Source organism: Pseudopipra pipra, chromosome 2, assembly GCF_036250125.1.
Source record: "Pseudopipra pipra isolate bDixPip1 chromosome 2, bDixPip1.hap1, whole genome shotgun sequence".
Taxonomy (NCBI): domain Eukaryota; kingdom Metazoa; phylum Chordata; class Aves; order Passeriformes; family Pipridae; genus Pseudopipra; species Pseudopipra pipra.
The window spans coordinates 29,924,517-29,995,419 of record NC_087550.1 but is presented as its reverse complement, the minus strand read 5'-3'; the positions used below and the strand labels follow the sequence as shown (position 1 = coordinate 29,995,419).

Below are 70,903 nucleotides of genomic sequence, written 5' to 3'. Positions count from 1 at the left end.
TTTGGTACCATGTGAGTGAGGGAAGAAAAATTTGACCCAAAGGATTGACATGTCATCAGGGACAACCTGGCGCTATCCTATTAAACTGTCTTTATTTTTTTACTTGTAATTTTGAATTGTCAACAATGTCACCCAGCAGATCAAGGCAGATAAAGTGTTCAGGTACTTTGGAATACCACCCAAAATCTGTGATGTAAATGCAAAAGTTATTTGAGATGCTTCCTTCATTGTTGGCAAGCCTATCGTCCCCATTCATTACTTGTAATTGACCTAAGTGGACACAGAATGCTGACCCAATATACTTCACAAAACAGGAAGAGAAGTAGATGCGTAAAAAGGATCTCTATCTTTCAACTTTCGATATTAGCCTGTACAACATTGTTGTCCTTCTCAGTGAAATTCTTGGAGAGCTACCAGCAAAAGTAGCATTTTCTAAAAGAGCAGTTTAGAAAATCCAGCAGCTGGCTTTTGCTTAAAGGCTGACTAACACTGAGTTGAAGATACTTGTTGAAACATGACAATTGGTGACACTGTGCAGTAGGAGAATAAATGCAATGAGCACATGCAGAGAAACACGAACTGCATTCAGAATACATCCTAGGTTTAGATTCTTCTGAATCTAAAGCAGACTAAATTCAGAGTGGACTGTTCAGCTAATCCATGTGATTCAGCTATAGGAATTTAGTTCTTCTGCTAGAGATTTTTTAACCACACTTTTTCTGTTCTCAAATACCACTTCATATTATTTGTTACAAGATATTCTTTAATTTGGCATTATAAAGTAATTAAACCTCAAATGCTTTAGGTGTCTATGCCAAGAATAACTCCCTGGGGGATGATTTTTATGTAGTATCATTATTTTTTCAACCTAAGGTATTTTACTTTCTTTGCAGACTGGGTATATAGTGAACATTTCACTAATGCTTATACACTTATCTTTACAGCCTATCCCTTATGGAGGTAGTGGCTGTGCTATTCTTGGTGTCTCCTTCCTTTATATGTACCTGGGCAGAAAGTAACATCTCAAGAGGACTGTGGCAAATATACCTCAAGGCCTCAGTCACCCGAGGTGTGGGAAATGGGGGCTTGTGATTTCTGGGAGGAAGTTTCCTCCCCTGACTGTGGGGATCAGCCAGAGCAGAGGCATATGGTACTAGCCCCAGCCTTACTTGGTTCATCTGCCCACAGTTTGCAGTGATAAACAAGGCACAGGCACATCTGAATAGCTGTAAAGGATTGGTTTTTGATAACAGACGAAACAGGACAAGTGGGATGGGATGGCTATTGGTACAGCATGGGAAACTGGGCATGGCTGCCATCTCCTTGTACACAAGGGCGTCTGGCACCCCTTATGAGGGTGTTGGCTGGAGGAATGTTGTTCCTAGCTGGAAACAGCTCCTGAAGTCCAGCTCTCAACAACACCCAGAACATGCCCATTGAAGAGTAGGACACTGCATCATTCCCACAGCTGCACACAGCATTACTCCAGCTCAGTGCACAGTGCCCTTGGACTTTGCAACATAACAAACAGATAACCATGAAACAATGCAAAAACACACTCCAGACCCTTGCAAACACAGGCATGTCTTCCCCCCACTTGCTTTCTCTTTCTCTCCCATATGCTGATACTTGGAAGTCAGGATAGAAAGGGTCTTCAGGGTCATGGAGTCCAGTCCCCCGCTACTTGTCCCTTCAGGGAGGTTTCAGCCTGGATGTATTCATGTCCAGCATTGTCCTCTGGTTCGAGTAGTTTTTTCTCCTCTCCCTGGTGCTGACTCTTTAGTGTTCCTATGAGCAGAAATTTCATTATTTAATCACATATGTACTAAATATTCGCAGAAATGGAAGTCAGATTTGGTTCATAGAAGAAACATTGGAGGAATTTGGCAGAGAAGAGACCACTTGTTCAGACATAGCCAGTAATGATGAGCGGAGCCTCTGAAGGGGAAGGAGAAAGTGGGTTGCTGCAAGACCAGAGGTCAGAACAGAAAGGGAGGCCCCAAAGGTTGGCAAGTATTTTGAAGGCTACCTTTGTTTTATAAATCTCTCACACATTTTTGTGATACGCAGGTTTCCCCCCACGCTTTCAAACACGCATCAGATATAGCTAAAACTCCATTGTTGTTGCTGCTGTTGGCATTGTTACCATTAACCATCCCAGCTGAAGGACTGCTGGGGCTTTTAAAGGCATGGGGCTGATATTGAGAGAGGTAATCTTCCTGCCTACAAGGGGCTTGTCTCTTCACATGGGTGAATGCACCCAAGTTCCAGGGCAGGGAGGATGTTGATGTCTCCACACTATAATCTTATTAGTTCACAGTTAAGAATTATTCTACCCTACAAGTTGGCACAATGTTTATACCAGTCCAGAGGGACAGAAGAGAATGAGAGCAGACCAGCTGCCTTCTGTGGTTACCTTTATGGGCTAATAGTGTGGTAGACCCACCCCTAGGCCCTTACATGCCAGTAGGGGCACAGCAGAGATACAGCAGATTGCAAATTCACTCTGGCAGACAAAACTGGTGTGAAAAATTTCGCTGGGCTGACTTGGAACAGGCAAGCTTCCAAACAGACCACAGGAAGTTTGTCCTCCTGCCTTTAGTGGGCAAGGCCTGAGCCCTGAGCATGAATGGTTATGGACCCTGCTGTACTCAACTACACATCGATCAAGTGATTTGATTTCTCCCTAAGGAAACAAAGAGTAAACACTATAATGGCCAGAAAGACAGCATGTGACATCGAGCATGAGGTCCTGTACAGGAGGAAAAATACTTTAGCTGTGCTATACACACTGCTTGGAGTTATTTTATGTGCTTAATGCAGGAGACACTCCCCACCAGTTGTGCTCAGCCTTAGGTATACTCTCACACTGCAGGGACTGAAGCTGCTTCCTCAGCCGGCAGCTTTCCGGGCTGTCTTGATTGTCCACTAAACATCTGGAGATTTTGGCATGACCAAAGGATGCTATAAGCACTGATAAACTGGAAGAGATAGGCATGGTTCCCTCCAGGCCCTGCCTTACTCTTCAAATCATTGTTTGTGCCTGCATGTTGCAAATCCCAGCACCAGCACATTCCCCAGTGGAGGATTCCCTGCTTGGAGGGATTGGGAATTATGAAACATGGAGCTCCCAACATGATTCATTCAGATGTTCTACATTATTTGCAGTGCAAATTGAAAAGTGCTGCAAGACCCAGCACACCTGTATCTTCTTTTTGCCTTCTGCTTGTACAGATAGCTCAGAGCTTTCAATATCTCCTACTTCACGATTCCACTCAGTGTTTCCAGCTGGAAAAGCAGAGATTTTTTACCTTGTTATCCCAGTTTGCAATGAACAGCTAGGTCTCCAGAGTGTGGAATTACAAGGGAGGGATGTGTATCCTGGAACTGAACAAGAAAAGCAAAGTTTCCATAGGGTTGATATTTTTTCCTTTTATTCTATTGGTTTTACAGTCATAAATGTAGGAAGAATAAAAACTTAAAGTGAGATATTATTACAGAATTGCATAAATACTGTAATAGCCTGAAGTATTTGCAGAACCATACAAACACGTATTCATGAAAAATGTTGCTTGCTGGCGTCTCAAGAGGGTTCTCGCAGAATCTGACTGCAGAATCAGCATATGTGAAATATCTGATTATGGGGCATGGTCTCCATCCCCACTGGACTTTCAGGAAGTCTTATAAAGACCCAGAGAACTGTGCCCTGGATGCCTGGCTGCGTCATCTGAACTTCCTGATGGCTTCTCATGTGCTCCTTCTGCTCTGTCCAATACTTAACAATCTCCAGACAGTGATAAGAGCCTTCTCTGGTGGCAGGATGAAACTCATCAAGGCTGCAGCAGAAATGATTGCTGGGCAGTGGCTTTTCTGGTCTGTTACTGATGCACAAAACAAGCCTGAAAGCATGGTGGTGATGCTTATTAGTATTCAGTATGGCAGCAATGGAGGAAGACCCTAGTAGGAAGAAAGAAACTTGAACATTAAAAATCAGATGCCAAAAGCTTAAGTTGTCTCTTCAACATAATATAGAATTTGAAAATACAGTATCTAGTCCAAGAAATCAATCACCCTGATCTTCCTTCAGTATTTTAGATAGTCTCCTTTGGGATATAGTTTTCCAGGCAACAGGGTAGCACCTCATAATTTACTGTGCCATGTACACACCTCCTAGAAAGACAGACCATTTAGAAACAGAAGCATTTAAAAGGTGGCAGATTGCATAGTTGAATCCAGGGGAAATGGGGCTAGCTCCTGTGAAAAGACAGATTTTTCAGGGGTTAGAAAGGCCCTCCTGAGGTCTCTAGTCCAACAACATATTTCCATCATGGCTAACTCCAAAGCTGGATCTGGCAGCTCAAAGGAAAGCTCTCAGTGTCTCCAGGGAAGGAGGTCTGCCAGCCTCTCTGGGTTCCAGTACAGCACCTTCCTTCTATCCAGTTGGAATTTCCCTTTTTGCAGCTTGTGCATGTTACCTCATATTTCCTCTGTGCATCTTTGAGGAGAGTTTAGCTACGTTTTTACTGCCTTTATGTAGTGGAAAACTGCAGTTAGATCCCACTTAGCCTTCTTTTCTTTACCTCTGGCAAAGCCAGTTCCCTCAGTCACTCTTCGTAGGGCAAGTGCTCCAGCCCCCTGCCCTTTGAAGGGGTATTCCATCAAACCCTCTCTGGTTCCTCAGTGTCCTTCTTCTGCCAGGGAGGCCAGGACTTCACACAACAGTCTGTGCTTCTCTGGAGCACGTGCCTGGAACTCGCTCACCTCATTACACCTTGGCGTAATTAGTAAAACAGGGCTGGATTTTCAAAAGAGCTGAACACATAGACCTTCCCATTCCTTCTGTGGAGGTCTGGTAGTTAGCAGAACTACTGATAATGGGCCGTATTCACCTTCATTTTAGGGGTGGCTTGTATTTTCCTGAGACAGCAAAGCAGTTGAGAGAGTGCCCGACTTTCAGCATTGTATCCCAGTGCAAACTCTCTAGTCACCAGGACTGGCCAGTAATCAACAAGGCTTGCATGGGAGGGACAGGTAATTTGTTAGCTGGCTCTTTAAAACCTGGACTTGAAGGGCATGTTCACCTTGTACTGCTGCACAGAGAACTGTGCTGAGTCAGCTGTAGTTTGTCAGTACTCACAAGCATTTAGCAGAGAGCTTTGTTCAGCTCCCTGGTAAGCATCACACTATGCATTTGATTGCGCGTAAGATGCTAAATTATTTAATCATTTCAGGCATTAGGAGACTCAGAAAGACTGAAAGCCAAGGGAAAAAGGTCTCCTAAACCATTACATTGCATTAACTACTTTGTTAGATCAGATGATTGACTGGATATTGCCACTGAGTGTGTATCCTGTCACCTGAATGTCTTATTCAGACAAGAATTATAAAGGTCAGGTCTTGAGGTATTAAAAGTCCTATGTAAAGTTTGGGGTGGATGGAATTGAAATAAAGTCTAAAGTGTACTTTTTCTTCATTCAGGAAGTTTATAGCGTCCTCAGGTGCTTATAGCATCCTACATACAGGTTAGTTTTGTGTGTGTGACTGTAAGTTCCTGCCTGTATAATGCAGTTGTGTGCATCCATCTCCTGCCATCCATTCTGCATAGAGGGACCAGTTCAAGCGAGAACTGGCTTGCTCCACAAAGAGTGGGTGAGCCAGGAAGTGGGTGAGTCCTAGAAGACTAGGACTGGAGTTCAACAGACCTGTTCAATAAACCACCTTCTCTTTCTTATATAGTAGGATATCAGGCTGTACAAATAACTTCTGCAGTTGTATGGATTACAAAAAACAGGGAATGTGGATCTCAGTCACATGATACTCTTATATATAAACTCTGATCCTGAAAGCAAATCCACTAATCCAGGCTTTTAAACTTGCTCAGAACTTAGCTAAAATCAGTGGCCCTATTCCTAGAAGCAAAAAGAGAGTGCTTGAATCATGATTACACAGCTGAAGAAGCTTTTGGGGTAAAATAGCTCCACCAAGCTGCAAGCTAATTAATTGGCAGCTGGTCCATGTAAAGGGTTGAAATAATGTACCCTTTCCTTAGTAAAAAATCTGAGAGTACTGCTAAATCTCTTCTCTACTCCCAGTCACATAGGCACAGTGTAGTGGCATAGTCCTCGGCAGCCTCTTGTTGCTGGGCCCTCTACTTATGCAGCATCAAGCCCATGTTTATTTTTAATACTATTGTTTCTGCTAACACCATTGCCAAACCTCCTTTTCTTGGGACTTTGCATTAATTTTTGCTCTCAGTGTGTTATTCAGGTGTCTACTAACCAAAAAGATATGACCAAGCTCTCTCCAGTTCAGAAAGATGTATGCAGCGAAGTTCTGGGGCCAATAATCATCTTCTCCATGTTGGTATGCAACAAATCTTTTCCAGCAGTAACTGTAATCTAGGAAGAGAAATATTCAGTCACTCTTGATGAAAAGATGCCCAGCTCTTTCTTCATTAACATGTCAGTTTGTCACTTGTTTTTCAGTAAGATTACAGTAAAGGGCAGGAGAAAGATATTCATGCAAGGGATTACACAATTAAATACACAAGTAAGTTAGTGGAAAGGGGAACCAAAACTCCAAAACCAGAAATATGTCTAAAAAAGAATAGCCAGAGAGCGAAATCACTGTGGTGGCTAGGACAGCCCCTATCAAGAATAGCACATCAAGGCATAAAGCCAGAGCACATTTGCCAAGAGAGAAGGAATCAGCAAGGGGAAGGACTGAAAAGGGAAGTGGCACATGCAAGTCAGAGCTTGTCAGGCATATCTTTTGGCAGCCTTGTTCTTGATCACACAGCTTTGGTAAGACACTGTTGCTTCAATCATGAATTTGTCTGACTTACTGTCCTAGTTAGGACAGCTGAGACCAGTTCATCACTGGATGGGTGTAACCCAAAACTGTGTATTCTATAGCCTTCCATGCCATTTCCCAGAAACTGTTATCAATGAACCATTTACACTATCTGCACATAGAGCCTGACTCCTCAGGCTATGAACTAGGTGCTAACTCCTCCTAAGGTAGGAGTTGCTCTTGTCCTCACACCCATTAAGGAACCCCCCCCCGCCCTGAGGGAGATACTGAGCATTCCTGCCTGAACTGGAGGATATATAATCTTGGAGTCTTGGGACCTTTTTAACCACTCGTGGGATCCAGAGGAAGACTGCAGCTCATCGCTCTCAACCAGACTGCAGACCACCGCTCTTGACTGAACTGCAGCCACCACTTTTCAACCAGACTGCAACCATCACTCCCGACCGGACTGCAATCACCACTCTTGACCAGACTGCAACAGCACTCTCACCAACAGGGTTTTTCCCCTCTCCTTTTCCTTTGGACTCAGGGGGCCCAAAGAACACCACTCTGTTCATGCCCCAGGGTGCTGGGTTATATATTTGGGTTTTGTGGGTTAAAACCAATTGTTTGTCTGTATAATTGTACTTATTGTATTATTTTATTAAATTGTTATTCTGATTTATAATCTCTCTTTTGAGTTGAGTTCATTTCCCCTGCTGGTTTACCTTTAAACCAGCACACTTATCTCAATGATCAGGGAAAACCTGGAGTGAACACTCCAACATTTATCAGCTTCAGAATGATCTTAGTGTTAACAGGGTGGCCAGAGCTTCTGTCAGTGCTCTGGTGATACAATCCCAGAGATAGGTTCCACAAGATAAGCAGTGTCCTTTAAGAATGCATTAGACCTGGTGGATTTAATAGCTGCACACTCCAGTAGTAAGTGTCCAGACAGGCGTGTGAGGTTCATCTCTTCAAATGCACATTCTTTTCTGTGAGCTGCTTGTCCGGACTATTTGTACAGCCAAACATCAACAGGCAAGCAAGATATACACACAAAAAGGCACACGTGCAAGACATATTCTCTGTGCTGCATCATCTGAAAGTCTCTATCAAGGGAAAGCAATTACTGGCTGCAGTTGGCAAGCTGATCTGCATATATATGCTAGGAGGGACAGGTTCTGTCTCAAGGCCAGGATTTTTCACTGCATATAAGGGAGGTGTGGATGGCTAGAGAAAGCCCTAACTCTCCATGTTCAGATTTGGCAAGAGGAAATGACCAGGTCAGTCCTGCTGCTGTATAGGACTGGGGAAAAAATAAGGCAGAACAGAGTGACATTTTTGCACTCACTAGTCCTCCACAATGCCAGTCATCACCTCTATTACAAACTGAGAGTGCACATAGTCCCAAAACTTTCAATCCACAGCTAGACAAAGCCGCCAAAGAGTAGTTGGGTTACCTGCAAGATTCATGATACGTATAGAGACTCCATTCATCACCAGGTTGCAGAGACCTTGCCGGTTGCGCATATCCTGGTGCCTGAACAGCTTGGCTGCGTATATTTCCAAGGTCACATTACGATGTGTCCTCAGGAACTCCAGAATTCTCCTGGAGCATTTTCCACAGGGACTAGTTGAAAGGAACCAGGTGATGGAACAAGGAGCTGGTGGCACATCACTGAAGCAATTTTCCAAGAAGTTGACTTCAGCATGTTGGTTACGATTGTTTGAGAACCAGTTCCTCCAGATGGAACCATTTCTCCACCTGATTTCATAGAGCAGGTACACCACCTGTGGATGTTGGCCAGGCAAATAATTTCTTTTGAAGTCTTTTGGCTGTATCTTCCACCTGCAACAGAAGTACCAGCAGTACTGTGATCACGGCTCTTCAACGATGTTTGGTCCTGTTGTGCATTGCCTGCTCTCAGCATCAGTCAAGCCTCCCACTTTCAGCCTTTCCCATCACAAATGAGCAGCTTGAAGAATGTCGCAATCTAATGATCTAAATCTGGAATTTGATGAAGACTCCAGAACACCCACAGCACTTTGTTGAGAACTGTTGGGTGCATAAGCAGCCCCATCACCACTCAGGGATCAGCACCAGTCAAAGCAGTAAGAAAACGGAAAAGGAATATTGGGGAAAGGGATGTTAAGAGGAAAACAAGGCACAAGGCTGTCTCTGGAAATCACCATGGAGCTCAAACAGCACACAGTGATAGATGACATCTCTTACCCTTGGTTTTTCTTTCTGGGTGCAGGATCTATATGGAAAAGATTTGTAAGTCATTGAGGATAGCAGATCAGAAAACAAAATTTCCTCTACACTTTCTCCCCAGACCCCTTTCAGTCTATACACTCCCTGCCAAATCTCTTTTCTCTAAAAGGACTTAATAAGTAATGTCTGCACAGCAGAATAAGCACTCTGGAATGCAGGAGGGGTGCATTCCTACCTGGGAGTTGAACTTGATGGCTGTTTAAACTATACTCTACCTGAACCCTTGCTCAGTTTAACACATTAGGGTTGATTGTGTAAACACTCGAGTTTAACTTCACTGATTTCAGCAGTACTGCATCTGTTTTTCTCTGACTAATCAAAGAGCGGAATCAAATCTCTTATCCCTTTAAATCTTCCAAACCACTTCTACTAGGCAGGCAAAACTTGAGCTATTTTCCTATTGTAACTCATAATGTCAGTCTAGACAAAAACATTTTCGCAACCAACAATCCCTTCCTTACTTATTATGAAACCGTTTCAAAAGCTAGAAAAATATCAGTGTCAAGGAAAAAATATAGTGAGGAAAGGAGGATGATTTCTGACTAACAAATACTCAAGGGGGAGCACCACAGAGCTGCCTGATTATACACGTTTTGCCTCTCGTGGTAGCAGGCAAGTTTGACCCCATGGCTCATTGATCCCTTCCCAGCTGAGAGTGTAGAGAAAAACACTTGATCACTTGCAGGTGATCAAGGCTACCTATTTATTTTGTAAAAATCCATCTATAGTGAAATTAAGGATCGAGGAACCGTAACGTTATTTAATAGATTAATTAATTGAAATTTATTTCCCTTTACAAATTTATACATAAATTTTATATAGAATTAAAATTTAAAATAATTAATTTTTATTCTACATATAATATATAATAAAAATAATTTACTTAGAATTAAGATACTAAAGGCACTTTTTCCACAGCTTAGGTCTTTAAGATGAGAAATTATGAAATATACGGAGTCAAATTGCATTTCAGCAGAAATAAAATAGTCTTCCACATCAACAGAGACATGATCAACTCTTTGCACAGCCATGTTGCCCTGATTCTTTAAGAAGAATATTCTAGTTTTTTATCACAATGAAAATAAAATAAGTGAATAGATAAGCTAACTAATTTGCTCCATTCTTAGTTGCTTTTCAGATCTCTTTCACATTAAAAGTTCTTTTGGATTTTGAATTCTTTCTTCCACATAAGGTCAACAAAATTATATTAATATTTTGAAGCTGGACCTAAGACTCAATATACGATAATGCATTCAAAGAGATAATACACATATCCACAAGTGTCTCCTGTGTATCCTCATGTGCCAACACAACACATTTTTCCCTACTCTCCAGTATCTTAGATACAACTACAGTAAATGTCTACACTTGAATATGGAGAAATAGGCCTACATTTCACATAAATTTACTTACCTCTGCCACCGACAGCAGCCATGGATGTTTCTGGTTTTGTGTGTCACCTCTTGGCCATTGGATGTGCCTTTATTAGCCTTACGTTTGTTTTGGTTTCTATTCCCGAATGCTGAACTTTGGGCGTCTCTAATGTTACTCAGCTGAATGTTTCCTTGTGGTGACTTTTTCTTATGCTTATTTGCACTACCCCACTGGCTGAAGCTGAAAGCAAATTCCTGGCAGCAAAAGACTGTAAATGGGGTGCTGCCATTCAGAAATGGATCTGGCTCTGAATACAAGTTTACCTTCCAGAAACTGGAATTAACAGGTGAGACTTTTTTTTTATTTTGCAGTGCAGACAGAAATTACATCTCTTTATTACCTTTAGCTCCAGAATAGAAAAGCGAATATTCTCTAGTCACCCCAATGCACTGAGAGAAAAGCATTTACACAAATGGCACCAAGGCACATAGCTGTGGAATGGCAGATAACTTTTCTGACACCCAGATATATCAGAAAGTTGAGCAGAACCCAATGGAGAGAGGGAGACAGATGACATCACAGGCAAAACCCTGTGAGTCTGTGGAACTCCCGCAGGTGATGGTGGTTGCTGCCATTTCACTTTACGGGACTACTCCTGTGGAGTTCCAAGGACCACTCACACACCCTCGAACCTAGGTCCTCACGTAAACAAAGAAGACCCTCAATGTGTGTGACCACTGAGCTGTGGTCAGTGACTGTGCAGACACTCCCAGGTGAACTTGAAGCAAGCTGCCTATCATCCAAGAGAGCTTCAGCAGTTGACAGCTTTTTGTGAGGGAACACCAAGACATTTTTGAAATGTCACAGCTGAGAAGAGCTCTGTACTCATATGTAGTCATCTGAAAAATGAGTGAAACAATGCTAGTTTCTAGTGAAATTTCCTCTGACTGGCCCAAAACTGGCTTGCAGAGGAAAGGGATTACAAAAGAATTCTTTATATGGCTTAGGTAGAATCAGTCTCTGTCACTTACAGTTTTCTCTGGTTTTGTGACACAATTATTTTGTGGCCCTGATGCAAGCTGTAGAAATGGATCCCTGGTGAGTCATCATCCAGTAATGTGCACTCCCTGAGGATAAAGCCATTGCCTTCTTCAATGCCAAGTCTGACTTGGGATTGTAAAGCCAGAGGAGTGATTTATTTGTATTCTCTGCAGCCAGCTCTCAGTATTCTATTGTCAAAAATTGTTCAGTTTCCTGCCAGGGCAGAAGAAACATAAGCATAGATGAATGGTGGAGTTCAGAGGGAGTAGGGATTCGGGCATTGTCAGGACTCTCCTGAAGAAGAAGACTAGTCATGGCAAGTTATCAGGCACTGCAGTGGCAACACAGAGTCTACCTTCAGGGCCTCTTCTGCTGCAAGGTCACCCCTCACTTCACAGCATAGAATTGTTCCCTAGTGGTTGTATTATTTCATACCTTAGGGAGAGTGAATGGGATCGACTCAGACACTCAGAGGTTCTTGAAACAAAAAAGTGACTGACTAATGTAGTTCTGAGTTCATGGACATGTTTCTCAGTAAGACAAGGAATGCATTGCTACTGTAGTACTCTCTTCATTGCCTTCTCCCTGCAGTAGGTACTTACAAATATGCAGATGTAAATAAGGCTTCAAGATGATTGCTCTGATCTGCAAGAAATGGCTTGATTAGCAGGAGTAGTTCCTGATATAAAACCAGAACATGCCACAGAAAGCAGGGAGAGAAAAATGAGTCCAAACAGAAGCAGGAAATTAGCAACACAACATTTTCAGGTATCTCCAGGAAGCTGAGTGTGCTCTATGAAATGGTAGAAAACCAAAAGGAAAAAAAAAAATTTAAAAAGGAAATGTTGTTCTGTCATTCCTGCCAGTCTAATATGAGGAGAGAAATCCCTTTGTAATTCCGTTGCTGGTTTAACCTTAATAAAATCAGAAAGACAAGGTTACCACACAAGAGAATTTTTGTACATCTAGAAGAACTTGCACATTCTGTTTACAGGGAAAAGACTTCAGTGAGTCAGAGGAGGATGATGGCCTCAGATCATATATCTGGGTGGGAAAAACCTGTTTCTTGGTCTTTATGAGCAAACAGCAGTAATCCAGTATACCTTTAAATTGCTATGTGCCTGTAGCAATGGTCATATGTACAGGTGGAACCTCATATTACTCAAACAGCTGTGAAAAATTTTTTATTCTACTTCTCACATAGTCAATTACGTCCCCTTACAGAAGTTGCTTACAGAAGGTAATGTTAGAGATAAATGTGAAGATGATTTGTGATGCAGAGCTACTGGTAACATCTGAATATATCTCATCCACTCCAGTAAATGTTTGGGGTTTTTTTAAGGAACCAGCACCCTCATATGCATGCCTCATGAACCTAAATGCATTTTGGAGGAACATACATAGCAAAGGGCACACAGAATGGTGGACATACACTCATTCATGACTCCTTTAGCCATCAGGTTCCTTAGACCTTCATGAGAATATTCTCTTTGGTAGTAGAGTCATGTCATATACATTTGACCGGATTCACCGTGGATAATAATCTAGAAGCTTCACAGTTTCTTCAGAACACTTTGCAGAGGGCCTCCAAGATATGCACTGAATGATAGAGAGGGGACAGAGAAACAGGGAACTAACTCCCTACAGATGTCTCCCAGGAAACAGCAGCATAACAGTTCTGCAGCTATGATGTATTACAGAGGTGCTGTCTACTGATGTACTACTCCCCTAATTTATCTCGCTGAGTCACCTGTGTCTCACATAGTTTGTATTTTTTCTCAAATGTCTTTTGGTTTATGTGACACCTGAAATCCAAGAAGCATGTCTGGTAACAAATTCGGGCTGAGGTAAAGTCCTAGAAGTGGAAACATATGGAAGAAATTAGGGAAGACAGACAGGTTAGAAGAAAGAGGAGAACAGAGGAAGGAAAGTGAGGTCAGACATCAAGGACAACAAAAAGGGACAAGGTTTGAATCAGCCCAGATCCCAATTTGCAAATCTCTGAGAATTTTACAGATACTTAGCTTCCTATTCTCTAGCTGAATGATCTGTTGCAAAGAGGTGAGAATCACTCAGTGGAAGTTTGGAAGCAAAGAGGAAGACAGAATTTAAATGTGACTAAAAGCCTGGGGCTTATGCTACAGAGGCTTAGGTCTCAATCTCAGCTTACAGGCTGCCTCCTGGTCTTAATTTGAAATGGTAAATCCTGTGTTAGTTCAAGTGTTCTGCTGCTGGCACATTTGACAGTAAAAAGAAAATCCACTGCATGCTTGTTTGATTTTAATGGAGTTTTCTCAGTAGATATCTATATTTTTTATCGAAAGAAAGACCACACACAAAGTGTTTTAAGATTTACTCTGTGAACTTCACATATAAAAAAGTCTAAAATGTGTCTCTATGCATGAATCTATATGTATGAATACACACTCACAAAGATATTTACAGATATTTATGTATGCACAAAAATGCAATAAAGCATATAAAAAAAGGCTTGTAGATACACAAATACACCTCCTTAGCAGCATAGGACTTTGGAACTCTGATAAGCACACCTACCCTTGGCTCTTTTATCTCTCACAGCACCTTTGCTTTCCATTCCTCTGCAGGTTTCACAGCGTCATCAGACTTCATTGAGACTCTTATTCAGCTTCTGTATGCGGAAACCGAAACTTAAGAGATTAAGATAACTGGTGACACTGTGCTGCTGCTGGGTGAGCTTTACGAGTCTGACTCTGTTCAACGAAGTGGAATGACAGCCAGACACAAGGGTGTGCAGGCAGAGCCCTGACCCAGGCAAAGTGGAAAACAGGCAGCTAGTAGGAAGCGCTTACCTGCGTGTTTACTTCAGTATTAATTTTTCTTAGTTAAACAAAACATCCCAATATCCTTGTAATATAATTCTTTCACATTAACTGGTGAGGCTGCAGAAATCAGAGAAGTGGACCAAAGATACCTCATGAGGAATCAGTGTGAAAAAAGAAAGGCTGCAAGTGAAGGTATTTTGGAATATGTTTTCCTACTCTAAGCAGTCCTTCTGCAGTCTTCTCACACTACTTTGCATCACAGAAGTTCTGTATATTTATCTTTCTGATTTTGCCTCATTTCTATGTCTTTGTTTCAGTGCACATGCTTTGTCAAAGCACTAAGCAGAATAATAACTACTCCAAACCTGGTGGGCGTGAGCGTCTCTAGTACCCTTGAGAGCCTGCATCTGTCATACTGTCATCACACAACTGGCAGAGTTTAAAATAGTGAGGGGGACAGCATAACCAGATGGACTTCACTTGACAGAAAGCAATGATTCATCCATTCCTTCTCTATCGTACCAGGGAGTGTTCAGAGCAGCTCCAGAAACATTCAGTGCTGAGCTTTTCTTTTCCAAGAATTCAGGGATTGCTTAAAGACAACCTTATATGGTTAAACTCTCCCCAAAATTCACCTGGAAGCTGTAGCTCCCATGGGAGGTAAAACCTCCATCAAAAGTAGAAAACATCCACCAGAATCAGGTATTAGAATCAAGGGGCACCATCAAGGATGGAGTCAATTTTCTTCATAACAGCCCATATAGTGTTGGGGTTTAGCCCAGTGACCAAAACAGTGTTGATAACACATCAACGTTTTAGCTCCAACATTTAGCATTTGTTTCTGACTGCGTCCCCAGGTGAGTAGGCTGGGGGTGGACGAGATGATGGGAGGTAACACAGCTGGGACAACTGACTGCAGGGATCTCCCATGTTGTCTAATGGTATGTTCATGGGGCTAGCAGTCAGGATCAACCAAGAGCCCAGATTTTCATGCTGACGAGGCAGGTCCTATGTCAAGCTGTGGAGTCAATCCTTAGGTCAGGATCAGGTCCTGTGATGGCAACCAAGGTCACACAGAGACACTGATCACCAGGCTGGTCCATAGAGATGAGACAGGTCTGAGATTAACCCAGAAAATCAGTTCATGGGTCAGGAAACAGATCAACAGGATCCATGGCTTGCCATGGGCATGGACATATGCATGAATGTGAGAGATGGAGACAAACACAACTACATCGCAGCTCAAGCAGGAACTAATAGTGCAGACCTGAGCTTAAATGTCATTCCTGGGCCATCTGTGGGCAGTGTGTCAGCAGAATTCCCAAGTTAGAGTGGTCAATATAAGCAATTTCTTTTTTTTTTTTTTTTTAAATCCTCAGGGCCCTGAGAGGTACAGACCATAATAACTGTCTTTGTTTTTTACTGTGAAAACAATTCACAGTTCTTCCTTGCTTATGACATAGGAATGTCACAACCTTGCTTTGGCCAAGAGCTGTGAAAACAGGGGCTGAGTGTGGTAGGTCAGGGCCAACAGGACAGTATAAACAAGAACTAAACATAATGAGCTGTGGCACAGGCAATGGACCAACAAGCTACAGAACCATCCCCAAAGCTGCTGGGAAGGTGTACACTGTGATATTGTTTGATTGGCAGCCTGTGATAACTAGTTACAAACACCTTCAGCATTAGAGATTACAGGAGACATTTGGTCCACTTCATAAATTGAGCTTAGCAGTTTCACATTGTCTACGTGTCTCTTCCCCCCATAACAACCTGTGTGAGTGGTTTGGTTTACTCTGACTCTTTAAAACCACCTTGAAAGCATCAGCTCCTGAACATATAAGACATTAAGACCCATATCAAAACAAGAGAACACATCTACCAAAGTGGACATTATTAATTGAGGAGTGTTGCCATTTTGTGAGTTACAGGTTATCATCTCTAAGTTTTCATAAGGCAGATTCTCTTTAGGCTAGACTGATCCAAAACTCTGGTTAATTCTACTGATTATGTTAACAGATTAGCAGTAAAAATGAAAGAAGAATCAGGCCCAAATATATCTTTAGAGTTCAATGACTAAAATGGGTATAAATCAACGAATATTTATCCTAGTCTTGCAAAAATAATCTAGGATCAAAAACAGGGCATGGAGACAGGTTCTATTCCCAAGCATACTATTGACAGCAGGGCTTGTACTTCTGCATACATCAGAGGAACTAACAACTGGACAGAGCAGTTGTTAGTTGACTACTGACAGCTTGACTACTGAAAGGAATACAGCTGCATTCCTACAGTTCTTCGTGCAGCTCAATGTGACTTGTTTTTCAAGGGATTTCCAGTGAATACATCTAGCAGTCCAGTTCCAGGATGGACTAGCAGATAAAAATACCTTCTTACTCCTTTTCGCTAGCTGAGTGGAGATGCTGAAATGCAATGACCATAGATACTGTAATTATAATCTCACAGTCACATCTTTCGGTGGATAGATTTCCTTCTTTCAAATGGAGCATCTGTGGATTTTTTAAGTTGCTCTTTTAAGATCAAGTGCTGCTGTCAGTTATGTGTTATAGCTCCCACTGAGTCAGTGGAAAATTCTCTAGGTTAGCACAGTCTTTCAAATGCAGACTAGTGAACTTACTAGAACTTACTAGAACTAGAACTAGAACTAGTGACACTTATTGTGGTAAGTCGGTCAGTTTAAAACAGAGGCAAGTACTTATTTACATGGCAAACTATGAACTTCTGGAATCTTCTGCCCAGTAAACTGTGGATGCAGATGGCAGGACAGGGTCAAAGTAGATCTGAGAAACTCATGGTAAAAAGTCCACATATGGACACTAAAGGTAAAATGCAGAGTTCCCAAACACAGTCATTGTGAGTATTGAGGTAGTGTGACAGGATCATAATGAATCACAGATAGTGGCCAGGATTGTCTGCTCTCTCTGAAAAATGTCTCCTTCTGACACTGCTAGATACAGTGTGTGGACTACGCTTTCTGCCCCGATGGGGCATTTTCTGTGGTTTCAGGTTTGTTCTGTTCCTCTTGCACCATGAGGTAGGAGACAAGGCTAGCCGAGAGGACAGCAAGTCTCCAGAGATGTTCCTTTTGGCATCCTGACCTTCTCTTGCCAGAGAATCATTTTTCAAGAGTGAAGGAAATAACCTGTTTTCATCAAAATGCCTCAGCTGAAATAAGTTAAAGTGGATTAATCAACTGCTAATTTAGCAATCCTCTTTAAGTACCCTTCTCCCATCATCCTGTGCACAACTAGACCACATCAGAGGAATAACAAAGTTAGCAGTGTATGGGGCATGGGACACTGTTCCCCATTCTGGCTGCTACCTGCCTCCATTTCTATATCCAGAAGTTTCTCACTAGGGATGTTTAGCACTGTCAAATATATTCAAGTCTTTCAGTGACAAGCTGTCTGTCCAGGTTCTTGGTGGCCTTTAGAAACTGGGGAATGTTAGGAACATTTTACATTACAACAACATTCTCCACAGAAGCAGTAAGGCAGCTGGCCATGTGCTGTGTGTGAAATGTCTTAGTAGAGGATCAGAGATAATGTTGGAACAAAGCAGAGATGTTTAATACCTTCTTTGCCTCTGTCTTTAATAACAATGATGGGCCCTGGGACCTCAGGAGCCATCTGTTGAAAGACCATGACTGAGGGGATGATAAACTCAGAGACAACCTTGAACTTGTTCAAGAGTGGCTGCTCCAGATGAGTAAGCATAAATCTATGGGGCTGGATGGGATTTGTCCCAGGATACTGAAGGAGCTGGCCAAGTCTGGAGAGGTCCCAGTCAACTGGAACATGGCAATGTTGCCCCAGTTTTCAAGAAAGGTAAGAAGGAAGACCCTGGTAATTACAGGTCTGCCAGTCTCACTGCATTGCCTGGTAAAATTATGGAGAAGGTTATTCTGAGAAACAACTGCCGGGTCCCAAAAGGGAGGTTCTGGGCTCCCTACTCTGAGGTAGCCAAAGTTCCAGATTCCCTTGGGCTAAATCAATTAGATTCAATTGGATCAATTGGAAAGTTTTATTTATATAGGCAGCAGTGGTTTAAACTTTATGATAGGTTAGGTAAGCTGTAGCAACAACAATTTAAACATTTCTAAACAGCTTGTGGATGAAACCTTTCTGAATAAAACATGGCAGTGATCTCTGAACAGCCTGCGACCACAGGGAGTTCAACTTTTAAGGAGAGGAAGAAAGGAAAAAGGAAAGATAGGAAAATAGAGGTAGAGAAAAAAAGATCTGGATCACCACACAGGGTTCCAGTGCCGTCTCTGGTCCGGTTCCTCCAGATGGTGGGTGCACACCCTGCCCCTCCGTTGCACTATTTATAGCCTAGTCCTCACACATGTACATTTTGTTATCCTCGAACTTTTCAGAAGGGGGTTGGGGGGTATCGTGGTTTCAATTACCCTCCCCCATCTGAAACACAAGTGCAATGCTGTCTCAAATTTAGTTTTTAGACATAGTTACCTAGGGAAGTTGGACCCAGAAAAGCACTATCCTGCCTCCTCAAGACCCCCTTTTCTAACTGCACCTTGTCTTGTTTGCATGATAACATTCCTTTTCTCTTCTGCCAGATGTTTGAGACATTAACTCTTTCAGGTTTTCAGTCTCTCACAAGACTGCAGTCATCAGTCATAGTCAGCACAGGTTCACAAGGGGAAAGTCCTGCTTAACCAACCTCATTTCATTTCATTATAAGGTCACTCATCTAGTTGACCAAGGGAAGCAAGCAGATGTTTGGATTTTAGCAAAGATTTTATACTACTCTCACAGTATCCTTCAGGATAAAATGTCCAGCACACAGAGAGACAAGTCCATAGGGCGTTGGGTGAGCAACTGGCTGATAGCCCAAAAAGCTACAGTAAATGGGGTTACATCAGGCTGTTGACCAGTCACCTCTGGGGTTCCTCAGGGCTCAGTTTTACTGCCAGTGATCTTCAATGTTTTTATAAATTATCTGTATGCAGGAATCAAATGTAGGAATCAAAATTAAGTACTTATGTCAATTATATTAAACTAGATGGAACTGTGGACTCCCTTGCGGTTAGAGAGATCTGACCCTGCAGAGAGAACTGGATAGACTGGAGAGCTGTGCAGTCACCAACTGAACAAAATTTAACAAGAGTGAGTCTTGGATTCTCCAGCTGGGACAGGACAATTCTGAAGTAATCCTGAAACTGACTTTCTTGTGATCAGTGACAGGACTGGACTAAATGGAATGAAGCTGCATTAGTGGATGTTCAGCTTGGACATTAGAAAAAGGTTCTTCATTGAGAAGGTGGTCAGTCACAGAAACAGGATCCCCAGAGAAATGGTCACCACATCAGGCCTGTCAGAGTTCAAGAAGCACCTAAATGATGCTTATTAGTCATATTGTTTGGTTTTAGGTCATCCTGCAAGGAGCAGGGCGTTGGACTTGATGATCCTTTTGGGTCACTTTAACTTGAGATATTCTGTGATTCTTCGATTCTATAAATGAAGATCCTAAAATGAAAATAGAAGTATAACATTTAGATCCTCTAATTGCACTTTGGACCTGCTGTGATTTGTAACAGACATAATCAATGACCCCCTTAGCCATAGATTTCTTTCACTCTGTTTCACTAAAAATAGCATTTGTCAGAAAACTCTAATACAGTGAAATCAAAGTGCTACAGCACTTATATTAGTTTTGCTAGATTTTTTTTGTACACTATATTTTTTTCCACATTCCTTTCAGGCCAAGAATGTGGACCTATTCATTCAAGCACAGTCTCTTGTCTCCAGGGGCACAAACTTTCAGCACTGTTATTGAAGACACTCTTCTGTCTCCTGCCTTTCAGGAGGTCTGGCACAAAACAAAAACAAAGGTTGAATTTTCACAGGGGACAGACACTGTCTTTTGAACAGCTTTTCTCATCTCACAGACACTGTACCCTTCCAGCCAGTCATGGAATTTGCTGAATCAAATCTGGAAAGGACTTCAATGAAGTATTATAGAGGGGCCCAGTGACTGGGAGGCTGTCAGACCACTGCAGATATTGACAGAAAGGGGTTGGGTAGCATCATTTGGTGAACTGAAACCCATGCTCAGATCTGGGTTATAAAGGAATCTGGTGGAGGGTTTCTGGGATAAGACTGGAGTTCCAGGTAAAAATCAAGGGATTTCCCACTCTGGAGCCTGAAGGAGAAAAACTGCCCTCTTAGCCTGTGCTTCATAATATGATAGAAAAAAACCCACAGTGCTTTTCTCTCAATGGGACAGGATAGTTCCCATGATTTTACTATATTACTGTTTCCAAAAAGTCTGCTGCAGCACTCTTTAAACTCCTACTAGACGTGAATGGCTTCTTTCCTTCTCTTTACAGCTCAGTTACCCCAGACTGCAAATCAGCATTCATGTGGTTCCCTCTATTGCTCAGAAATCTACTAACCTCTAAGATGCGACAGAGTTTCGAACAATTATTTGTTATCTCTGACTCAAAAGTTCACAGTCCAGAAATCATCAGCAGCACCTCCTTGGATAAAGGTTTTCGAACAGTCCTTATAGTCTGGAGAAATAGAAGCAAGATGATTAACCTGAGTTTATTCAGATGCCAGAGAAGCTCATGGAACAAGACTTTTTAACCTCTTTCTTGTGTCCGTGTCATAGAGACAGCTTGGCCATGGACAGGTCAGCTGATGGATGCTGTCCACTCCATATTTGGAACCAATGCCATTCTCCCTAGGCAATTTTTTCCCCTCTTTTAAATGCAGAGGAGCCCTTCAGCCAGCCTCATCCTAGCAAATGCATTTAGTCCCCTAGGAGAAGAGAGAAGGACCTTATCTCTCATCCCTCAGGAGTGACATAAATATAGTATCTCTAAACAAGGGAGAATTTTCATACAGGTCTGGTTCCTAAGAATCCTGTCCCTCTTCTCCTGCAATATTTTAACATCTGTTTTTGGATGCAACATTCAGTCACCAAATGATTGATGTGCCCTCAGAGAAGCCGGGGAGGACACTGGGCACAGAAGCAAGCCCATAACAGACACAAAGTTCACTGGTTCACCCTTTCCCGATCCCACAAAGCACAGGAAAACTTGCCTTCCATGTTCATGACATTAATCTTTACTTGCGTCGACCTCGCAAGTTTCTTCAGACCTCTGTGGGTTCCTTCTGAGTCTTTGAAATAAAGCCGTGCTACATGAATGTCTATCTTCACATTCTTGTGCCTCTCTAAGAAATCCAGTATTTCATAACAGCAGTTCACACAGGGGCTCCAGGACAGGTACCAGGTGATGGAACAGTTGACATTAGTGTATGGTTTCATTCTAAAGATTTTCTCCAGAAAGTAGACTTCAGCATGATAATTGTCACTATAATTTTTGACCCAGTGTATCCAAGAGCGGTCGCTCTCACCCCATCGCAGTTTGCATAGCAGATATGTCTCCCGTGGAAACTTAGAAGGATCAAACTGGTTTTTTAATGCCTTCTTAGATATATACATGCTGAAACAGAAGAGAGATTTCAAGAAATCACTGGTTACAACTTTGTTTTCGTTAGTACTCCAGTACACAAAAAAGGGGGAGGGTGCAGGAAATGAGAGGAGAACTGAGAAGGGCAAAACATGAGAGAGCAGTGCAGAAAAATGGGGCGGTAGGCACGACAGCAGTGTGAGGGAGCTAAGCCCTGAACCACTAATCCTCCCTATGGCCGTCCTCTTCCTTATCAGTGTGAGCATTTCTGAAAGCTTTCTACATTTTTTTTAATGTGTCAGATATTTTTACAGGGCTTCTATCGAGCCCTTTTCAATCTAGGGATTGAATTTTGTCAAATTTTGTCAAAACTAAAAAAAAAAATAAAAAACAATCCAACCACCCATAAACTATGGAGCTGAATATTTCTTTTTATTGGATTCTCTTGCTGATTGCATTTTCATAAAGATTAGGACAGTCAGCACAATTCTACATGAGAGAAAAAAAAATAAGCACTCTATACAAAAAGATGCAGCTCCCAAGAATGATATTTTTTGACAGATTGTCCATCTCTTAGATCCAGACCTTTTCAGTTCAGAAAAGACCTTTACATATTGCCAATTAAGTACCTATACAAAGACTTCCAGTGTTGGTCATGAATGTATCCTTTATATTTAGTAATTATCTGTAACACATAAATAAGAGCCAAAGTCTCCAGAGGCACTTTGTAGCTTCATGCAATTGCCTTGTATAGAGATTTATATGAGAATGCACTTCAGATATATGTTTTTCCACATTAGAGTAATCTGGGGCAAATATAGTAGACAACTGAACAAATTCTTAACAAAAAAGCAATAAGCCTACAGATTGTTCTGTAGATTAGCACCCACTAATAAAATTAAAAAAAAAAACCTAAACCAAATAAACAAAGAAAAAAATCCCACCACCAAAAAAAATCCCAATCTGAACAAAGAACAAATGAAATCTTGCAGATCAAGTAACTGTCACATATTCTCTAGCTTCAAGACTCATCGCCTACTTAAAAATCACATCATTTATCTGAGTCAGTTAATAGTCTCTGTGTTCTTATCCCGTCTCCTCTCTCATCCCAGCCTCCTACATGCTAAAATACATATGTACACAAACCATTTTATAAACTACAGAATGTATCTCTCTCTTTATTTCTCCATGTAAACTCCATTTATATAAATGGACACAGACATCACACGTGCACATTTCTTTATCAGACTTTCTATCAAATTTATGTAAATGTAACAAACATAAATGCCACAAAATGTTTAATTCTGGTACAGGAATAACTTTTTTATTACATATAATTCCTTTAGTATGTCATTAAAAAAAAAATAAAGAGAGACAAAAGTGAAGCACAGGTTCAATTTTTATGCTTTCTCATTTGAGGTGTTAAAAGAGATGCATTTTTTCTATTTATTTTATGTTATTTGGAAGTTAATGTTTATTAGTTTAAATTTCCTTAAATCTTGATTTTTAGGGAACACATATACATAAAATAATTATATGTTCACAATAAATATATAATATGTGTAACTGGTTGAAGTTCACCAAAGAAAATACACTGAATTCCAAATACTCAAGCCCAATCAGTTAATCTAATTATTACAGAAGGTATCTTTAATGTTTTGGAAAGTGATATTACAATAGATTACAGAGATCTGATTTGTTCAAAGGTATCTGTAGATGTTGCCATCCAATTATAACATACAAACAAGTTAAATCTTCCAAGTCTTACTTAAACTGGTCTAAAAGCACCTTCTTGCCTGTGTTTTGACCATAAAATATTGCACTTTGGATAAGTGGATGTCTCGTGCATATTTTCAGGGACATAAAGGCATTTCTTTAGAACAATCTTGCAATACACTAATCTTCAAGATACACCCACCCTAGAGATGTGTTCGGCCAAGAGAAATTTATGGTGTAATCAACTTAATGCAATATAAGCAAAAGTCTTCATACTTATAAATATTTGCTATATAGCAAGACGTAACTTGCTATTTTTAAAATAATATATTAATGTAAATTCAAACAGCTTTAACAGACAACAAATTTAAAAACAATCATAAAACATTCACACACTAGAGAATATATATAGAACCACATAATCCTTTCATCTATTCTTTTTTCTCCCCAAACAAGAAGAGAGAATACTTAAAATAAATTGTGAGTTTACAGGTAAATTGCCAAAAGCTGTGCAATTGCTTCAATTTTTTTTTCTTTTTATAGTTTTCACAAGCTGTCCTTGCTGTTCAGCATTTTTATGTATGGTACATACATACACTCAGCCTAACTTAAGTTAGAGCCTAACTTAAAAAAAACCCAAGCACTTAACAGCTGGTTCCTTGATACAGATATGACACAAAATTAAGAGTTAGCACATAATAAAATAAATAAAAAAGAAAACATTTTTAGTTTTCTTCCTAAATTTGATTCATCAGTCTCATGAACCTCTTCAGAATTTAAGAGCTGGAGAGAAGTACATCAACTGTAAAGAGTGACTGAGAATTTAAAAGATGGATTGTACCCTAAAACATTTAGAGAAGTTAGGGGAGAAAATGGCAGAGGGATGACACCCAACACAGAACTGTCTCCTAGGCTTTACTTTCTTTTTCATTAATATGCAGCTGCTATATAAATGTGCATTTAAACTTGAAAATTAAATTGACTGATTACAAATATATTTTAAAATCTGTTATTTATAAATTTGCTATTGCATTGTTCCATAACTTGAACAGGAATGCTATGAGACTATTTTAAAATTTTACCAAAAAACCTAATATCTCTCATTAAAACTTTGTGTAATAAACTGCATCATTATAGACATTTAATAATTTTCCTTCCTTCCTCTACCACTTTTTATTAGAAACTATTTAAAATTCTGCTCATTGCAAGATAATAATAGTAATAATGATAATGTCTAAAAATACACAACCATAGATGTGTCAAAACTTCTTTAATCTGCATTTTTCCTCCCTTGCTAATGCTTGGCACAACCGATGCATTTCTTTACTAAACTTTGCATTAAAAGCTTTTTCCCCGCCTCTATTGAACAGAAAATGCCTGGTCTGACACTTCATTTTGTGTCACAAGGGCTGTTTCAAGACCTTGAAACTGTCGAGCAGGGAAAAGAGGCATTTTTGGATTCCCTTGCTGCCTGGCACTGGGGTGAGCCAGCCTTAGCCCTTCCCCAGCACACCCCCATCTTTCCTTTGCTTTTGTCAGTGCCTTTTGTTTCGCGATGGTTTATGGCTCCCGTGACAGCTTTTATGCCGGTGGGAACTTCCTCAACAGGCTCAGACTTCGGTGCAGCTCCTCGGCCACTGCAGTTACACTTGGGACGGGGCTCCTCCTCCAGTGCACTGGCACCAGGATCGCCCTCGCCCTTCCCCTAGCAAGGCAGAGACTTTGCACTGACAGAGAAAGCACCCCCCTGGGGCAGCAAAGCGAGGGGTGCCCTTGGGTTGAAGCAACAACAGCATAGAGCTGAAGCTGGGGTGGGTTTTTTTCGTCATCAGTTTCTTTTACCCTCTCATCTTTTTCCTGTACATGGCTTCTCCTCTCCCGGTGGACCCTTCTGGTGCTGTCCTCCTTTCTGCTCCTGCAAACGGGGCTCCGCGCACGGCCGACGCTGGAGCAAATCCCCAGGCTCTGCGGGCTCAGGGTGACGTAAGAGGAAACCGGAAAACTTTGCTGGACCGCAGTTCCACCTCGTAATGACATGTCCGTACATGCCTGCCCTTAGCAGTGCTCTTTCCACTCTCCTAACTCCTAAGCTGGGAAGCAAGGGCTGATACATGTTTTGGGTTAAAAAACATAATCATTGAACAATCTCTTTGAAGCCTGCTTCTAAGTTTCAAAGGGATGATAATGCTTCCTCAGCAGAAAAATGAGATTTATTCTTCTGTGTGTTGCAAATAGTCTGATAAATAATTAGGGTTTAATTACATAGAAGAAGTAGTCATGATAAAATAATTGAGATTTGATCATATAAAAGAAGTAGTTCATTCAATTAAAGGCAGAAAATTGTGAAGCACAATGTGCAGAATTGTTAAGGAGTGTTATGTTTGAAGCATGCACCCATGGATATCTTGCCAAGAAGTTACTGGACCTTGTATGTTAAGTTACTGGACCATATATGCTGCTTGGAAACCCCCTCACCCCTTCCCATCTTGATCTGTGTATCAGGGATTCCAATCAGTTAAACTACGAGGAATTGACCAGTTATTGTTTTTGGAATAAAGATATATAGCCTATAGAACCAATTATTGTAAAGGTTAGATTTAAGACTGGACTTACGTAAGAGAGAAGTAGTAGTATAAAAATGAATAGAAGAATGGACTTAGTAACGTGTAGGACACTCCTCCCACGGACACAGCTTTTTTGCATGGCACACAGACCTTTCCTGAAGGTTGAAAGGTTTCCTCTGTTGAAAGCACAGTAGTTCTGCCTCGTACATTGCTGGACCTTTCCATGATGTCCATGTCACAGCTTCATCAAGGATGAAGTGCTCACAAATACCACTGATGAGAGACTTCACTCACGAAGTGTCAGCAAAACTTACTTTCCCTATCAAACCCAGGAGACTTTCCTCTGTGGAGAAAGAGAGGGGTCCATGTATTGGGAACCATGCAGCAAACATGGCATTCAAGGAGCTGGTAATCTCAGACCATATCTGCTCACTTGTGCTTAGAGACTGAGAAACCTGTACATTCCTAATTTCATCTGTAATTTCTATACACAGGTCTGTGCTGCGCTGTGCTGCACATGCAGCATGGCCCTCAGGCCGCACAGATCCCTTGCCCTCAGGAGAAATGTAGCTGGTGGATTGTGACAAGGGAGCCTGGGGCAGCTCCTACCTGGCACCAGTGGCTGTACCACCCACTTGGCAGTCGCTAACCAACCCTTATCTATATGTGCAGCAGGAAGTTCGAACTTCCTGTAGGAACAGAAATGTGTCCCTGTAAGGAAATATATAATAGCTCAAGTGACCAAAAGTGGGGAGCTTCCCTTCACAGGCAGGATATACACAATGTGCTGTGGGGAAATCCAACCCTGGTCTTGTCCAGCACTGCCAGAACACAGGGTGCCCAGCATCTGAAGGGGTGTTAGATTTACTTGCTGTCTATATTCCTCTTCATATTCAGTCTTATTAAAACAGCTGTTCATTAAGCCATATGTTGTCAGGCATTTCTTACTGGGAACCACTATATATCCTACACCATCTCTCTTGCCCATAAGTGATCCTGGCAAGGCCGCTGAGATGCACACATCTCAGTGTGGAATGGAATTGGACTTTATTGATCCTTTTGGGTCTCCTCCAACTCAGGATATTCTATGATCCTATGGTGCTGGTGAGTATACAGATAAGACTGCAAGAGGGCAAAATACATTTATTTTGACATTTGTAAAATAAACTCACATTCCCTTTCTTTAAGGTATTTTTAAATATTGTTATAGGAATTTCTTGTGGAAATATTTAGGAAAGATAGCAGCTCCCAACATGAACATGCTGTTCATGTAAGTGCTATGCTGGAAGAACACAGTGCAGCTCAGAACATTGCCAGCCCCCTTTCAAAAACATGGCCAAACTAGCAAGACTCACAATCCTAGGATGACACCGAGGAGCAGCTACAATTACCAGTCACTTGGCAGCTCGTATTCTGCTTGCAGATTAACTGCACTGTGGGTGCAGAGAGTTTAGCTGGCTCCCTTCAAAGTCTGGCTGGGTCCATCAGCTGAGGCACAGCACTGCCTGATCAGGTTTGGAAACATCACAAATACTTTCACGGGATACCAAGCCTGATCTAAGGAGGACCAGAGGTGTCTACAGGGAGTGCTCCAGAGACTCTGCAGGTGCGGTCCTCAGACTAGGAGCCCAGGAGAGCAGCAGGCAACAGGACCCAAGTGGCTTCTCATAGGCTATGAAGAGACTGGCTCTGCCTCATGGTGAGCTGTGCCACATTCTGCATGCCAGCAGCACTCTGTGTTCCAGGAGAGGAGGTTACCTCAAGCTCAACACTGCCTGAATGCACAGAGCCAGCTTTGGCCTAGTACAGTGACAGGGCTATTTGTCCCTCCAGGAACTGGCCTTGAGGTTTTTTCCATTACCTGGGATATCCCAAAATGGCATGAGTTGTCAGTATAAAGATTTTAGATTCCATCTTTTTTTGTATGGAATACCTGAAGAAAATCGCTGAGTCCTGTCTCTTCTGAGGGACAAGGAGCTTCAGTGATTTCAGGACTGATGCTGGAGCTAATGCCAGATATTGACACCAGCATGTCTAACCTACTTGGCTTGAGTGCTGGCTGCCTCAGAAACCACCTGTCTCCACAAGGAGCAAAGTGAGTAGTGTGGGCTCTTGGATAACCAATGTACACCACCCTAACCTGATGGGCAATCTTGTGCATGGCTTGGAAGAGAATGTCAAAGTGTGCATTACCAGTGTTTTCATTTTTACATGGCTGTTTGTAAACGCATTTTAAGTATCAGTGGCAACAATGCAACTTTCTGAAAGCTAAAAAGTATGACAGATAGTCCCAGGAAAGGTCTGCTAGGAATGTACTTCTATAATGAAAACAGAACGCAAATGGAAGTTCATGGTGGAAATCCATGTGAAGATCAAGGTTGTGATAAACTCACCTACCTTTGAATGAAAAACATTACTAAGGAAGAAGCCTCTTTGTAGTTTTCAGATTGAGGTACATGATGCTTTTAAGATAAGATGGTGACACTCAGCCTGTAATGGGCTCAGTGGACATTTGATGGGAAAGCTTCCTGCAGGATAATGTGCAATATGTGTCTGTTTCCATGATCCATTCCAATGACCCTGCTCTGACAGCAATAAAAATCACCTGAGATAAAGTCAAGAGATGGGATAAGTGCTTTCCTAAACTGCAGCAGCTCTGTTACCTAGAATGTGCCTCTCAACATCTTCCTCCAAAGATCTAAGCACTATGTGATGGGCTGAAACTAAGCAATGCCTATGTCTCTTCTCCAGAAGCCATTTCCCATTCTTCACCTCTAGCTCCACAAACAATATGGCTTGTATCTGTGACCCCTGCAAGTCCTTAGTGGACAGGCACACACTCACATAACATGCAATAGCTATAATTTCTTAGGATTAGTAAATTTAGCTGTGATTCTCACTCGAATACTCTCCATCATGCAACCAACATTAGTGAATGACACAGGGGTATAAAACTAACACAGCCTGAGATGCAAGAACATACCATTTCCTAGGTCAAGTTTTCTTTCGGTCTTCCAGACTTCATCATCTCATGTGTACTGCAACAGCAGCATGGCATGCTGATCTGGATTTCCTGTATCTTGGGAAGAGGGATGATTTTGCTGCGCTGTGACAGCTTCACATCCTCTTGTCAAGCCACGGGTTCAGTTTCTCAGAGTGAACTGGCAACAAAAGACTGAATGCTGAGGGCTTTCAGTTTCCAAACACCCAGGGCTTGAACCACCTTCTCCTGCTGCTGCAGTGTCCTAGGACTAGATGAAAATGACCTGCAGAATTGCTGAGTTAACATTTTAGCCCTCCTACCACAGAGCGGGATATCTTTACTTAAGATCATGTCATGGGATGGTGTTTGCTTTCAGAAGCAGCCAGTCCATTCCTGGGAAGTTGCCCAAACATCTGCTCTCTGCAACAGGAGTGCACCCTTGCAATGCACAGCACGAGCCATGCTCGGTACCACCTGGAGCACCAGCTTCCCATGTGCAGGGCACGGCACAAAAATATGCTGGCACAAAATCACAGCTGGGAGGAGTCGGCAGAGCCCTGTCAGAATGTGGCTGTGGGCCCACACCTGAGCTAGAACAAAAGTGCAGCACCTACCAGTGACCAACAGCACTGCCTGGCGTTAGTGGTCAGGAGTCTGCTGGGCAATTAATAAGCCTTATTAATTACAGGGGTCCGATAGGGCTATAAATAAAGCAGGCTAGGTAACTAGACTGGTAGACAGCCAAAGAAAAAAAGAAGAAAACTGATGACTTCGATTGATGTGCCCACAGATATTTTGCCTCTTAAGCACTCTGGCCATAATTGTTATTTCAGAGAAAGCTTGGATATGAGAATGAAAAACATGATGTGAGATCATCAGCATGTAGGTAACTCAACCAGAAACACAAAACATCTTGTTCTGACAGCTCAGTCATGGGACATATGAGTCATAATGCCTTAGTTCAATTTATCTCATTCATTATGCTGCTCTTTATCTTTATTACTCAATGAAATAGAAACCAAAACATAACTGCCTTTTTGTGATTTATTTTCCACTTTTAAAAGCCTGCAGCACATCAGGGAATATTTTCTATGCACATATTAGATGTTGGTCCCCCAACAGCTGGGCCTTTCTGACCCCAAATCTATTATAAATCTTGTTAAGGAGGCTTTATCACCTCACAGAGTTGATAGGACAGGAGAATCCATATAAGCCAGAAGTTTTATAGGAGACAATTGTCACCAAAATCAGCGTATCAAAAAATTACAGCATTCCCCAGCACATCTCTCTGTAGCCTCTTGGATGTTGTTGACCTTTGCTGTCAGATTCTGAAGTCTTTTCTTGTATCTCAGCCCCTCTAGCCTCAGACCTGCGTCACAGCCGCTCATCTGACATTATATATTTGTCCAGGCCCGTGGGACAAAGAACAGGAAAGACAGTTCAGAGCTCAAAAAACAAGAGGTAAATAAATACCCCAGAAAAATTATTTATCCCTGTTATTAAGCTTGTTTCCTTGCTTTATTAAGCATATGCTTCCCCAATGATTTTCAAAGAGTTTTGATAATAGGAGAAGACAGTGAAATAGCTTCTGCTTTGAAAGCTGGTGTTTGAAGAAAGAAAGATGGGGAAGGCCTTCCTGAGCAGTGCAACAACATAAAGGATTTTCCCTCACTCTTTAAAGGAGGTCTCTCTTTTCTGCATCATCCATGTGCTATCTGGACTCTTCTCCCTGCCAAGAGACTGCCCTGAATACTGCCCTTTGGTTACTCCATCTAAATTAAGTGGTGAAGGAAACTCTTCCCATAAAGAGGGAACATGAGTCAGACAGAGGCAAAGAAAGCCAGACTGGGGTACAACACATCACTGTGCAGGTCTAGTTGTCCATTTGCAAGGCCCTCCCATTCCTAGAGGAATTTCTTGGAGACGTTTGTGGTAACAGAAGCCAGTCCACCCCTCAGCACTACTGAGATTTCATGCCACCCCAGAGGCAGCAGGCAGCTGCCTACACATACTTGGCACAGCAGTATGAGGAATGAGCAAGCAGAGCTGGGAAGACTTGGGCAGGACTGGCCCCTGCTATTGCCTTTGGGATAGCCCACACTTGGCACAGCCAGTGGGGAGCCTGCCTCTGCGTGCTGAGGCCATCGCTGCTCCTGTCCCCAGACTGAAAATGTCCCATCTTGTTCCAGCCCACAGACAGCCCTTTGCTGCATCAGCACCAATAGCTCTAGGGAAACTCGCCTGCCCTGTGGTTCAACACTAATGAGTTCAGGTTTCTTTTCAGACACAGATACATGAGAACCACAGAAGCAATGTATGTGGGCAGTGGAATTCATGAATCTCTGTCCCCAATACAATCTGTGTCCATCTCCTCCCTTGAATTTGTGCGTCTCCAGAAGGAAAATCCAAGCTGCAGCAGTGGGTAGTAGGTGAGTAAAAGGAGAGATGGGATAAAGAGATTCTTTAAGGGCATGGTGGCTGTGCAGGAGATGGTAGGACAAAAGGTTTTGGCAAAAGCCCATGGAAAGGGAAAAAAATCCCAATTCAAGTGAAATCTACTGTAAGACAAGGAATGAGGAAAACTTCATTTTCTTCTCTATAGCCCCAGTTTTTCCCAGTCTTCAGCCTTAGAAAGATACAACATGAGCCAGGACAGCTTTATCTTGACTTCAAGCAACAGACTATGTTTATACTAGGATTTTGTAGCAACAGAAAGAGGAAGAAGGAGGAGAGTGAGCTGTGAAATAGGCTCAAGCCCAAATCCCCAAACAACAGTCCAAGTTGCTTTATTGGGCTCGCATCATATCTTTGCAGATGTTTTCAAGCAGGATACCTCCACTTACTACAGCACAAATTGTTCATAGGACTGCAGCAGGACTATCCCTTACTATTTGTTACTGCTGTTCTGCTGCCAGTTACCACCCTTGCAGTTCTGTTATTGGGAGGGACAAGATGAATGGTGTCATCCACAGACTTTTTAATGTTTAATTCTAATCCAGTCAGTTCTGCAGAAAGTAGTAAAATAGTTTGGAGAGCAGGTCTGCAAAGGAACAGATGGATTTTTGCAAAAAATAACTGGGCATGCAAGCAAACCAAAATGTTATATGAAAAAATCAGGTATCACAAACCTGGGAAATTCCATTTCCCAGAAATACCTGACTGACTTCAGCCAAGCTTGAAGACAGCTGGCCATAAATCAGCAGTTCTGTTTCCTGAAAAGCATCACACTAATGAGATGCTTTTATTCTGACTCACAGAACAAACAGGGTCCTTGCTTCCCTTCCCTCCCACTCTCACTGGCTTCTACCCCACATCCTGTATTGTCCTATGAAACAGCTGATAGCCTGTGGCATGCAGTTGGGATGGCACAGAGCCAGATTTAAAAAGAGGGATGAACCTGAGTCTGATCCAGGAGTGGCTTCCCAGCTATCTCCTTCTTTCCACAGAAACCTTTTGGTTCTGTCCAAACAAATTTTCCCTGTGAAAGCCAAAAAATCCTGGCCAGCTCAACTGCCATTCCTGCATGCACTGCAGTGTCTCCAAGACAGAAAACAACTCAAATGGCTGCAGAAACAGACTGTCTTTATTTGAGAAGAACAAAAACTAGGAGTAACCACACACCGGTGGGATTTACATTTTGACAGCTTCCACAGAAGGCCGAGGCATTTCTTAAACATAGTGTTGGACACTGATGCTGTAGCAAGTACAGCTCATACCTTTCCTTCTCCTGCTGTCCCCCAGTCCTACTGTCCATTACTGCTACTGGGGCAAGACAGTTTCCCAAGGTGAGTCTCTGAGTTTTAAATAAGGTGTGAGCACTGTTGCAGCTAAAGGGACTGCTGAGTGTCCATGGTTAGTGTCCATGGCACACTGAAAATATTATGGATATTCAACATTATAGTGTGGGAAGTCCTCCTGCCCTCAACAGTGAATAGCTATGAACTAACTCCTAAACCTCACTGCACTACAGCCACAGAACCTTCCTGGGATCCTGTCATCCCTACCGTTAGGCAGGAAAGGAGTACCTGTGAGGCTTTTTCCTAAAAAGACATATTTTACCACAAAAAACCAAACCAGCATTGGCATGCATGCAAGCATTGAAACAGCTGGAAGTTAGAGAGTCAGAAACTATTGTTATTTTGGCTCGTCCGAGCACACAAAGAAGCCTGATGCAATCTGACTGTGATTTAGGAGGCAGAGTTGGAAAACAGATGAAGCTGCCAGGTTGATACTGTTCCCTGGTTTGATTGGAGAGATTGCCACCATGCCAGAGAAGTGGTCACAGCAGCATGGCTGGTGTAAAGTTCTCAGCACTGATGTCCTTAGTGGTGTCAGTACCATGCATGCTGAGAGCACCTAACTATGCCCATGATATATAAACGGCCAATAATAAAGAAGGACCATAAAACCACAAGAGTATTCTCCTTCTCCATGAAAAAAAAAAAAAAAAAGATAAAAATGGTGCCTGCATCCTTATACCTGATGGCAACTACAGTTGCAGCTGCAAGCAACCACTGCTTCAAAATCATCTCTATCAGGAGTTATGTTTATCTTCAAATGAAGCTTGCTTTGGTTACTGGCCACAGTGCAACTGAAGCCTTTAATCTTTGCCAGCCTGGATTCTGGCATATACCCCAGTCCTGCTGGTAACTATCAGCAACAACATCATCCTAAGGCACTGGAAGTTCAGCCTCACTTCCTATAGCCTGCTTGATTCCCAGGCTAATGAGCCCTCCAGAAACTCAGACCACATACCCTCAGGGTTTACACCCTACAGATTAACTTCTTCAGAACCCATTTTAGCTGAAGGGCTTATTTGCACAGGAAATTTCTCCCAGTTGTGGCCTTTATTGTACACGTATCTGTCTAGTGGAAACTCCAGTGCATGAGTCACTTACCTGCAGCACAGGTAGCAAAACCAGCACCCATGGAGAACTTGAATGGCCTGCAGCAAAGCCAGGAGCTGATAACTGCTTAATGCTGAAAGAAACACAAGAGTAGTGACTCTCAGCTACCAAAGAGAACAGAACAGCTGAGACAACACCTCTGCAAGATTTCTAGTGTCACGTTAAGTCTTTCCTTCGTAAAAAGACAGTTACAGTCTGGCATGTCATCCTAGAAAGGATGGTATTCCCTCCCTCTGTGCAATCAAGGAAAGACAGGCATTTTGCACCGTTTAAGCTAGGCCAGCTTGCAGGCAGTTATATTGGTGCCAGTGCAAATGCCAGTTTATAGAGGTTGTGTCTGGGATTTGCTGCCAGCAGCAGGAAATCATGTCCAAAGCACGTGTGTGCTGTGAACCTAAAGAAAGGAAATCAAGGAGGGGAAAAGCAGAGAGGCACAAGAAGCGCTGTGGAGGGGGAGAAGCTGTGTTTTCAAGCTTTTATTTTGGGTGGAAAACTGAGTAAATAGAAATTCCTGGATTTATGTGCTGTTATGGCTGATATCACTTAATATCTTGTTCGGGTTCACAACGCTGTCTGTGTGCCTTGTGACACATAGCGACGACGAAGGCGGCGGTGGCGCTACAATCGCCGTCGCCCCCTCGGGGGCTTCAGGGGCGCTGGAACAGAGCGGCGGGAGGGTATCCCCTTTCTCCACTGCCCGCTGGAGAGGGGGGATAAGGGGGACGGGATAAGGGAGGCGTGAGTTTCGCCGCCGCTGCCGGCTGTCTGCTGCCGCTCGGTGGCCACCGGACGGTGAAGCAAAAGCGAGCCGGGGGTGGGAGAGACCTACCGGCCCCTCGAGTTCAGCCTTACCGCCACGTGTCCCAGAAACCTGCCGTCCTGGGACAGAGGAGGCTCAGGTTTCCCAGAAGTGACGTGGTCTGCAAAAGGCTGACCCTCGGGTTTTTTCTCCACCCGTTGTTGTGTCCCGGGACCGGCTCTCTGTGTCGGGGCCACAGACACGGAGCCTGGGTGGACTCCACGCCGCGGGGCTGGGCTGCGGACAGTTACACCTTTTTATTTCCAGAAGTGGGATGGAACTGGTTGCATAACGCAGAACCCCCCGAGGAGCCGCATACTCGGGTCACCGCGGTTATTTGGTCTGATGTGAAGTGACTCACTCTCTGCCTGAAATGGCGTTCCCGCGGAGGTTTGGGGGGATTTGAGCACCGCAGTGCCCCAGCCCCCTGGGCTGCAGGATGCACCTCTCCCTGGGCTGCAGCACAAGGCAGGAGCACACAAGGGAAGCGCCATAGCTCCCTGCGGCTGCGTTTTGGGTAGGGAGTAGCCGGCTTCCATACTGCTCTCCTGGAGGGGTGCATCGGTCTGTGGGAGATGCTGCCTAGGCACATATGCCACAAACCCAAACAGCCTCCTGCCCGGCTCTGTGCGGTGCCTGGGGTAGTGGGCCACAAAAAGCAGCAGTGTCACAGGCCTGTGTACTCTTTCCCCAAGTACAAACAGCAGTCTGGGCAGGAGGTGTTGCCAGCGTGTGATCTTCACTTCTATAGAATACAGATCTTCATTTCTGCTCTGCCTAAGAATGCAAGTTGTCAAAGATGTGAATTGCCTGATGCTTCTCCAGGCCTGGCAGGATGGCTGTGCCACCACACAGCCTTGTGCCTCAGTTTCCTGGCATGTGGGGAAAACAACAAACAAAAGTAATAGCAGTTACCCGCTGCTGTGTGCACTGATGAGGATGGTGAGGTAGGCAGTGACCTGTTTGTGGGAAGTGATTAATTAAGACTGTATTTTTCTTTTGTCAGTTATACTAAAGAGTTGATATATTATTTTCCATCCTTCTCCCTACCCGATAATTTAGTTCACACCAAGCCAGGCTGTGGGTAGATCATTTTGCCACAGAACTACCCAATGTCATCACATTGCGTTTGCTTGCAGTTTGGATACCACTCCATCAGGTCACTACCAGAGTGTCTAAGCACCATCTCAGCTGGGTGTTGAAGCTTCTTAGCTTCAAACTGTCCAAATTCCATCATTATCCGTAACCAAACCACAGAGTTAAATGCTGGCTTGGAGATGTACCCTAGAACAGTGGTCCCTGTGGTGAGGTAAGGCCTTTGATATGGAAAGTTGCCTGCAGTTGAGTCTGCTGGTGAACATGGGTTTGTGATGAATCTAGCAAAGTGGAGATCCCTCAGTTAGCTTGGACGTTTACTGTACTCTAAGTACACTCTTTCCCAAACTCTTGGGTCAGCCCAGCTGTTCCTTCTGCTGATGGCTCATAAAGCGACACTCTCCTGACCTCCCAACATCAGTTAGCAAACAGCATAAGCAGTCTCCTAAGCCAGTCGACTACAGCACAAGGACTGGGGTGTGTTTCACCCACCCCTGCTTTTTTCCTTGTATCTGAGTTGTATTTTCTGACTGAGGCTTGTCCCTACTTACCAAACTGTCCAGTTCACCATCTGTGGCCTCAGACCAGCATATAGAGGTTCCTTTACAGCTCTAAAGTTGACAGCTGGCATCTACTGGTCTCAGCAGTTCCATTTGACTAATAGCAGGGAGCTCTCTAACCCTGGGAAAATCTACTCTAAGCAGGAAGGAGAGTTGTCTCAGGGGCTATAAGAAGCCTGTGCTACAACATGCCCTAATCTCGTCGTTTTGCCTTCAAGTAAAAGGGGCTGTGATGGACTGAAATGCCGGTAATGTCTTAAAGATTGTCAAAATCATAGAAAGACTTTTTGTCAAACTGCAAGGAAGCAACAGTATGTCTGTGGCCACCAAAGCACCCACCTCCTCCCACTGCCTCCAGACCGGAATTTGGACTGTGACTGGGGACTTGAGATAAGACTGTTGTCTAATCATCTCAAGTCTGAGGAGAAGCAAACAAGGCTTAGGAAAGAAAAATTTATCTGTGTTAAGAATCAGCCCTAGCTGGACTCAGGGGGTGGTGGAGGGGAAGGGTTTTGGGTGTGTGATGGTGAAATCTCTCCACAACAAACCAAAGGAGTAACTCCCTGCCCCTCCCTGGGAAGACCATGTACACAGGGAACATTCACATGAGAGGCAGCTGAGAAGGGGTCATAAACCATCAAAGACCCCCAAGTGCCCCCCTAATTCATTCCTGAGGCCTTCCACAACCAGAAGACTGCACGTGATCCCTGTGAGACGACAAATCTGTTACAAGAGACTGCAAAGCTTCCCACCTCCAAGGGGAGATGCCTGGCATCTCCTGAATGTATATTAATCCATTGGACTCTATGTTTTTTGGGAAACCCTCACCACCAAGAAGACCTGAAGAACTGGACCGACAGAACACCACCAGGTCACACGGAGTGGTGATACTTTTTCTATTTTAATCTCTCTCTGTCACTTTCTTTCTTCAACCTCTCCCCCCCCTTTTCCCTATTTCTTTCTATTTCTCTTTCTCTGTCTCACATTTACCATTAAATAAAGCCCATACTATTGACTTTGGCATTTAGTCTCGTTTGTACCTTAAATATGGCAGTGGCATTTCCAACAATTTTAATAACCAGATCGTAACATTATTTTGTCACAGCGAAAGCAGAGTAACGTTCTCTGACCCAAAGTGCCTTTGACAATAGTATGGTCTCCTCTGAGAGAGCTATGTAGTTGTTTCATATGATTTCCTTCTGTAAAAACTGTTCGGAATTCTGACACAGCTTCCTCTGAAGGAGTTATGGAGGTTGAGGTCTCTTCTGTAGGGACTCAGGAACTCTTGAGAATTCTGATGCAGCTTCCTCTGAGAGAGTTGTGGAGGTTGTGCAGTTTCCTTTTGTAGGAACTTTTGAAGAAAATGGCTGTCCTGGACAGCCAATATAAAGAAAATATTTTCTTGCCCTTCGCTGAAAAATTTCTTAGTCACTCTTCTACCCCTGGGGTGGAGGTGGAGGGAGAAAATTTGGATAATGAAGGAGAGGTTATGCAGAAATATGAAACAATGCTGTCTTTACTAGATTCAGTGAAAGAATTGTATTTTCAGATAAATGAGGAAAAGGAAAAGAAGATGCAAGTGGAGGCATTGCTTGCTGCTGAGCATGATCATGTCCAAAAGCTTCAGGCAGAGCTTTGGAATACACATGAGAGAGAATCTTACGGGGGATTTGCAGGATGTAGAACCCTTAATACTCTCTGAAACAAGGTCTAGTGACTCAAACTTACCGTGCCCAGTGGAGGAGCTGCAAGACAGTAAGTCAGTTTGTTGTTCTGATAAAGAGCAAAACAGTAGAGTTTGCACTGACATCTGATGAGGAGGAAGTAGCATGTTGACCCTTAATTAAAACTGACCAGGATCAGCAAACTGCTACTAAAACAGTGCCATGTACCGCTACCAAGATATCAAAATCTGGACATAAATCAGGCAAAATTGAAAACCAGTCAATATTAATGCAATGGGATGCTGAGAAGCTGGATCCACTTCCCAGATGGCAAAAAGTTAAAACCACTGGAGTAAACAGAGCAAAGGTTGTCTACTCAACTGAAAAGGCTCCAGGGCAAGAAGCAAAGCCTCCTAAAAACCCTAAAAGAAACCCAGCCCAAGCAGCAGCCTCCAACATAGGTCCCCAACATACACCTCAGATACAAAAAGCTGTGAGCATGTTAGGAACAAGCCTCAAACCAAGCCTGCTAAGCCAAGATTAGTTCCTCCACAACACCTGCAGTTGTCTCCCTGTGGAGAGGATGAGGAAGAGACAAAGAACCACAAGTGAAAGATCTGAGTCAGGGCACTGAATACTCCACCGGAAAATGCTCAGACATAATGACGAAGGCAATCTAGGAACCCACACCTATAAAATGGTTTTCTGTTCTCTTTTTCTCTTTCCTCCCCTCTACTTAATGTGGCTCACCTTTTTCTCACTGTGTCTAACTTTTTTCCTTTGACCTGGAACATCTGTATTGCCACATTTAAATAAAGGGTCAAATTATGCACTCTGGTACATTGTTACAAGCACAGAAAAATCTCAGACCTCAGTGCTACCCAAGTCAATGGGTGTCTTTGACTGTCATGGGACCAGAATCCCTCCCTGCCGGGCAATTTTCCTGGTTACACAGGAGGGTACAGAAATCAGCACCTGGTCTACTGGACTAATTCCCTCTCTTTTGGCCTTAACTTCAGGAGATTGGAACTAGATGTTCATGTGTTTCAGCATATGGGAAGTCTTAAAGCTAGGAAGATGATGCTACATAGAACAGACTGATTCTAAGAATTTGCTTTTCTCCTGTTCCGGGTGCTCTAGCAGATTGCTGTTAAGCAGGCTGCCAGCAGCCCTTGGCATTTCCATGACTGAATCATTCAGCGTTGCAAGGACAGCTTCAGGTGCTCCAGGCAGCTCCCTCAAGCCACTGGAAGGTCAGTACATGAAGGACACATGCAGGGGACAGGTGCTGAATCCCATTATGACCAGTGTACACCTATTCCCTGGGGAACAAATCACAGAAAAGGAGTGCCAGCACATAGGTTCACAGCAGGTGGGTACTGATAGAAACTGAAATCTTCAGCAGTTGGCATCAGTGTGCTGTCTGTGAACTGCAGCAGCTGAGGAGAGATTAATTGCATCCAGCTTGACCATTTCTGCTGGAGAGGTGGGGTGGTTTGGTGTGTGCAGTGAGTGAAGAGAGACATCTGAGGTGTTACCATGTCAGAGGGCCCTGCTGGATCACAAGACAACATCTGCATCTTTGCACCAAAGCCATGCAATACTCTGCAAGGTTACTTTGCATCAGCAGGCACTTTGACACTATTATTAGGCTGTTTACAACTACAGGAAAGTGATATAGTCATGAGTGAGGTTAAGAGGAGGTGTTCTCAGGCCTGTGTTAGCCCCAGAGTTTGCATGGAGGACATAACTGGGGTTAGAACAGTAATTTTTAGCAAAATGTTTTTCTCAATACAGACAGTTCATGGCTCCTTCATGACTAAGCTATGCTGGGGAAACATTTTTATTTTGTCACAATAGTCTGTGGCTCTGAAGTTCTTTCACTGTATGATTCTGTGGCTTCTCCCTGCCCCCTGGGAACAGATGCAGTCCATAACCCAGACCCTTTGATTTTTTCCCTTGCTGCCCCAGACATACTTTTACAGCCTAATATGAGCTGGAATTCCATGGAATTTAAAGATGATGAAGTACAAATAATTTTAACCTTTACACCACTAGTTGATGACAATGTTCTCCTCTCCAGCTTTAACTCTTCACTGGATTGAATTCCTAGACAAATGACACCCAGTTGAAAAAGTTCCAGCCTCTCACTGTTCATCTCTTCTTTGTCCCATTATCTTTCCACCTTGGCCAGGGCAGCCATCTAAATATTGTCAGACAAAAGCAGGTAAATCTTTTTCTTCTTCAGTCCCAGACACCATTCACTTGCAGATCCCATTCAGATGTAGAGCAGGTGTCAGCCAGCAGAGCCTCACACTCTAACACTTGCTAATTGCTCATGAATGCATTTGCAAGAGCCAGTCTTGGAAAAAAGGAGAGTGTAGAGGTAGGAGCAAGGGCCAAGCAATGGGGGCATCAGTATGTCAACTCCTGACAGATTTGAAAAATGAGCATCGTTTTTCCTAATCCCAGCCTTTGCTGTAATTAAGACACTTGTCTCACAGGTGAGCTGCTCTAATGGGGAGTTTTTGGGGGTTAAAAAAATCCAAATAGCACAGATTTGGCACAGTTACCTGCCTGAAAAGTATGTGCTGACTTGGAAGATCTTGGTTGGTGGGATGTGTTAGTGGCACTGTGTGCCCTCTTATGGCCTGCACAAGTGTAATCACAGTCACCTGCTTGGCAAGTAGTCCTCATTAGTTCTGTTCTGGTGTTCATTTACAGTGGTGACATACATGGGATCATCCTCAGATGAGAGATGTGGAAGAAAGCAGGTACCAAAATACACAGTGAACTTGAGAAGGCATGAAATTTAGCTACCTCTAAGTGTCCCGCTTGAACCGAGGGCTCTGGCAGCAGTGGATTTTGTAGGAAACTGCCCCTATAAGAATGGGGAAGAAAAACAAAGAAGGCTCAGGGGAAAAAAAAAAGGGCTTCTGTGTCATTTCACAGTTCATATGTGGTGTGTTCTTGGGGAACGAAAGATGAAGTGCCTGATGCAAAGCATCCTTTAGGAGAGTGAGGGAGGTGACTCATATATTGGGGCTGCCTAAGGCCTTGGTACAGTGATTTGCTATCCACCCCCCTTAAGGTGGAAACCACAGAAATCATCTGAACACAGCTGTATTTATGCTGTTTTCTTTTAGTAAGAGGACATTTAACTGATCCTGTGGGAACAACTACACTAGGGCTGGGGCAGAGAGGGGAGGATTCGAGCAGAGAGGATGCTTGGAAGGGTTTGTCCTATATGCAAGTCTCTCCATGTCCCCAAGACTTCCATAACCCTGGCTCCAAGCAGCTCACAAGTCGTGCCCTGGGGAGACTGTTGTATATTAAAGCCGATGGGCTCTGGTAGGGAATGCTTGTTGAGATAAATGCTTACAGCATTCCAGCATCATGTGCATGGCAGGCATGGATGAGAGATTGTTAAAGGAAGAACAGACCCATCAAACCCTTAAAATTTGGGTTGTCTCACTAGCCTGCTTCCCACCTGCTTTTTGGCACCCAGCTTTCCTGCCTTTTCAGGGAATTACCTTGTTTTGTGTCATGGCTCCTCTGTGCAAGTCTGCCTCTCCACTGCTAACAAAGGGCCACATCATCCAATAATTAACAGGGCATTGAGAAACTGGGCAGTTAGTGGGAGGGAGAAGCTTTGTCCTTTTCTCTACCTGCTCCCCTAAAGAGTCAAGAAAAAGGAAAACTGTATTTTAATATGAATGAGGGTCTAATTTTTGTTATTCTTTCTTGATTCCTTTCATTTCACAATCTGGCATCTTGGGTCCAGACTGTGAGCTGTGACCACGCTAGAGGGGACAGGCTGTCCAGGGTCAAGGTCTGTGAGAGTACTGAGGGCTGCAGGGCAGGAATGTTTTCATACACTTAACCTGAGGAATGTTCAATTAGAAAAAAAGTGAAATTATAAAATTAAAGGTGCCTGCCTGGGAGAAAAGCTTAGACAGGCTCAACAAAACACAAGGTGGGGCTTTCTACCTACCTTCCCCAACCACACACATCCCTGTCAGAGGATGATGGCTCTCAGGAAAACCTTCGGGGGACAGCAGGGCTCAGGCCATGCTTCCCTGTTCACTAATACCAAGCCAGCACCCTGCCATCTCGCTGAGCCCCAGGAACATGAGCAGAATGATACAGCGACACACAGTGACACTTCACAGTATTTACCAAAACACAGATAACGCACATTGAAGCTAGTTGGAGGAAGACAGAAGAGTACCTAATGTACGTAAAATTTGAGACAATTTCTACTGGTATAACATTATCCTGTTCACGGAAATGAATTTAGGAATGCACTGAGGTAGGAACCCCTAGCATTTCTGACCCAGCGATGTGAACTTCAGAGCTGGATTTACAGTATCATCCAGCTGCTGCTTCCCCAGCTCCAGCCTATGTAAATTGGTGTATTTGCATCACTTCAGAGCAAGGTTGAGCTCCAGTCCTTTGAAGGAATTCCCTTACTGAGAATAATGGGAGATCCTTGTAGGGGGAACTTGCTGGATGAAAACATCTTTATGCACAGTCCTGTCTCACCTTGCTTAGGCCAAGAGGCCAAGGCTGCTTTTGGACCTGAACTTCTATCTTTGCTGCTGAAGCTCTATAGAAAGGGATTGTTAGGGTATGCTACAGCCCAGTGAGTGGCTGCATTCATTTCCAGATACTTAATGAGCCAGTTTATGGGGAGAGGGGGACACAACCTTAGGTCAAAAACGAAATTGTTTCTGCTATTTGGCCCTGTTGGGAAGAACAGGATTATACTAGATCTGACCTCTGTTGCTGTTCCAGCTGAAAACAGCTCAAAAAGAAACACGAGTGGATACTTGTGTTTGCTCTGTGAGTCATTCCCAACAGATATCTTTAAAAGAACAGCATGGACTTTCATGGTCAGTATAGCCAGTCTGAAGGCTAATGGTGCCACAAGCAATGTTCCAGACCTGATCACCCTGGAGAGCTTCTCAAACATCTCTATCATGTTTCCCATAGCATTCTTTGTGTCTGTATAACTTCTGGATTTACCTTCACAGTATGTTTTTATGTGTATCATTTATTTTGGGGAAAATAATTTGATTTCCTAAATAAATTATGACTTTAGATGGTATAGTTTTATCTATCACACAAGTCTTGTTTCTCTCACAATGACATTAAAAAATATATGTTTGGTCACTTGATTAGAGGTATAATTGAGGAGAGAGAGCAAATTATCCTCACTGGAAGGTTGTATGTGGAAAAGAAAAAAGACTTGATGGTTAAAGCATAAAAACAAAGGTAATGGAGGACAAGTGGGATGAGAAAATAAAAGATGAACACAGGCAGGAAAAAAAAAAGAAAAGAAAAAAGTCCCATGCACACTACAAAACAGATGTGACTCTGGGACAGAATCTGATCTATACGTGAAAACTGATCTATGTATGAAAATTGCAAATTATGAGCAGTCCTGCTGCGTTTCCTAACACACACACAGAGCTCTCCGAGGGAGGATTTGCTGGCGGAGGCGGTGTTACTCGGTCTGTAAAAGTCTAATCCCTCTGCTGCAGTTGATCCTCGCCAGCCGTGTCCCCTCGGACGACTCCTGAAGCCTCTGGGATGGCCAAACGCAAGGGCTGTGCCCTGTAGAGACCCTGTGTTTTTCTCCGTCTTTGCAAAGGACTGGTTTTGACGAACTCGGAGAGCCCTCGCAGGGCTCACGCGTGTCCCAGGGCAGCCCTGACAGCAGGGGACCGTGGGGACCGGCGGCCCTCTGTCCTGCAAGGGGCAGCACGATGGCTGCGTGTTCGAGGGGCACTCTCTTCCCGTGCATGCATCTGGACTAGCGGCACCGAGCAAGCGACCTGCCCAAAACCCACAGCCTGGGGCAGCCCCCTGCCCGATACTGCTTGCTTCGGGGCCAGAAGCAGGCTCTGGTTCTTGTTCTGTATTTCATTTCTCTCGCCTGATTATAATCACTTCCCGCCCCTCGCCTCCTCCCGTTCCTAATCATGTGTCTGACTGGATCCTGTCCGGATTCCGAGAAATGAAATCACCATTAGTTAGGAGACGATCAAAAGTAGGCCCGGCAAGGACCCTTGCAGGTGGCTCAGGGAACCAGCTGGGGCTCATTTCTCATCACGATTCAAGATGGGAGGAGGAGATAAAAGGAAACCAAAGGAAGTCCCTCTCTCTCAGCTCTTGAAGATGTTTTGCAATGAAACAGGGCTAATAGCTGCTCCCCTGCAGTTGAACACAGGTAGGTGTGTGTCCTGCTTCCTTGCACTGGTGGAGGTGAAAAATTTGCTTAATGCAGCACATGCCCTTATTTGTAAGTCTTCCAGGAGGTTTTCCAGGTTTTGTAATTCCCGGGCTGTAAGATCCTCCCGATAAGTTTTTAATTTCCTAAAAGTAAATAGTCATCTGGGGAGGGGGGAAGAGGAGCAGTTTATGCTCCCCAAGAAGACTCTAGGCCCTGACTTCAAATCCTTAAGATCTGTAAGGCTCTTTTACAGCTGCAGTGTTCATTTCCTTTTGAATCTGACCCGGTGATTCCCACCTCTCCCTGGTGCATAGCAAAAAGAACCTTTCTTATTTTTTTAAGCTATCACTTTTAAAAGAAAAAAGGCTCAAGTGGCTGGGGAAAGAAACTTGAAAACGGTGAAGTGCTATTTCTCTGTGCCACTGCAGAGCAGGACTGCCTGACTCAGCCTTGGGCTAGCCTCTGAGAGAAGCAGCTTGGCTTTCTTTGAGCCCTCTTCCCCGCAATACAGACATCGCTCGGTAGCGCCGTCCCCGCTGTGTCCCGTCTGGGTTCACTTGCCGGGAGGTGGTCTTACCTGTTCGCAGTGATGCAATGCAGACGCATAAAGTCTCTGCCCCGCGGCGGGCTCTGGCAAGGAGCCACCCCCTCGCAGGGAGGGATGACACCCACCGTGTCACCTAGGGGCCAAGTTGGGAATCGGGGCTTGGTGTCCCAGCCCTCCCCCAGTCCCTGAATACCCCTAAAGTCCCTCCCCACCAATCAACCAATTTTTAACATGACAATGGCCATGACAATACCTTCCAGCCAAGGCCAGGCTGGAGAGGAGTTAAAGCATCGCCCCCTCCCCCCTCAGTCCAATGGGGCACTTGACCGCGGGCTGCCTGCCTCCTCCACCGCCACAGCGCCACATGCTTGGGGCTGGGGGTCCCGGCCCGGCCATGAGCTCCCACCTGGCCATGCCGTCCTGCCTGTCCTACCCACCTGTCCTGTGTGGGGACTACTATTGGCTCTCTCCAGGGAACACGGACACCGTGCCCGCCGAGGAGGCTCCGGCGACGGACGCCCTACCCTTGCCCACGACGGAGAAGACGTCCAGTCCCCCAGGTACGGCCCCGGCGGAGCGGACGGGCTGCCCTCGGTTGAGGGTAGTTGTGTCCCCTGTGTCCCTCCTGCCCGCGGGATGGGGGGCGATGACGATGCTGCGGGCGGCCCCCTGCCCCGGCGGGGATGCTCCGCCGGCGGCCCCGAGGGGAGCGACGGCGGGAGCCGGGGGTGCTGCTGGCGGCCCCAGCAGCACCCTCAGACCGGACGGGGCAGAGGGGCGAACAGCAAGGGGTCTCGGTTCCTCTGTCGCGACGCTGCCTGTGCCCACAGCTGCGGAGCCCCCGCGAGTCCCCAGGGCATCCACAACCTTAAATTTTCCCGAGAAGCTGGAATTTAAAGTTTTTGAGTCTTTTCTCCCTGGTTCCGCTCACACCAGTTGTCTTCTCTCCTCAGATGACTCTCCAGCTTCTTCCAGCTCTGGGACACTCACCCAGTACTACACCCCTGACTCTGCCACCAGTCCCACCGCAGCAGCAAGCCCGTCTCCCCACTCCTCTTTCCAGAAGGTCAAGGCGCAAGGCAAAGGTGTAGTGAAGACGGGCAAGAGCCGCACAGCCTTCTCGCAGGAGCAGCTTAAAGCCCTACACCAGCGGTTCCAGAGCCAGAAGTACCTCAGCCCCCAGCAGATTCGGGAGTTGGCTGCTACCCTTCAGCTCACCTACAAGCAGGTGAACATCTTGCCCTGAGCAGCTGAGTTGCATCCCTGGCATGAAATGACCTTGAGAGCAAGTGTGTGTGGGGGGGGTGTTTGGTGGTTTTCTCATTTCTTAAACCTCAAAGATAAGTTTCTTTCATGATCATGTTTATGCTATTGCTTACGTGAGAGGAGAGGTTGGCAAAACTTATGACTCAGTCTTCCTCTTATGTACACTTCCAGCACTACCCTCCCACTCCATGCAGGTGTTTCAAAGGGCAAGCAGAGCAGCAAAGCAGAGCGATATGGAGTCAGGTTATTGTTCTGTATGGACACGTATTGTCTCTGAACGCCACAAGTCAGATACTTGCACTGCTATGCACGTTACCTTTCTTAGTCATAGTGGCACCTGGGCCTCTCCTTAGAGAAAAGGTCCTTGCCCCACCAGCTGCTTGTTTGACTGAAGGAATGACTTGGTCCTGAGCACTGATCTTGGCGCAGCAGTGAGATGATGCTGATGTACAAGCTGTGTTTCTGTCTTGGCCTGTCTTTTGGGTAATGTTTCTGAAATCATGGAAGATCCCGTGGTGATCTGAGGAGTAGGAGTGTTAGTTTTTATGTCTCACCTCTGATTTCGCAGCTACCTTGTCTGCTGCATGTTGTTAGCTGCTGAAATTATGTACAGTATTAGAAGCCAGGGAGAAGGAAAAACATCTTTGGGATATGCAGTAAGCTTTGAGAATGAATTTCCAATTTCTTATGCCCTTTTCCCATCACTTTTAGGTGAAAACATGGTTTCAGAATCAACGGATGAAATTCAAACGTTGCCAAAAGGAGAGCCAGTGGGTGGAAAAAGGGCTGTATCTACCACAGGTGAGTAAATTTCCCCATCACCACCAGTCATGGTTCCTCCAGGCTGTGAAGAGAAGTACATCTTGTCTAACCTGCTAATTCAAACAATGCACAGGATTCGATATTACCAATCTAGTTGCATTTATCGTAATAGGGCTTACAGTGGCATCTATTTTAAGCTTGCCTTGGCACTGAAAGAGCACTGTTTCCAGCCCACTTATCTCTCAGTTGGGAGGACAATGAGTATGAAAAAGGTGCTATTGTTTGGCTTACAGGAGGGTCAGGGGGCGAAAAAGGAGAACCTATCAATAAGAATGGGCAATTGGTGTGGTGCTCTGCATTAATAAACAACCTTTTTTGTCTCTCCTAGAATGGGGCTCCTCAGGCTGCATACCTGGATATAATGCCCACATATCACCAGGGCTTCCCTGTCGGTTCGAGCAGAAACCTTCAGGCTACGACCAACATGCACCAGGCGTACAGTAGTGGACAGACTTATGGGAATGGGCAGAGCCTGTACTCATTCGTGGCTGTGGAGGATGAGGGGCTCTTTGGAAAAGGTGGGACAAGCTGCAATACCCAGCAAGCTGTGGGTTTATTAAGCCAGCCAATGAACTTCTATCACAGCTACTCTGACAACGTGGATTATGTCAGCCTGGAGTCAGAAGACACCTACGGCTTCCAGAGTACTTCTGACACTGTCACACCATTTTTGAGCTCTCCTATACAGCATCAATGCCAGGTCCCTTGGCATCCCATGGGGGCCCAGAGTGGTTATGAGTCTCAGGCTTAAGTATTTTTTGCTCCCTTTTCTTGTGTTTGCTCATGGAGTTTCCAGGGTCTCAGCTCAGGGATATAGATTCTATTTTTTATCTTGTCCTACTGCTGTTTTAACCACCGGAGGAGGGGCTCAGCACCTTGCTGACTTGGGCTAGTTTTCTATTTAAAAGTGCTTGTCTGTTCAGAGCTAACCCTTGGCAAAAGTGTTTTGTGTGTGGATAAGATGAAACTTCATTCATTAAGGTCAGTGTGCAATGCCACGGCTGCGAGTAGCAGAGGTTATAAAGGTTTGTGTCTTGTTCAAGTCTCACCTTCCTTTGCTGCCTGTTTAGCAGGTGATCTCTGATCCTTGCCGTGTATCTCCTCTCAGAGCTTTCACTGCAAAGAAGGCAAACACTTGTTGTTGTAGAATAATTTTTCATAAAGTAGTGTTTTTGTTAGGTTTTTTTGCAGTAATATCAAGCATGTATTATGTTATGTGCATGTTGTCTTTTATTACTGTGTTTCTGCCTAATGTTCTTAATGTTGCAGAATAATTTTTCTTAAAGTGGCGTTTTTGTTTTTTTGCACTGATATCAAGCATGTTCTATGTTATGTGCGTATTGTCTTTTATTACTTTGTTTCTGCCTAATGTTCTTAATGTTCTCATGATCCTGTTTAATGTTCTTAATGTTCTTACAAATTTGTTTTAATTGAAAATAAATTACTTTATTTTAATGTTGAAATAGTGTCACCAGCTTGCATTGAAATAGCCTGCTCTGAGAATGGTTATTCTACACAGGTTAGACCTGCAGTGAGGGAAGGAAAAAAAAAGTAACCTTATTGTGTTTCTCCCAGAAGTAGGATCAATCAACTGTTCTAAAGGAGTAGATCACAGAAATCCACCAGCCTTGTTTTTAACATATAGGTGTGTTACCTAGTGCAAGGTGGGAGGGGAGCTCCAGGGCTGGGCAACTGGACAAGCTGGCTTGAAGTAATGTGCAGTCTTGTAACATGCTTGTATTAGCCCCTAAACTGTAATGCTTTACAAGAAGTAGTGAAGGATGAGGATAGAAGAATAGGAAAATGTTTTTTAAGATTGTGTGGTAACCTGCTGCTGCTCCTGAGGGTCACAATTAGAGGTCTGGTATCCTGCTTCGTTGAGGCTACAGCTCCCTTGGGGTCCTTGTGCTAACCTCAAATGGACAGAAGTGTGTCTGTGTAAGTAACTGAATCCTGCCTCTGCCATTGGAACAAAAACAGAACCCAGCTCCTATTAATAGCCATAGTCTAAACTAGCAGAAATTATGTGTTTTGGTTTAATCCCAGGTTCTTTAAGGTACAGTACACCAATGAAGCCTTCATCTGTCTGAAAGGGGCAGTTCAGTGGGTACTCTCACTGAACACAATTAGTGGAAGTGGCAGCTGACAGCTCAGGCTCAAACTGCTACAGGTCCTTTGCTGAACAGAACCTGCTTGTGTGGGTGCCAAAGCATATCCCCTTTTCTTCTGCAACACTGTAATCCTCTACTTCCAAGGGTGAGTACAATAGGTACAGGAAGGAGAAACTGGAGGGTTGAGCCTATAGAGGAGGAAGAAAGGCTGAGTCATCCATGTGTGTGGGCTGCCAACCTTAAACAGTAGAAAAAGTTAAAATGTCTGAAAGAGGGGGAAATGCCAGGTTAACATGATTTTCTGTATTACAGAAAAGAAATCCTTTCTCATCCTGACTGGGCATTCATGTCCCAACCTCAATTTGTCTGTATTCTGAGTAGTTCTCTAGCTGCAGTATTAATTTCAACAATTCCCTTGAAAAAAATAGAGCTGAACTATATACCTATAAAAGTCATAGATATTAAAGCCTTGTCTTTCAGCTTTAAGATTAGTAGCTTATGCATTTTTCTTTTTTTAAGATGCAGTCTTTAGTTCTACAGAAATACCCAAGGTATGCAGGTTTTTGCAGAATGATTGCAGAGGGTGCTTGCTGCAGCTTACCTGTGTTGCTTGGTTATGTTTTATTTCCATATTTCTGCTCCAAGGGTAAGGAGACAGCCTTGCTGGCAGAAACAGATATTGTTGCTGAAACAGCCCTGGGGCTGAGATAGGTTGCTCTGCATGCTATGATCTGTGTTACTGCATTTACCATGGAGTGCTCCCTCACAGGTCTGTTAATCCCCTGGTTGCTCAGCCTGGGTTGCATGCAGGTTTGGTAAGCATATGTAGCTGTAGGTAACATGCGGAGCAGCTGTTGTTGGAATTTTGGCAGGTGGGCTGGAAAGGACTGCTGCTAGCTCAGAAAGTGTTTCTAGAGGCTGTGGAATTAAGTAGAACTTTGCCTTTCTGCGGTGCTGGCAATCTCATCTTTTATCTAGAAGTGTCTGAATCCCATCACCATGTGAAGCAACTGCACAGGTAATTGGGCATTACTACCAAAACTGGTGGAGATGCAACTAATCCCTCCAGACTCATACTTGCCAAAAAAAAGGGTTGTATCAGTTCCTCAGAGGAAGTAAGTGCATGCCAGGAAAAGCTCTTTCTGCTAGGATACATTACATCTCTGTTAGGACTATTGCTTCTCATGACTGTTCTGTGTAACAGTGACTTCTACACACTGAAAACATGATGTGCCTTGTCAGCAAATCTTTTTAGGATCAAACTGTAAGATCATTTGGAGTTTTTCATATGTATTAAGCTTGTGGGAATACACTGTATTGCTTTCAGAGTATCTCTGCAGTGTCAACACTCCTGTTTGTCAGTGATGCAGATGTAGTTCCAGTTATACAGAGAATCACACTCAAACAGAAGAAATTAGATCTAGTATATGTTATGTAGACCATAGTTTATTCTCTAGTTTACTGGGTTCCAGCCTTTGTTGTCCCATAGGCAAAACACCAAGCAAGTAGAGTGGTGCAAGCAACTGCATTCCTTGCTCTCTGTGTCAACATGGCCTGTACAGATGTTTTACAAGCTCCATGTTTCCTCTGAGTGGCCCATGAGCAAGAGCTCACAGCCCTAGTTGTCTCCCCAGTGCAGATAAAGGTCATGATCTTTGCTTTAATAGGCTCTTCTCTACAGGCATATATAAACATATTTAGTTATCTAAGTACACCATGTGACTTAAATGCTGAGCTAACAGGGTTTTGGAAATTTTCAGTAAAGTGTTGCCACATCTCTTGCTTGGCCCATCATCAGAGGGCAGCAGCATATTAGCTGATACTGAATAGTCATGAGGCAGGAAGGACCCAAAATCATGGCACTGGTCTTAGACATAAAAAAAAAATAATTTTTTTTTCTTTCCTGTGAAGGGCCATGTTATCTTCGTGCTGTCCAAAGTTTTGAAGAGCACCCTCAGGTCATATCTGTGAATCTCTTTCATAACTAGGCTAGAATTAATTTCTCCCATTTGATGGAAGTCCATCTGCTCACAGTAAGGATGTGTCTCTTGCAGCTGGGCTGTGTTCAAACCATTAAATCTTTTACCAGTTACAACATTGGGAATTCTGCATTGTGTGAGCCCTGAGATCCATCCAAGTCATTGCTTAGATATTAGGGAAGGACCAGAAAAGAAACTAAAGTCCTCAGTGTCCCTCTGGCTGGCTGAGGCTGAAGGACTGCGTCTAACAGAAGCTGCATTCCTGCTGCTTTCGCACAGGACATTGGTAATGAAGCTCCTGATACAGCAGACATCAATAGGTTCCCTTCCTGGAAGTTGCTTATTTGCTTCTTGGAATTGCTACAGACTCTTGGTCTCCAGAACCACCTCTAGCAATAAGGTCTGTCTTTGAATGATGGCCTCTGAGAAATTCTGTGTGTCTCTGAGGAAACACATTTGGTAGTGTTTGTTAGCACTACTTTGTCAAGGTCAATAGCAGGGAGATCACAACCATTGCTCTTACAGACAGCATCTTTCTTCAAGTCAGTCCCAGAGACTTAACAGCAAGATCCTGCCTGTCCTAAAGGATCTCTGAAGGAGCACATATCTCCTTCTCCAGAGAATTATTAGTGAGGAGCAGTCACAAGCTCAACTATTCCACCTACATTTGCCTTTGATGGGGTGGCATGGAAAGGTTTCAGATGATATTCAAGTGAGTAAACAGCATTGTTGGCTCCAGAAGGACTGAAAAAAATCCTTACACAGGTGAGAGAGCCCTGATAATTGTTGCTATTGTAGTCCGTCTTCAGATGTTAATCAGCATCTTTTCAGTTAATTTAACTGATCCCCACCCCTCTGATTGTTGCAAGTGCACTGCAGGTCTTTCCCAACCTTAGCCACTTGCTGGCTGTAGGGGGTGGGGCGGGGTTCTGTGCCAAAATTATATGACTTGGAAATTCACCATCCAAAACCCCTTATTTTTCCCCAAATTGTGCTGGCCATATAATGTGGTTTAATGCCAGGCAGTAACTAACCATCACACAGCCACTCACTCACTCTCTACTACTGGGACAGGGGAGAGAATTGGAAGAGTAAAAGAGAGAAAGCTCTTGGGCTGAGACAAAAACAATTTAATAGGTAAAGCAAAAGACACACACATACATACAAAGCAAAACAATGAATTAATTCACCACTTCCCAAGGGCAGGCAGGGGTTCAGCCACCTCTGGTACATCAAGGCCCCATCAAGCATAATGGTTACTTAGAAAAACTGCTTAACGTCCCCCTCTTCTTATTCAGCCAGCTCTATACACTGAGCACAATGTCACATGGTCTGGAATATCCCTTGGATGAGTTGGAGATCAGCTGTCCCAGCTGTGTCTCCTCTTACGTCCTTGTGCACCCCAACCTTCTCACTGTCAGGGAGATAAGGAGAAGCAGAAAAGGCCTTGACACTGTATGAGCACTGCTCAGCACTCATGAAAACATCTCTGTATTATCAACCCTGTTTTCAGCACATAGCCCTATCCTAGCTACTGTGAAGAAAATTAACTCAGCCAAAACCAGCACACTGCACAGTCTACAATAAGGTCAAAGAGTGTCTGCATGAGGAGTGGGAACAAACAGCTGTGAGGCACAGAGACATAAATCAGCTTTGCCAATAGAAGAACATGCTTCTTATTACTCCAGTCACAGAAATCATTGCCTTCATTTATGCTCATGTTTTTTGAACCATGACATTTACTTCATTGCATTAAGTGAAAGTCATTGTCATCATCAAGAAGTGATAGAAGACCTGTGACTCAGGGAACTTGAGGCCTGTTATTAAGTATACTTTGCTACAGACATCTGTTTTTAGGTATTTAGACAATACATAGTCTTAAGTTTAGAAATTATAGTACCTCCGTAACAGTCTCAGTATTCAATATTTCTGGGTAGAGGAAGTTCTTAAGGTGGGAAGTTCTTTGACTCTAGGTATCTGCCATTGCCAAGAGTCATGAAGTCGACCTATTTTCAGCATCAAATCAGTAACAACAATGGCATATGATTGTTATGGCTATTTATGTTGCGATGATCTATTGCAGTGGAAAAAAGATACAGAGAAATACAGAGTGCATCTTAAAAATATGGTTTTTTATTTGCCAAATTGAATGCACTGTTAAGATTTTCTCAAGGGGAGGAGCAGAAAAATACAAACTAGAAGGAAGGGCTTATTTATAATTTTGATGCTCATAAGATCATCTTACCAGCCTTCCTGCAAACTGTTTGTCACATCTCCCTTCATGGACACTTCATCAATTCTATTCCTCATGGCTGACCTACAGAACTGGTGGTCTAAACATCAGATGGATAACTGGCAAGTGGCAATAACTTCTCAAACTTCAGTTAAAGGTATGTGACCAGCATCTCTCCATACAGCCCATGGCTTCACGTGTTATATATGGACGTGTACAGTGATATGTACAAATGAGATCCCCAAAGGAACTTGTGCTTCATCTGAGACAAGTTACAAGATCCATAATTTAGAAGATCCAAGGCATAATAAGCTTTGTAGCCAGATCGTGGGTCTTGCTATAAGAGAACTTGGTTATCTGTGCCAATCAAGAAGGGAGTGTGTGTGTGCAAGTGTAAGGGCCTACGAATGAAGGGCTGTATGTGTATATATGGGCAAACAGGTATCTTCGTGTCTGTGTGTCTGTACATGCTTGGAGGCACATATTCAGATGTCAAAACAGGTTCTAGCTACAGGGTGCTGTTGAGTTGGAGAGCACACGAATTACAAAGGGAGAGATAAGATTCAATTCCTGGCTGCCCAAGTAACCCACATCCACAGTGCTTAGGAATGATAGAGATGGTGGCCAGCAGTGGTTGGGAAAGGAGCCCCCATAGTGGCTGAGTGGTGAAAATTACAGCCATCACCTGTCTTTGAGCCTGGATATTCCACACTGCCAGGACAGCTGTGGTAAAAGTCTACTTTGTGCTGGGCAATGAAGCCCACTGTCTGCTGGATACTGCAGGTACCCCCGCCTTTGCCAAAGACGCCTCCATCCTCGCTGGTCACAACTGTGTAAGCATTCTGCCCTGCCCCATAGTGCTGACAGGGGGCAGGCATGGTTTGCATGTTGCCAGCTGCAGTGATTGGATAGCCCTGGTGGAATTTGGGGTGCACATCCAGGTAAGTACTGGTCTGGAAGCCACTCTGAAAAGGAAAGACAGTGAGTCAGCACACAGCCTGGTCTCCACAGGCCTGACACGTTCTGAGGCTCTGTCCCTTCACATATCATGTTGTCTCTTGACCAGCAGCAATGGCATGGAGGGCAAGAAGAACCATATCCACAGTTGTATATATACATATATGCATACATACATACATACATATATATTATATATATATATATATATACACACACACATACATATGAGGAAAAGAACTTTTCTCTGGAAACATTTCCATGGCATACTCAGCCCATTTCTAGGCTATGTACAGTGCATGTAGAGTCTATGTACATGTACATGTATGTGTAGTGCATGTAGAGTCTATGTACAGTGCATGCCAAGTCTGTGCCTCTGTGCTGAGCAAAGCAGAAGGCAGGGTGTGCTGATACTTGTATGCTTAGGTTGCCCCCAAGGAGGAAATACATCACAGATAGAAGAGCCATGATGAGCTATGTGTTCTTACTTGTGTGAGGCACTGAGCCCGTTCAGTCCACAGGCTATGCTTCTGGCACCGTTTCAGCTTCATTCTCCGGTTCTGGAACCAAGTTTTCACCTAAGGGGGGGAAGGGAAAGCAGAGAAAATGTTGGCAAAGGAGAGAGATGTTATCAAATCCAAAAGCAGGAAGAACCAGGGGAAGAGTGACCAGATGGCATAGATACATGGGCAGCAGCAGATAAAGGCCTTTTAAGAGCTCCCTGGGGTTGTTGCCAAGGGGAGAGGTCTGTCTAGCAGCCTCAGCGGGTGGCTAGTGCAACTGTGTGATGGGGGAGGGGCTGGCTTTATGTCAAGGGACAGCGATGGTTGTGACAAACCAACTCATTTCAATCACGGAGGTGACTGTCTGGTGCAAATCAGACCCACCGACGGATCTAAAAGCTCCCTGCACTACAGGCAAACTTCTAAGACACTGTTTCAGCATGTTTGCCAAGAGAGAAGAGAGAGACTTGCTCCTTTTAGCCAGCATTTCCCAAATGCAAAGCTCCTTGCTGGGGCGAATTCCAGAGCCGTTTCCCCCCAGGGCTGTGTCTGTGCTGTGAAAGCAGCCTTGCAGGGATGTGGATTGAAGGAAAGAGCAGACTGTCCCACCTGTCTTGTTCCTGAAAGAACCAGTTCCTGTGTGTGCGTGTTATGTGTGCACCTACAGTGCGCGTATAACTTTTTAGTCCCGGGGCATCCAGGCCATGTCCAGCTTTGAGATCTAAGTTCTAGGTACATTTTGGACTTGTAACTGCAAGCACTTGTGCCCTGTTGCCCAGCCCTCTCTGCTTTAGGAAGGCATCATTCGAGGCAGCATGATTTCACTACACACAACCTACCTGGAGCTTAGCAGACTCTGAAGAGCTCTGATGTATGAAACTCACAGTACTCAAATGGAGAGGGGAGCAGGTGTCAAGCAGCCGTGCAGTGCTGAGTGTGGAACATTATTAGATATTGGACAAGATCAGCTCTGGGAAACACTAGCAGTAGCTTTCAGCTTGTTGCAGCCCTGTGATTCAGAGAACTGATGCCTGCCAGGGTTTCTGTGAAGTTCACAGTGCATGGAAAAAGCTGTTAAGTGCTGTCAAGCCCAGGGTAGAGACTGTTTGCAGCAAAAAACATATTCATCAGTGGGTTTGCAATTCTACTACAAGTGTTGGGAAGGAATCCTTAACTGACCCCTGGCCGGGGAGGCCCAAATGAGGTGCCACTGGCTCTCCTATCCACAAAAGTACTTCTGATCTCTGGGCATGAATAAGCAGGAGAGCAACTGTTAGATGGCACCTTTGCCTCTACTCTCTGCTGGTGACTCATCTTTCCATCCTGTTGCTGATGTTGCTGCATGTGACCATTCAGCCACTGTGAGACAGATATACCGTGGGTCAAAGTCTCCGTGTTCACCTGCTTGTAGGTGAGCCCCAGAGCGACAGCCAGCTCCCGGATCTGCTGGGGGCTGAGGTACTTCTGGCTCTGGAACCGCTGGTGCAGGGTTTGCAGCTGCTCCTTGGAGAAAGCTGTACGGCTCTTGGTCTTCCTTATCCCCTCCATGCCACATTCTCTGCCTTTCTGAGACTTAGCTGTAGGCTGTGGGGACAAGGATGACGAATGTGGACTGGTGGCTGAATCTGGTGTGAGTTGGCTGAAATTCCCAGAACTGGATGAAGCCGGGGATATTTCTGTAAATAAAAAGACAATGGGAAACAGTATACAAGATGGAACACAGAGCTGTATGAGTATGAGCATGCTCCCTGCCTGTTCTCTTGAAGCAAAGGTTTGTGTCACCTTCCTTTCTTCCTGGATCTGAGCACAGATAAGTACACTGACAATGAGCAATTTCCCAGCTCAGTCCCCTCTGGGGTGCTTGTGCCTCCCTTTTGCCAGGCAGAAAATTCAGGGCAGGGAGAGGACAGTTGTGCACATTGCTTAACAGTGTTACTATCCTCCTCCAAAAGGCCTCAGTAATATTTCAGTTTCAGTGTGGTGTAAAGAGGCCTGGTCGTGACTGCAAGCATAGCTTTGGTTGGTGACTGGGCTCCCCAAAACTGCCTGCCCAGCAATATTGAGGAATTTGATAGACAGTGGCAAAGCAACCTCCCACCAGAGTGTGCGATGGGGCAGAGAAGCTGGTGCTTACAATGATGGGGTGGCAGGTGTAGAGCATCAGTCAGACCTTGAATATTGACTTAGTCCTGTTTGCCTGCATCTCCCACCACAGACCACGCCACTGTTGAAAACACATGTATACATGGCTGAGGGGAGCTTTTGGCAAGGGAAGAATGAAGAGGAGAAATTCGACGTGGAAGTGGGGACAGAGAGGAAAGGTTGATGCGTGGGACAGGTGAGCCATTAATCCTGTAGCAGGGACACAGAGGACAAAATTCAAGAGTGCAGAGGAAGGCATCCAAGCCCCTTTTCATTTGTCCTGGTCTTAAGGAGTTGAGATAAACATCTAAAGGAAAAACTTCCTGAACAATCTAGGCTACTAGTGCAGGCAAAAGCTGCCAAAATGCAAAGTCATTCAGGCTGAAGGAATAGGAAAATGCTAACAAGAGAGATTACTCTAGCTCCTTTCTGTCACATGCCTGGTTACTGACATCTGAGAGAGGCTGAGACCTTGTCAGACCAGCCCTGACTGAAAGGGGAAGACACCCCTCTTCCCCATAACTGCAATGATAAGTCTGCCCATGTCCCCTTCCTCCAGCTATTCCTCTGCGAACACTTCTGCATGGTCCATCCCCTCTCCTTCTACTGACATTTCAGGAGGGAGGGAGTGCAGTGAATGGGGCAGTGCCATTTCAGTACACACCTTCTGACTACATAGCCCAACCAATATCTCCCAACCTCCTTCCCAGTCACCCTGAGAGCTGTGACACTGAAGCCCACTGAGACACCCTCCTCAACCTCTCGAATTAATGTCCAGTGCAAAGTACTGATGTCGCCCCGAGGAACAGGCTTCCCATCAACCCTACTAAACCTTTCCTTCTTCTATCCTAAGCTGAGAGCCTACTAAGCAATCACTCAAAAGCCTTGAGGTGCTGTGGACCTCAGAAAAGTGGCCACATCTGTGGTACAATTCCCCTTGTTATGCTCCTTGCAGAAGCACGCTTGTCTCTGTGGTGCCTGCTACTCTAGGATTGTCTGCTCTTGCCATTTGACATCCCTAGGAGATGATACTACCCAGAGCATGGGCTGCATGAGCAGACAGGTATATAGTGGGGCAGGGTTCTGGTGCTGGGGAGCAGGTCCATCAGGACTACAAAGAGATTCTGCCTACGAGGAGAAAGAGGCTGTCAGCAGAAGAGGTGCAAGGGCCTTTATGTGCATGGGGGTAGACTAGAGAGGCTTAGGAAGCTGAACATCGGTGACCCGGCTGCATGGGAAGGTAAAATTTTGTGCAGGATCATAGGATGCTTGTCTCCTGTAGGCTGTGCATTAAAAACCTTATAGGTAGGAAATGAGCGTGATGGGAATGTGGGCATGGAAAATGTGAAAGTCTCCTGTTAGACAGGAACCTTAGCAAGACACCATAGATCAAAAGCTTACATACGATCCTGCTTGGCTTGTCATCCCAAACCCCCGTGGAATTTACCATGTGCAGCTCGAGCTCAGGACAAAGGCACTCCCTTTCCCAAGGGAAGAGAGTGAAAGAGAGAAGAAGCAAGAAACACAAATAGCAGTACAACAGAAACGTGACAGACCCACTTCCACAAGCCCCTGACACCTGTAGGCCTTCGCTTCCAGACTGAGCTCTCTCTGGAGAGAGCAGTACCAGAGAAGGGTGTTTGTTTGAAGATGGGTTTTAAGTCCATATACCAGGCCCACTGGGGACACGAACGAGTCCATCTGCCTGCTGCCTTCGTGGAGTAGGAAACATGCAGAGAACTTAAGCCTTTCTCCAAACTACTTGGCAGCTAGCCACATGTCAGGTAGCCACTAGTCACTCTGCCTGAGCCTGTAGCTTCCAGTAGCAACTGACAGCTTGAAACTGGCACTCCAAAATCTCGCTCTCCTCCCATCCATTTACCCATTTACGGCTGACCGCGCAACGGGGCTGGGCGAAAACCTGCCTTCCTCAGCTGTTCTATTGCCACTCACTGGAATGGGAGAGGAATGGCAGGAACTGAAAATGCCACTGCGGTGGGGCCTGGGACTTCTTTGCAAAAAGGGAAAGGCAAGGCAACCAGAGCAAAAAAAGGAGAGGGAAATAGAGGAAAATGGCAAAAAACAGGAAAGTAACAATGCTGGATTTAAAGGAAGCAGATCTTCTGGCACAGTGATTCAGAGCAGGCCTTGGCTCAATTTTAATAAGCACATTAAAGGTGCAAGGAGTTTGTAAGGGGATAAGGGATGCCACAAGAAGTATCTTCAGGATTGGTTTCTCTCCATAGCACACATGACAACATTTGACTGAAAGGAGGCCCAGACATTCCTGCCACAAGAACCATGAACTTCCATGAGACCATATTGCCACACTGCCCTTCATCCTGGAGCAGACCTGCCAGTGCCTCGACGCTTGCAGGCTCTACTGAGGTTTAGGAAACCGGTTCACAGTCGCCAAAGAAAAGTTGCATGGAAAGGTGGTATGACTGCCCAAGGTCACCCATCCTCCTTGCCTATCACATCACACTTTGCCTAGGTCACACATTAGGAAACCAGGGCAGGGAGAGAGAAAAAGGTGCTCAAAGTCTTTAGCAATTGGTTGAACTAGGACCAGAGGTATCCTAGGGATCAGCTCCAGGACTTAGCTGAAATTCCTTACCTACTGTGTGCCTCTTCCCTCCTGCCTCCGGAGACTGCTTGGCACTGGCTGCTCCCGCTGGCCCAGCCGATGTGTGAGCATGCCCTGCCTCCCCCGCCGAGTTCCAGTAAAACTCCAGGTACCCCATGCCGGTCCCGCTGGGGTAAGCCTGGTAGGGAGGCAGAGCCAAGTGCGCGCACATGGGGAGCAGATGAAGGGGTGGATCCCCCACCTTCTGATAGATGCCACCTTCTCTTGGGGGGGCAGGTCTCACCAGCAAGTTGAGGTAGCTCCGAAGCACAGACAGGCAGTTACCTTTATAGCAGGTATAGTCCCGCCTGGGACTGCAATATTCACCATGGCCCGCTCCTCCAGGCTCTTTGTCATGTTAAAGAGGCTGATCGGTGGGGTGGTGACAGAGCAGGGGGCAGGGAGAGGAGCACACGGCATCAGTACTGAAATATGTCCCCTGTGAATTCTTCCCATTCTGCAGGTTCCTCAGTCACACCTGAGCAGGATCTGGTCCAGAGGCCCAGGAAAACTTCGCCCGCTTGCTTCTTTGGGCTCTGCTGAAATTGTCCTGTCTCAAAATCCCATGAGTGCAGATGTTCTATGAAAAACAGCTGTTCACTGCATTAGGAGAATAAATCCCAAGCAACCTCCACCACATGGGAGTGGACAGGAGGTAATTCTGGTGCTGAGCTACTCAGTACCACGCCGGGCAAACCCAAGGCCTGGCCTCAGGTTATGGGGAGGGTTCTGAGACCTTTACTTTGTGGCTTGTGTCACATTGACACCACCCCCAAGACCCACACACACATGCACACACCCTACTGACCTGGCAGCACTTCCCTCACTCTTGGTGCATATATCAGAGATGGAAAAAGGGGGAATTAGACCTGGGGGCTAGAACCTACTTTTTTTTTTTTTTTTTTTTTTTTTTTTTTTTTTTTTTTTTTTAAAGCTGAGAAGGAGTTTCCTTCACACAGAAATCTGAGGAAACCAGCTGAGAATATGTCTGGCCCATCTCCAACATGTCTGTGCCAGAGCAAACTCAGGCACACTGGGCAAGTCATATCCAGCACCAGATCTCATTTTGCAGAGCAGGCTCAGAAATGTCAGCTGGCTGGTTTACAGGGGGACAATCAGAAGAGACATTTTCACTATGGAGGTAGGAAAAGATCTACTATTCATAAGGTCCACAGCTAACAGATTTGCTTGCCCAGGGCCTTTCAAAGGCACATTCTTTCATTTGTGTAGTCTTGGCTGTGGCCTTTGCCAGGCTGTTACAGGTTGGTTGGAATAAAGGAGATGAAGTCTCCTTTAAGGCAGGGTTAGCTGATGTTTGCTGATGTATGGCCTACCCAAGGGGAACAGGTACCTGCAGAGCTTATCACTGCTTTCATCCCAAGCCTGTGCCAGCACCCCAGTACCTCCCCAACAGGCCAGAGGGGGCACCTTCTTGCTGTGAGAGGGTTCAAGTATCAGCAGGGAGAAGATACAGACAGGTGGGGGTGAGCAAGAGAAATAGGAAGTAGAATTTAGGTCAACTTAAAAGGATATAGAACACCACTTCTACCAGGACTTCTGCTGCTGCTCTGTGCCCCATGGCAGATTACTAGTTCTGGCTTCCCTGTCCATAGAGAGGGGGCAACTTCGGAATCTTCTAACATCCCTGCATGGGAAACAAAGAGGAACTGCAGGACTGGCCAGTGGGTGAACCTTTAAATCAACTCAGTTGCCACATCACAGCATGATTTTGCTGCCTTGGGACCATTCATTTTCCCATGAGGTGCAGACTGGAGGTAGCTAAGGGCCTGGCTAGAGTCTCTTTAACTTGAAACTCAGTATTATATTTTCTGTTTGTATGAAACACTTGTGACTACAAGCTGCAGGAACTGACATATCTCTGCATAAGAACTGCAGTTTTATATATTAAATTTACTTGAAAAATTTATTGTAAAAAAGTGCTTTTGAGCACATCTGCCTCAACAGAAACCCAAGAACATCCTGAATATGTCAATTATGCTGCAACAACCTCTACAAGATGGTTTTGGCTCATGCCTCCCTTCTGAATCATTCCCCATTTCAGACCTACAGTGCCACAAGAGCTCAGATCACTGTCCTTCATGTCTGCCCTCAGGCCCTAGCTGATTAAGCAAAGGAAGAGACACCAATGACAGGAGCTGTACTATGTTAGTGTTCAAGTTTTCATGGCCTTAGGGGCAGTTAGAATATGAAAACAAGGTAGCAGACCTGGAGCATATGAACATCTCTGTTAGGATTGTTAAATATGAAGACCTGGCAGAAAACATAGTGTGGGTGATGGCGTGGGTGGCAGTGGGTATCTGTGTTCTTGTTGGGAGTCTCACTGGTTGAGCACTTCACCCTTGATCTCATTGATTTCAGCTACTTCTGAAGGTGTCTAGGATCTTTCCTACAACGTGCCCTGAGGCCATAATAAACTAGCTTAGTCACTTGCACTACAAAGTCCCTATGGGCAGAAGATGGGGAGGAGGGTGGTGCTGCTCTGGGAGCAGCCCAACTGGACCAGTGAGTGGGGCAGCACAGAGGCAGTCATCTCCCTGGGGGCAGGAGGGGGACTGAAGGGCAGAGGAGCTGAAGGAACCTCAGGGCCTCATCCCCTGGGTTTCAGAGCAGCACAACCTGTGAGGGAGCAACTTATCTGCTCCATGAAGCATATAACACAGATGTGGCTTGGCATCAAACCAAGCCAGATTCTGGTTGATTTGGTACTGTTTTATTCAGACTAGGCCCAAATGCTCACTGTTATCTGACAAAGATCTCCACAAAAGCATTCCCAGGCTCATGCTCTTGGCTCAGAGGGCTTTCTTTGTCTGCTCTTCTGTACCGTGAAGCTGAAAATGCACTCCACTAAAAAGAGGGTAAATTCTCCACCAGCATGTTAATACCATGAACTTTCATTAACAGCTTAGTCCACTGCTTTTTATGAGATGGCACTGAACTTTGCAGCAGTCACAGCAATGAAACAGTAGCCTGTCAATTGCCATGTGAACCTGCAGAGCAGGTCCCTCTGGGATATTAGTTTCTCCTAAAAAAGGAGTCAGAGACGGTCGAATGGAAAAGCTTAGGTCCGAATAAAGATACTGGATAAACCTGATTCTGAGATGTCTGTGTTCTGGCAGTGTCCTATGACAGCTAACATGCAAGTAAGGCTCAACATGTACAGCATGGACATAATAAAACAAGAACTGAAAGTTAAAGCTCACAGCATCCTGAGTATGTTCAGGATGTTCAGTCGCAGTGTGATACCTTGTGGATCACCACTTCTTGGTGTAGCTCTCCCCAACAGCCTCTTGAGTGAAGATGCAGCAGATGCATCAAGAGAAGTATCACTACATCTGCATTCCTTTTGGGCTGCAACAGTTTAGAAGTCCTTATTGCTACCACTATACCAGGAAAACACCAACTTTCTTGGAGGCTTGGCCTCACCAGACCCCACTCGGGAGGATGCATGAGGAGTGCCTCTCCCCAGAGGAACCTGCACTGCAGATGAGTATCTAGCAACTCTCCACAGTCTTTTTGGGCCATATAGTCTCTTTCTGCAAATAATAGTATCAGAGAACAAGTATTTTATTCTGCCCAAGTTGGCTGTTAAAAAAAGTATGCTTTTCAGTCCTTAAACTTGGTGAATGTGGTTTTAGTTAATTATTCAAAGATAGTTAATGCAGTTGTTTTAAGAAAAAAGCTTTGACAGTATTGTTTTATAGTATTTCTCCTTTCTTTGAAGCCATAAAAAAATGCTCTGCTTTATTTAAAAATTTGCAGGGTTTTTGTTATTGGAATTGATAGTAATGGCTTAATTAAAAGACATTTTTAAAAACAAGAAATTGGAAAAGTAATGCAGTTTGAAAGATAAGAAGCAAAGTAGCTAAAACATTTCCACATTGCAACATTCCCGCACTGTCCGTCCTTTAACCACGTAGTTCAGCATGTTAACTCCTTAATTGTAACTTGAATTTGATTTTAATTCTCTTAAAGCACCATATTTTTCTCCAAAGACTTTTCTTTTTTGGTGACTGATGATTTTCTACATTTTTTCTTTGCTTTCTGTGAGACTGTACTGTAATTTAGTCAGATCCCTGTGTTTGCCCGGTGTCATGATGACCTTGTCTTCTTTGTAAATACTGTTAATGAGTCTCCACCAGCAAAGGAGGGTTTTTTCCCCCCAACACATACCGCCTTGCTGAACTGAGGACAGGCAGCAGAAAGGAGAAATTATTAAAAAAAAAATCATAAACGTGCTGCTACTTTTGGGGGTTTTAGGTGTGTCGTGCTAGGCTGAAAAATTCTGAAAGAAGTTAAATAAATTCTCAGTGAGGGTATATAACCAAGTTTCAGTTGGGTGATCATAAAGAAAAAGGAAAAAGATTCCCTTTCTCTTCTTCCATTGTTTGGGCCTAAAGCTGGTCAGAACTGGTACTTCACTGTTCATAGCAGTACCAGAGACACAAAAAAAAGTAAGTTAAAACCACTCAGGGCTGAAAGATGTAAGGGGAGCTACGGTAACACCTACCTAAAAAAGACTGGGGGAGGGGCTAGGAAGTCTGCCAACCTTAAATAACATTCCTAAGTATTTCCTAGCTGCCTTCAATTTTTCCTTCTGTAAATGTAATTTAGGAGACAACTTCACATGTTTTTTGTTAACGAAGGAAGGGAACAGTTTGCAGAGGCCCCTTCCATTAAATTAGTCAGAGTAATAAAAGCTCAAATTATTTTGCTGTGCAAAATTTTTCAGTAAAATCAGAGAAAGGTAAAAATGAAAATCTGTGCCACACCCACACATATGTGTATACCTATATATTTAAATCCTCTCCCTCTGTCCCCTCATCTTTTTTTTATTTTTTTAATCTGTGTAGTGAAAGAAACATAAGGGCCGAGATATGAATGAGCTTAGTTTCAAACAAAGCAGTTTAGGATAAGCTGTTGATCACTATCATGAGATGGATTTTTCTGCTCATATATCCTTTCTGAAGTTCTTCACACAGTAAGGCTCTCTAAGAGAAGTGTAGCTTGACCATAATGCCAAGAAGAAGATGAAATGGGAAGAAATTAACTTTGCCAGTGTTGCGAGCACTCCCACAGTCTCCTGGGTCCCACCCACAGGATTTTACTTCCCAATTTGCTAAAAAAATATGTGATCAGTGTAGGCAGAAGAGAAGGCCTGGACAATATTGCCATGTCCACCGCTTTTAGTGTCATTCCAACATCTCTTGAAATGTAGTAGGCTCTTCATCTCTCACACATCCTTCTCAAAACTTTTCCAGTCAACCTTCTATCTCTAGTCTTCAAATTTCAAAAGAATCTGTGTTTACTGGCCACAGCAAGTTCTCTGGCTATATGGCTACAACATATGGCAGGCTTATGGCAAGTATAACAAATTCTCATCCAGCCTCATGCTGCTGTGTGTTTCCCACTTCACAAAGTGTCTGTCTACCCAGACAGAGATAACATAGCAGAGCTCTGATCAAGGGACTGGTATCAGAGGAGCAAATCTCTCAGCCCCAGGGATGAATCATCAGAGCAGTTTATTCCAACCTTTTCTCCTCCTTTCAAGTATCAGGTTCAATTGCAGCAAAACCAGCACAAAAGGCTTTGTCATTCTAGGTGCTGAAAAGGCAGGGAAAACAACCAGCAGCAATGGAATTCACAGGTGATACAAGGCTGGGAGGGTGTTGCAAATACCACAGAGAACAAAGAAATCTCATCTCATCTCATCTCATCTCATGGCTAGGCTTCCAGAACGAAGATTTAGGAAGGCTCTATCCACATTTGTTACAAGCATGCTGGTGGCTTATGAGGCCAATACGAGATAGACATGTCCGATTGCAAAAGGCACAGCAGAAGGACTCCTTAGATGGTATATTCTGCAAGACACGATTCTTTCTGCGTTGTCTTTTCTCCTCAAGAGTGATCCTGCGTGTGTTCTCAAAGGAAACGGCAGCGTTATAGATGGTGTGTCTCCAGGCCTCCCGATTGGAGGCCAGAGTAGACCAGTTATGATGATCAATATGGCCAAGGTTGAGATGTTGTTTCAGGGAGTCCTTGTATCTTCTCTTCAGGGATCCTCTCTTGTGGCAGCCGGTGGCAAGTTCGCCATAAAGCAAGATCTTGGGGAGGCGGTGGTCCTTCATCCTTGAGACGTGCCCTGCCCAACGCTGCTGTGTTCTCAGCAACATGGCCTCAATACTTGTGATAGCTGCTTGTTCTAGAACAGATGTATTGGTCACATAATCTGACCAGTGGATGTTTAAGATTGTGCAGAGACAGCGTTGATGGAAGCGTTCTAGGAGTCGCAGGTGGTGGCGGTAGACGACCCATGATTCGGAACCATATAAGAAAGTAGACAGCACTATGGCTTTGTAAACACTGATCTTTGTACTTTTCTTCAAGTGTTTATTATGCCATACTCTTTTATGGAGTTTTCCAAAAGCACTATATGCCTTCACTAACCTGTTGTCTATCTCCCCATCAATCTTACCATCTGAGGAGATGAGGCTACCGAGGTAATTAAACTGCTGGACTGATTTAAGCTCTGACTGGCCAATGGTGATGTGGGGATGATGGAAGACTTCCTGAGGTGCAGGTTGATAGAGAACTTCTGTCTTCTTTAAGCTGACTTACAGCCCAAACAGCTCAGCAGTGTCTGCAAAGCAGGATGTTAAATGCTGCAGGGCTGCTTCTGTGTGGGCGACAAGGGCGGCGTCATCAGCATAAAGCAGGTCCCGGACAAGATGGTTTAAGGTCTTGGTGTGGGCCTTCAGTTGCCTTAGGTTGAAAAGGCTTCCATCAGTACGGTATCAAATGTAGATACTGTCCTGATCATTGAGGTCTGCCGTGGCCCTTTGGAGCTTCCTGCTGAAAAAGACTGTGAAAAGGGTTGGAGCAAGAACGCAGCCTTGTTTCACACCATTAGTTATTAGAAAGGGCTCAGAAAGTGCGTTGCCATATCTGACTTGGCTGTGCTGATCCTCATGGAGTGAGATGATCATTTTAAGGAATTTAGGGGGACAACCTAAACGTTCCAAAATCTGCCACAGACCTTTTCTGCTCACAGTATCGAAAGCCTTGGTGAGGTCAACAAAGGTTACATAGAGACCTTTGTTCTGTTCCCTACACTTCTCTTGCAGTTGTCTGAGGACAAATACCATGTCTGTGTACTCCTGTTGGCTCTGAAACCACACTGACTTTCAGGTAGAATTCCTTCTGCTATAGTGGGTATTAGTCTGTTCAAGAGTATTCTTGCCAGGATTTTACCAGTAATGGAGAGCAGAGTAATACCATGGTAATTTGAGCAATCAGATTTAATTCCTTTCTTCTTATACAAAGTGATGATGACTGCATCACAAAGGTCTGATGGGAGTTTGCCTAGTTCCCAACAGCGTACAACCAACTCATGAAATTTGGCATGGAGTGCAAGGCCCCCATGTTTCCAGACTTCGGGTGGAATTCCATTAACCCCAGCTGCCTTGCCGATTTTCACCTGCTGTATGGCCTTGAGGGTTTCTCCTAAAGTGGGGGCAGTATCCAATTCATACTTCACCAGTTGTGTGATGGACTGAATTGCTGAGTCTCGGACTACACGGTTGGTACTGAAAAGAGTCTGAAAGTGTTCAGACCAACGATTCAGAATGGAGGTTTTATCTGTTAGAAGTGTTTGACCATCAGCGCTGAGTAGAGGGCTTTGGACCTGGTATGTAGGCCCATATGCTGTTTTCAGGGCCTCATAGAATCCTTTGTGATCACCCGTATCTGCACATAGTTGAGTTTTTTCAGCTAGATTGGTCCACCACTTGTTCTGGATGTCACAGAGTTTCTGTTGGAGCTTGCTGCATGCAAGACAAAAGGCTGTTTTTCTTGTGTGACAGGATGGCAGGGCAAGGTGTGCTTGGTGGGTGTTCTCTTCTTCCTCAACAATTCCTGGATCGAACAAAGAAATAATGCAAAAGGAACCTATCTTGCTTGGGCAGGGAGGAAGAAGAAAAGATGGGAGCTGATCATGCACCTGAGGAGGAAGAATCCCATAGGTAAGTATTCAAAGGGAGATGTCTACAAAGCACGGCATGGGAAAAAAAATAAGAGAAAAAGTAGGCAAATCCCTGTAGTCTTATTTTCACGAATAGGCAAGATTGAGGCAGCACATGGGCTCAGGGAAGGGCCTGTTATTGTGCAGCACTGACCACTCCTTGGTTCAGCGGAAACACCAGATTGTCATTGCAGAAAACCTTTGTCTTAGAGCTAAAGGGCAGTATTAGGCACTGTTTTGGTGAGATTACATGAAGAGGGTTACATTGTCTTTTGTATGCAATGCAAAATAAAGGGAGGAGGAGCAAAGAGAAGTCCCAGGCAAGAGCAACAGGCACAGAAGTGTTATAAAACACAGCTTCTCTCTGCTAAGCGAGTATCAAACCAGAATTGCAGGATCTAATCTCTGTTTATGTGTAGGGGGAGATCTGTCTTGTCTGAAGGCATTCCCACTGCCAGTTCCACTCAAGTTGCCCTTCCCACAAAGCAGGTGAGGACAGGTGGAAAGGGCTGAACTGGCAGGCAAACCGTGAAATGGGGCTTTGATTAAAGTAGATAAGGTTGTGTGTCACTTCAGCTCCACCAGTTATTCACAATCATCTCACCCATGTACCAGACCACTCTGGAACAGAAATGAGCTGGAGGGCCAAGCTAGATCTGGTCCTCTGCTTCATCAGGGTTGGTTATGTCAGGTGATACTTCAGCAAACTTTACTGGGACATCAGTCACATCCTTGCTGGATCTTAATAAACAATGTTGTTAATGGGTCTCATTCCCCCAGGAGCTGTGTTAGCTTTGCAAGTCAAACAGGGATAAGACCATCAACTCTGCCAGAAAATCAGTTGATCTCCGAAGCCTGTAGCTCTGGCTCAGGTGAACGCCAGGAGCCACAGAGTTGCTGCTGAGCTGTAGTCTGATTTGAGTTGTGGTTTGGCATTTGAGGGCTTGGGGGAGAGGAAAGGGATGCATGTTTTGTGGTGTGGTGGCATGGCATTCATGTTTCAGAGTAACCTGTGCTTTGGCACGTCAAAATTTACCTCTGTGAGTTATCAGTTACCCTAAAAATTTTTTACTGATAATTACAATGCAGATGAATCTAAGCTTTGCAAGGAGAATTGTTGGCGTGAGAGTGGATGTCAACCACATATATTTATATATATGGATTATTTGCAAGAATGAGGCATGTGGGAAACACACATGCTGCTAGTGTGTTGCCACATAACCAAGAATGTTTCTATGCTACAGACAGGGTAACACATAGTCAGCATCCTCCAGTAGGTCTGCATTTGGTAGCCTATGTTTCCCTCAGGGCACTGTGCTGTAGCAGGAATGAGAGATCTCAAGAGCAAGGAAGCAATTCATGGCCCAAAGGTAATCAGTTTTGGGGATGTAATGTTAACTCCTTGGGAAGACAACAGAGGGAGTGGGAGGCTGGTAGCCTATGGAAGCCTCAGGAAAGACGTTTTTTTTTTTATAGGGTTGTGATATTCTTTTGGGACCCTGGTGAAGAAATACCTCTTGCAAAAGAGGCGTGTAGCAAAGGTTGCCTGGGCTTACCACAGTAAGCTGAACCCTTTGGGTTTTTTCTAACCCCAGGCTTGGGGGCTTTACTGGGGCAGTGCCCAAGAAGCTGCAGAACAAGCTGGGTGGCACAAACACTCAATGAGTTGCGTGGTCAGCACAGCACAAACCTCCGCTTCCAATGGCAGCCCTGCCAGCATCCCCGCCAGGCATTTCACTCTCCAGCGTAGCAGAGGCCACCATAAGGTGACTTAGCACTGGGCAGGACTTGAAGTATGAATGATGGCAGTGGGAGCATCCAATGGGCCATATGAGACTAGGCTTTGGTTTGGATTTAAGATCAGCAGGTCCCCTGTGTCCTGCAGAGTTTGGGATGGGATTAACGCAGGTTTAGTCACTGCCCAGGATAATGTGCCTGAAACCTCCACACCATCTCCCGAAGCATTGTCCTTAGGGCTATATATCTTGAAGAAAACCTGAGGCAGGGGAACAACAGCATGAAGCAGGGCTTAAAAAATGGCTCTTTAAGGATAGGGAAGCAGAGAAGTAGGGAAGAGCCTGAGAGATCATGGAAAGGGAAGAAAGGGCTAAGAAGCATGCATCATGTTCAGCTTATAGAGACAGGTGGTGCTTGTGGGGTTGGAAAAAAGACCTTTCTCTACTGAATAGAAGGAGAGCCACCATCACACTCACTGTTCTGTTTTGGCCCTTTTTTGTGGTAGCTGGGCTACTGATGTAGGCAAATAGCCTAAGACAGTATTAGCAAGGAGCATGCAGTCTTCTCAACTCTAATAATAGAGGCTTCCTCATGGAAATGCACAATCTCAGGTCTCTGGCTGCGGCTGGAAGAGAGCTTTGCATTGAAAAGCATTGCACTGCACTGTGCTCTTCCTGCAAGTCACCATGTATATCAGAGACAAACCACAGGCTCAGCAGGAATTTTGTGGCCCCTTTGCCACAGAGACATCCACAGGGAGTGTTGCAAAGCTGGGCTTGTGTGTGTGGCTGTATGATTACAGTGATTCAGCTTTTGCCTTACTTTTCCCTGCAGGAGAAAGGAGGATGCAGATCTGTCAGCTGTGATCTAGGCTCTCAGAAGGCTTTCTTAGATGCGGTTGGGTGTGTGGACACTTTGTACCTTTTCATTACACTACTGGGAAGAATGAAGCATACTGTGTGTGTGCAACCAAAGTGCTCACACCCATGGATCAAACATCACATATGTGGTCATCATGGCTGTGCTCCAAAACCCTCCTGGAAGCACCCGGTTCAAAGAGTCTGGGAGAAGGGGCAGTACAATCCCTTTGGCTCTCAGATCTTCCAATCACCTGGAGTATCCTGCAGTCCTTGGCACTCATACCAAGGACAGTACAACCCCTTTCCTTCGTGCCCCTCTTTCACAGTCTTTCCCTTCCACGTCAGGCAAGATAAGGAGATGAAGAACCACAATCTGTGTTATGCCTCTGCAGTCTCTTTTGTGTCAGGGCACTGCACAAGCAAATACACCCAATATCTGTGCATCCAGCGTGCATCAGTGCTTTAAGGTTTCCCATGATCTTTATATTTCCTTGGTCTCTATTTTTAAAGCGTCATAAATTTGTCCTGAGTCTGCCTTCAGCAGCACAAAACATGCTCTCTCAGCTCTGTTTAGTTCACGAAAAGCTAGGTACAGTCCAGGAAAAAAAATAAAACTATCTTTTCATGAGCCAACACTCTGCACTAAATCTTTGCTAAAGCTTCATTTCTAGCCAGCTCTGGTGTCTGTGCTTTTGCTGCTCTCTCATTATACACGCAGCCAATCCCAAAGAAAAATGTTAATCTCTCTTCTTTTCTTTTAATTTTTCTTTTTTTTTTTTTAAATTACATTTAGAAAAAGGGTTGC

The 70,903-nt window shown here is 44.4% G+C and overlaps 3 protein-coding genes and 1 long non-coding RNA gene across 4 annotated transcripts; 2 read left to right on the top strand and 2 right to left on the bottom strand.

Annotated features, from left to right (window-relative positions):
* Nucleotides 1-2,804: 2,804 nt before the first annotated feature.
* Nucleotides 2,805-25,464, bottom strand: LOC135407270 (C->U-editing enzyme APOBEC-1-like). The gene is made up of 5 exons (XM_064642161.1): nucleotides 25,310-25,464; nucleotides 21,346-21,784; nucleotides 8,256-8,667; nucleotides 6,280-6,398; nucleotides 2,805-3,957 (listed from the first exon to the last, which is right to left on the bottom strand). The coding sequence occupies exons 1-5, from the start codon at nucleotides 25,330-25,332 to the stop codon at nucleotides 3,931-3,933; spliced, it is 1,020 nt and encodes a 339-aa protein (XP_064498231.1). The 5' UTR covers nucleotides 25,333-25,464; the 3' UTR covers nucleotides 2,805-3,930.
* LOC135409374 (uncharacterized) lies at nucleotides 13,169-15,534 on the top strand. Its single transcript, XR_010428149.1, has 3 exons — nucleotides 13,169-13,452; nucleotides 14,092-14,481; nucleotides 14,607-15,534. It is a non-coding gene; the product is annotated as an uncharacterized LOC135409374 (long non-coding RNA).
* A 19,508-nt stretch (nucleotides 25,465-44,972) lies between the features above and the next one.
* On the top strand, nucleotides 44,973-48,373 carry LOC135406712 (homeobox protein NANOG-like). The gene is made up of 4 exons (XM_064641102.1): nucleotides 44,973-45,384; nucleotides 45,778-46,052; nucleotides 46,802-46,891; nucleotides 47,241-48,373. Exons 1-4 carry the CDS (start codon nucleotides 45,138-45,140, stop codon nucleotides 47,661-47,663), a joined length of 1,035 nt encoding a protein of 344 aa, XP_064497172.1. The 5' UTR covers nucleotides 44,973-45,137; the 3' UTR covers nucleotides 47,664-48,373.
* Nucleotides 48,374-53,571: 5,198 nt separating this feature from the next.
* LOC135406709 (homeobox protein NANOG-like) lies at nucleotides 53,572-59,635 on the bottom strand. Its single transcript, XM_064641087.1, has 4 exons — nucleotides 59,455-59,635; nucleotides 56,097-56,371; nucleotides 54,681-54,770; nucleotides 53,572-54,200 (listed from the first exon to the last, which is right to left on the bottom strand). The coding sequence occupies exons 1-4, from the start codon at nucleotides 59,633-59,635 to the stop codon at nucleotides 53,838-53,840; spliced, it is 909 nt and encodes a 302-aa protein (XP_064497157.1). The 3' UTR covers nucleotides 53,572-53,837.
* Between the last annotated feature and the right edge of the window lie 11,268 nt (nucleotides 59,636-70,903).

Coding starts and splice junctions, on each gene's coding strand:
- LOC135407270 (XM_064642161.1), bottom strand. CDS start 25,332: ATGTACAGGAAAAAGATGAGAGG. Junction 21,785..25,309: donor TACAGGAAAAAGATGAGAGG/GTAAAAGAAACT, acceptor CTTCTGTTTCAG/CATGTATATATCTAAGAAGG. Junction 8,668..21,345: donor CTTTGTGGGATCGGGAAAGG/GTGAACCAGTGA, acceptor CCGTGATCACAG/TACTGCTGGTACTTCTGTTG.
- LOC135406709 (XM_064641087.1), bottom strand. CDS start 59,635: ATGTGCGCGCACTTGGCTCTGCCTCCCTACCAGGCTTACCCCAGCGGG. Junction 56,372..59,454: donor AGGGAAGAGGCACACAGTAG/GTAAGGAATTTC, acceptor TTTTATTTACAG/AAATATCCCCGGCTTCATCC. Junction 54,771..56,096: donor TGGGGCTCACCTACAAGCAG/GTGAACACGGAG, acceptor TCCCCCCCTTAG/GTGAAAACTTGGTTCCAGAA.
- LOC135406712 (XM_064641102.1), top strand. CDS start 45,138: ATGGGGCACTTGACCGCGGGCTGCCTGCCTCCTCCACCGCCACAGCGC. Junction 45,385..45,777: donor GAAGACGTCCAGTCCCCCAG/GTACGGCCCCGG, acceptor TTCTCTCCTCAG/ATGACTCTCCAGCTTCTTCC. Junction 46,053..46,801: donor TTCAGCTCACCTACAAGCAG/GTGAACATCTTG, acceptor CATCACTTTTAG/GTGAAAACATGGTTTCAGAA.